Source organism: Physcomitrium patens, chromosome 5 (genome assembly GCF_059467195.1).
Source record: "Physcomitrium patens ecotype Gransden chromosome 5, ASM5946719v1, whole genome shotgun sequence".
Classification (NCBI taxonomy): domain Eukaryota; kingdom Viridiplantae; phylum Streptophyta; class Bryopsida; order Funariales; family Funariaceae; genus Physcomitrium; species Physcomitrium patens.
In genome coordinates, this window is record NC_143414.1 from 11,797,844 (window position 1) to 11,869,128 (window position 71,285).

At 35.5% G+C, this 71,285-nt stretch overlaps 6 protein-coding genes and 1 long non-coding RNA gene across 15 annotated transcripts; 3 read left to right on the forward strand and 4 right to left on the reverse strand.

Annotated features, from left to right (window-relative positions):
- Positions 1-7,179: 7,179 nt before the first annotated feature.
- Positions 7,180-9,513, reverse strand: LOC141045377 (brefeldin A-inhibited guanine nucleotide-exchange protein 5-like). Its single transcript, XM_073533909.2, has 2 exons — positions 9,391-9,513; positions 7,180-9,263 (listed from the first exon to the last, which is right to left on the reverse strand). The coding sequence occupies exon 2, from the start codon at positions 9,205-9,207 to the stop codon at positions 8,413-8,415; it is 795 nt and encodes a 264-aa protein (XP_073390010.1). The 5' UTR covers positions 9,208-9,263; positions 9,391-9,513; the 3' UTR covers positions 7,180-8,412.
- A 5,193-nt stretch (positions 9,514-14,706) lies between these two features.
- Positions 14,707-20,100, reverse strand: LOC112282027 (cleavage and polyadenylation specificity factor subunit 3-II). Its single transcript, XM_024519144.3, has 15 exons — positions 19,898-20,100; positions 19,551-19,728; positions 19,184-19,256; positions 18,918-19,035; positions 18,597-18,670; positions 18,364-18,500; positions 18,084-18,147; positions 17,834-17,899; positions 17,486-17,555; positions 17,269-17,373; positions 16,994-17,135; positions 16,725-16,821; positions 16,349-16,493; positions 15,620-16,092; positions 14,707-15,451 (listed from the first exon to the last, which is right to left on the reverse strand). Exons 1-15 carry the CDS (start codon positions 19,920-19,922, stop codon positions 14,855-14,857), a joined length of 2,364 nt encoding a protein of 787 aa, XP_024374912.1. The 5' UTR covers positions 19,923-20,100; the 3' UTR covers positions 14,707-14,854.
- Positions 20,101-23,485: 3,385 nt separating this feature from the next.
- LOC112282114 (UDP-rhamnose/UDP-galactose transporter 1) lies at positions 23,486-28,134 on the forward strand. 5 transcript variants are annotated; one of them, XM_024519345.3, is made up of 8 exons: positions 24,145-24,363; positions 25,277-25,708; positions 25,902-26,086; positions 26,223-26,423; positions 26,590-26,751; positions 26,876-26,965; positions 27,107-27,412; positions 27,574-28,134. In XM_024519345.3, the coding sequence occupies exons 2-7, from the start codon at positions 25,579-25,581 to the stop codon at positions 27,383-27,385; spliced, it is 1,047 nt and encodes a 348-aa protein (XP_024375113.1). In that variant the 5' UTR covers positions 24,145-24,363; positions 25,277-25,578; the 3' UTR covers positions 27,386-27,412; positions 27,574-28,134. The 5 variants fall into 5 exon arrangements, with proteins under 5 accessions (XP_024375110.1, XP_090106646.1, XP_090106645.1 ...); XM_024519342.3 differs by having other exon boundaries at positions 23,486-24,363; positions 27,107-28,134; XM_090250520.1 differs by having other exon boundaries at positions 23,712-24,279; positions 27,107-28,134.
- An 828-nt stretch (positions 28,135-28,962) lies between these two features.
- Positions 28,963-34,103, reverse strand: LOC112282088 (uncharacterized). Of its 5 annotated transcripts, none has more exons than XM_090250521.1 (12): positions 33,769-34,099; positions 33,114-33,470; positions 32,798-33,001; positions 32,492-32,686; positions 32,195-32,290; positions 31,905-31,967; positions 31,735-31,794; positions 31,194-31,297; positions 30,984-31,065; positions 30,763-30,843; positions 30,420-30,472; positions 28,963-30,063 (listed from the first exon to the last, which is right to left on the reverse strand). In XM_090250521.1, exons 3-12 carry the CDS (start codon positions 32,819-32,821, stop codon positions 29,274-29,276), a joined length of 1,548 nt encoding a protein of 515 aa, XP_090106647.1. In that variant the 5' UTR covers positions 32,822-33,001; positions 33,114-33,470; positions 33,769-34,099; the 3' UTR covers positions 28,963-29,273. The 5 variants fall into 5 exon arrangements, with proteins under 5 accessions (XP_090106647.1, XP_090106648.1, XP_024375049.1 ...); XM_090250522.1 differs by having other exon boundaries at positions 33,114-33,479; XM_024519281.3 differs by having other exon boundaries at positions 32,798-32,973; positions 33,114-34,099.
- On the reverse strand, positions 33,130-34,553 carry LOC141045475 (uncharacterized). Its single transcript, XM_073534448.2, has 2 exons — positions 34,253-34,553; positions 33,130-34,160 (listed from the first exon to the last, which is right to left on the reverse strand). The coding sequence occupies exons 1-2, from the start codon at positions 34,551-34,553 to the stop codon at positions 34,144-34,146; spliced, it is 318 nt and encodes a 105-aa protein (XP_073390549.1). The 3' UTR covers positions 33,130-34,143.
- A 206-nt stretch (positions 34,554-34,759) lies between these two features.
- Positions 34,760-35,153, forward strand: LOC149989281 (uncharacterized). The gene is made up of 2 exons (XR_016502977.1): positions 34,760-34,892; positions 35,034-35,153. It is a non-coding gene; the product is annotated as an uncharacterized LOC149989281 (long non-coding RNA).
- Positions 35,154-54,833: 19,680 nt separating this feature from the next.
- LOC112282646 (porphobilinogen deaminase, chloroplastic) lies at positions 54,834-58,262 on the forward strand. The gene is made up of 5 exons (XM_024520554.3): positions 54,834-55,261; positions 55,852-56,257; positions 56,934-57,137; positions 57,328-57,502; positions 57,774-58,262. Exons 1-5 carry the CDS (start codon positions 54,963-54,965, stop codon positions 57,884-57,886), a joined length of 1,197 nt encoding a protein of 398 aa, XP_024376322.1. The 5' UTR covers positions 54,834-54,962; the 3' UTR covers positions 57,887-58,262.
- Positions 58,263-71,285: the final 13,023 nt, after the last annotated feature.

Below are 71,285 nucleotides of genomic sequence, written 5' to 3' on the forward strand. Positions count from 1 at the left end.
GCATGTATTCTACAAAGTCAACACATATTAGATGTCTTATAGAACATCGCCACGTAGCTCCTAGTTAGATAGTATATATAGAGATAAGAGTGAAGCCTTCTTCACTCTTATCAATTCCTTTCTTGCTTCTAATTTAGTTTCAAGAGTCTCAAGTTTCTTTGTCTTTTGGCAATAAGCCATTCTAGTTTCTTTCTAATATATGTACTTCCTTATTTCTATTTTGTTATTTTTTTTTTATATGGATTTCATTAGTTTATGCATCATCTTTTAGTTTATATCCTTAACAGATTGACAAGAGTACACTTACAATATCAAAGCTTTGTCTTATCTTGATTAAGAGTGGATTACGCCTTTCTCATGATAAGACATAAGCATATTAGAAGTTACAGATTACCTTCTTCTAAACTGATATTATTTTTAGTATTTTTTTTTGTCCTCAAATCCTTTCTTCTACTTATCTTGAGTGATATTAGATATTTTTTTGAGTGTTATTATGACAAAGCTTATTGAAATAAAGAGTGCAATGGTACAAATGCAAGAATAATTGAGTGAGTTGATGCTTGCGATGCATCAACTTAGCTTACGACTACAAGGATCAACAAGAATGGCAAGAAGTGAGGATATAGAGATGATTAGAGCTACTTCAACATCTGTACCAAATCATATCCTTCCACCCATGGTGGAACATCCTTCAAGTATTAGACAACCAAGAGTTGCTTTGTCCGAAAAGTTTAATGGTACAAGATCCAAATTTTGAGGATTTATGAATTAAGTATAACTTGTGATTGAACTTCAACCTCAAAGCTATCCAACTCTAAGATCACAAGTTAGATTCATTTGTACACTTCTTTCAGATTCAGCATTATTGTGATTTTTATCTTTTCTTAAACGACAAGATCCAATATTGGATAATCTAGAGGTATTTTTGGTGGAATTCTGGTCCATGTATGGAGAATATGATGCAACTCGTGTTGCAACCAACAAGATCCGTATTTTGCAATAAGACAATCGATCTATAATGTTATATACTTCACAGTTTTAATAACTTACAACTGATATCAAGTGGAATGTTGCTGCACTTATTAGCCAATTTTTCTATGGATTACAATATGAAGTAAAGAAATTGATGCTCAACTTACTTGATCCTCAAACATTGAGTCAAGCAATTGACTTTGTTGTGAAGTGCGACAATCAAATTTTTGAATTTTTATCTGAGAGTTGCACAAATAGGCCTCAAAATTACTACCATTCAATGGCAATACGAATGTTTCTTCAACATATATATTCACAAGTAGAGGATATGTAAATTGATGTAGTACATTTTAAACCTCTTATCGAGCAAGAAAAGACTTGTCGCCATTAAAAAAGATTATGCTTATATTATAGAGAACCTAAACACACTGCTCAACATTGTCCAAAGAAGCAACGAAATTACAAAATGAGGAGCACATGTATCAAAGAAGATAATGTGTCAAAAAACAAATTTGTCCAACTACAATAGAGACCATGCGGCTAAAATCTTGCATAATTTTTAATGAAGGTCCTATCTTCTTTTAAAAACCCTCTTCTTATTTTATAATAGATATGCATATAGGATCTAATAATTAAAAAGCCTCCACCTTAATAGATTTACAAGCCTCAGCTTGTTTCTTAGACATAGAATTTATTAAAAGTCATAAAATACCATTAGTACAAAAAATCAAACTTGTTCATGTAGAAGTCATAGATGGTCGTCCATTATCTTTTGAGATTGTTACTCATGAAACACTTCCTATAGATGTAGCAATAAATAGTCATAGTAGTTGTGTAATCTTTAATGTAATTAAATATCCCTCTAATCTAATCATTTTAGGTTCATCATGGTTAAAAAAAAGTATAATCTTTGCATAGATTGGATTTTTCATATCCTTGACTTCTCTAAAAGCATAATTAAGAGTGAAATTAATCCAATAGAAAGTCATAAGTCTAGTGCAATTAAACCTATATTTGTAGGTACAAGAGCTTTCTTGCATGTTGTAAAAGAAGGATCACCTTATGTCATTTATGCCACACTTGTTTCTAATGATACAAAGACTTCAAGTGGTATTCCTAGCCAATATGAAGAATTTCAAGATGTATTTGAGAAGAAGAATGCAGATAATCTTTCAAAACATTGTCCATATGATTGTTCAATTAATCTTCAAGAAGGAGCACAACTGCCATTTGGACCAATCTATAATTTATCACAAAATGAATTGGCTAAACTCAAGGAATATATTGAAGAGAATCTGGCCAAGAATTTCATACACCATTCCAAATCACCAAGAGGAGCTCCAATCTTATTTGTGCAAAAAAAAGATAGATCATTGCGGATGTATATTGATTATCGAAGACTCAACAAGATCACCATCAAAAATAAGTATCGTCTACCTTTGATATCCGGACTTCTTGATCAACTCAATCAAGCTAAGATCTATACAAAAATAGACCTATGGGGAGCATAAAATCTTGTATGTATTAAAAAAAGAGATGAATAGAAGATTGCGTTTTGAACTAGATATGGATATTTTGAATACAACGTCATGCCTTTTGAACTTACAAATGCACTGACAGCTTTTCAAGATCTAATGAATGATGTTTCAAGATTTTTTAGATGATTTTATTGTTTGTTATTTAGATGACATCTTGATCTATTCTAAGAATACAAATGAACATGAACTTTATGTTCATCGTGTGTTACAAAAATTAAAAGATGTGGGACTCTATGCTAAGATAAAAAAAAAAAAAAAAAAAAAAAAAAAAAATGTGTATTCCACACTACTCAAGTTGACTTCTTAAGATACATCATTTCAAATGATGGACTTATGATGGATCGTAAGAAAGTTCAAACGATTATGGATTGAAAGATTCTAAAAATGATAAGAGATGTCTAATACTTTTTAGACTTTGCTAACTATTATCAGATCCTCATCAAAGACTTCTTTCAAGTTGCAACTCCACTTACACATTTGAATTGTAAAGACAAATTTGAGTGGAATAAAGAATCTGAAGCATCTCTTAAAACTTTGAAGTCAGTCTTTATTTTTGCACCAATCTTATATTGTGTTAACTTTTTTAAGGCATTTTTTATGAAAACACACACATCAGACTTTGCTTTGAGTATCATATTATCACAAATGTGAACAGATGATAAACTTCACCTAGTAGCTTTTCATTCCAAAAAGATTTCAGTAGCCGAGATTAACTATGAAATCCATGACAAAGAACTTTTTGTAATTATGGATTCATTTTAAGAATGGCGTCATCATCTAGAAGGTGCTTCTAATCTAGTCACTATATATATGGATTACAAAAATCTCAAGTACTTCATGTCAACACATATTTTAAATCATTGCCAAGCCTGTTGGACCATATCTTTATTAAGATTTGATTTCATGATCATATATTGATCCAAAAAAAAACAAGGTTTATCAAACATCCTTTTTAGACATTCTTATCTTGTATCAAAAGAAGAAGATGCATCTTTTGATCAACAAAGAACAATTTTCTTGAAGTCATAGCATTTTCATCTTCAAATAATGAAATCAACATTGACTATTGATTTGACCCTTATGAAACAAATCCAATCAAGTATGTCTTTTGATCCTCATGTTCACAATATCAAGAATCCTTCTTCTAAGTCTAAAGATATTTCTAAGTTTGAGTTCAAAAATAACCTATTCTATTTTGAAAGTCAATTATATATTCTAAAAAGAGAAGCACAATTACATGTTCTTCAAGCATGTCACGACTTTCTAGTAGCAGGTTATTTTGGATATAATAAGATTTTGAAGCTTATATCTAGAGATTTATGGTGGCTACAAATATGAAATGGTGTGAAAGACTTTGTTCACTCATGCAATATTTGTTCAAGATCAAAAATTCCTCGTCATCAACCTTACACACTTCTTCAACCATTACCTATTCTAAAGCAACCATAGTCTTCTATTTCTATGGATTTCATAACAGATCATCCAATCTCATGTTCTTATGACTGTATATTCGTGATAGTAGATCGTTTACTAAGATGGCATATTTTGTATCATATATAAAATCTATCACAAGTGAAAAAACAACTAAATTCTTTCTTGACAATATCTATTGCTATCATGGATTATCCAAGGATATTATAACTGATAGGGAAACTCAATTTGTATCAAGATTTTGGCAAACTCTTTTCAAGTTTCTAAAAGTAGATATAAAACTATCTTCGACATTCTATCTTCAAATTGATGGACAAATAGGGCATATTAATTAAGTTTTAGAACAGTATTTAAGATATATCATCAACTACTAATAAGATGATTGGACAATTTTTTTATTATTGGCAGAGTTTGTTTATAATAATATAGTATATTTTTCTATAAAAAAAACATCTTTATTTATAAATTATGATTATCATCCATGACTTGATACTTTTGACTTTTCAAAAGTTGATAATCCACAGCAGAAGATTTGACAAATCATTTATTAGAGCTATATACAACAATGAAGGTGCAATTAAAAGAAGCTCAAAAATAATAAAAGGTCAATGTGAATGTCTATCGAAAGGAATAACCACCATTCTACATGGATGATAAGATATGATTACTTCATCATAATATCAAGATCACTTGTCTTTATGAGAAGTTGGACTATCATAGGCTTGGACCATTTCCTATTTTTGTACAAATCAATCCAATTACATATCATTTACACCTAATGGAGTCAATGAAAATCCATCTAGTATTTGACGTGTCTCTTCTTGAACCATACAAGACAATGGGCATACCAAGAAGAAGACAAGTTCTACTTCATCTCCTAAAAGTGGACAATAATGAATTATTTGAAGTGGAAGATGTTCTAGATTCAATGTGGTGCTGAAATAAATTAGAATATTTATCCATTGGCATGAATATGATATTAGTGAATGCAGATATGAGTCAATAAAATATCTTACAAATGCAGCAAAGGCGGTGGAAGCTTTTTATCAAGAACATCTATCAAAATCAAGATAAAAACCTTCTATATAAAAGAAATAAGATCTAAGTAAGATAACATTCTACTTTCAATCCTTGTTTGTAGTTTCTTTGTAGTTGTGACACTAAAGAGATGGAGAACCAACAACCAGCGGATGCGATTGAAGAGCCTTTGTTTATTGACCTACTGAATGAGACATTGTGATTGTCACAAACTTTAAGATGATGCAATCGAGATGAAGATCTTCAAGAATAATATGTTTTTCTTTGAATAGATGGCGAGATATAATGAGTTTGATATCACGACGTTAGAAGAGACTCTCGATGTTTGGTAATTTTATTAAAGGTAGGAACAACTCTTGATAGTATTCTAAATATTTTATTAGAACGAAGTTATGAAGGCCTTAACAATGATCAAATAATAAGGTGGTTTTTTTGCCCCAGTATAGGATACTATTGATGGTTGAGAGGCCATATCAACCATCTTTGAAAAAAGCAAAGATATGAATATGTAGTGAATAAAATTCATTACATCATAGATTTCCTCAACATATGATGACCACTCTTCATGAAACTCGTCCCTAGAAGGGAGGATAATGTCACGTATATATACATGTAAGCCAGTAATTACTTATATAAATAAGTAGAAATAAATAGAAGTAAATAAAAGTAAATTAATTCTATAATATCTTCTATAGAAGCTTCTTAGAAGCTTTGTAGACACTGCTTTTATTTTATAGGTATCTATAATTGATTTTTTGGCTTAGAAAAGTGGTCAACAAGTTGGCCATGTGCCACACATGTTGTTAGCTTAAAGACTAAGCTAATTATGTGGCTTACACGTAGAAAAACTTATCTTGTAAGTCAAAGCATGTATCCTGCAAAGTCAACACATATTGAAGGTCCTAAAAAACATTCCCATGTAGCTCCTAGTTAGATAATATATATAGAGACAAGAATGAAGCCTTCTTCACTCTTGTCAAATCCTTTCTTGTTTCTAGTCTAGTTTCAAGAATCTCAAGTTTCCTTGTCTTTTAGCAATAAGATATTCCAGTTTCTTTCTAATATACATACTTCCTTATTTCTATTTCTTACTCTTTTGTTGATACAAATTTCATTGATTTATACATCATCTTTTAATTCATGTCCTTGACACTCTCTCAATTCTTTCTTCTAATGCTCGTGGCTCTTTCTTCATCCAAGTTTCTATGTCTTCTCTTCTATTCTTCTCCCTAATACATGATTTCTTTTCTTGGCTCTCTCCAAAATCTCTAATTTCAAAATCTCTATCAATTATTTTTCAAATGATTTTAAAATTTTGAGCTCCTCTCAATTCTTATGATCTTACCAATTGCGTCTTCTTTACACTATAACTTTGATCATTTTTTTATCTCAATGTAACTTTGATTTTCCTTAGAACTTTTTTACTCTTTTGTCAAAATCTTGTTGTTGTGGTTGGATGGTCTTTGCTAACCCTCTAATTAGACCTAGAATGCTTTGCTTCAATCTCCGTTGTGTCACTATGCCTCAAATTGGTTATTTATTCCTCCCCCTCCTTTTGTATTATTTTTTATAATTTTTTTTTACCTTTGCCTATGCCTCTACCTTTTCATTTCTTTCTATTCACAATTTTTTTTATTTTTTTTTGTTTCCTTCATACATCTCTCCTTCTCTCATAATTTGATCCTTCTTCTCTTTTTCTCTCTTTTTAATTTTTTCATCTTTTTCATCTTTGATCCATACTTATTGGTCCTTATTCTCTTTCTTCGATTGTTTATTTTTTTAATTTTTTTTTTCCTCCACCATCTTTGGCCCACTTTAGTCGGTCTTGCTTCTCTTGGTTCCTTAAACTGATATTTAATTAGTCTTTTAAACAAGTGTTTTCTTAGTTTTCTTGAAAAATTATGTCATAGACATGCAAACTAATGTTCTTCTAGTCATTTGGCTAGTTTTTATCTCTTCTTGGTCTTTTTGGCCAATATCTTCATTTTGCTTGTCAACTAATATTTTAATCAATTGCTTAGATGTGACTATGATAAGCTAGTTCTTTTCATAAAATCTATATGATTTTAACTTGTTAATATTAAGAATGACCAAGTTAGGCTAAAAATGCTATATTGTTACTACGAGAGAAGTATTATTGTACAAGCAATATTATATCTGCTATGAACCAAACCACTTGCTCTTAAACTTACTCCCATGCTCCTTATGATCCTTTAGATATTACAAAATGTAGTTGTGATAGGTGCAACATAGAGACAACACACAACCAAAGTGGAATCATACTAAATCCATTGATACAGTCCAATGGAAGAGCTGAAGACTAGAACAAAAGTGTAAAACTAAACAAAAACTCTTCTTACTAGCAACTAAAACCTCACCTCTTTTATCCAAAAGGCTGGAGAGGAATTCTCCACTTCTATAACACAACTACTATTGAAGTTTCTCTAGCAAAGACTCTTAAAAACTCAAATTTAGATGTAAATGCTCTTGATAGATAGGCCAGTGGAAATCACCAAGCAAAATCTATCGAAACACACCACTACATCTCAACCAGAGCACACAATGAGCTGACCCAATATTCTGCTCAAGATGGCTATCTGCATCAAGGAAATCCTATAAAATGCAACTAATTCATAGCTATGCAACTAGTCAGATCAGAGTTTAGTCTTGCCACTCTCCAATCTTGAAACTTCAGGTTGTTACACCCTAAAAGTGCTTGCTCTATACAGCAGGCTACTAGTCTAATAATGACACAGCACAACTTCATTAAAACAACCCTAAGAAGCAACAAGCTGGAACCCAAGAATGCTGCCTCCCTAGAAAGCTTCTAACACGAAAGAAACTTCTCTACCAGAACTTCTCCAATCCACACTCAATGTACTTGATTGGACTGGGAGCATGCATGTACTGATTAGCTTCTTTTCCACATCGAGTGAGTAGAGTTCCCACTAACAGCACCATACAAGTCCCTCTACAAGAAAAACTCTTACACTTAAATAGTTGAAATGCACTCTCTGTCACCCAGGGTCGTTTTCCAAGCTGAATTACTACACTACAGCTCAATTATCCTATCAAAAATTACCTATACTAACATCCACAATTGAGATTGAAGACAAATCCCAACTTCGCTCTTTCAGGGATAAGACCTTGCTCTCTCACTAGAACTTCTCCTGATCAGAAGGTCCAACGCCACCATAACCTGCTTCTCTATTCACAAAAACGCAACCTTCAAAAATTACTCTACTCCCTACTACTACCCACATTCAGGGCAGAAGAGCAACCAATTACACCCTAGAAAAAAACTCCCCTAATGCCTTTCTCACGTTCATCTGGTCACTGCAGACAAGCTTCGTGAAATAAGGGTAAAACTCCGGTAAGAGCTTTTTGAATAGGAGCGTATCCATGCCACTCATCGCCTCCAACACCTCAGCAGTCACAGCTGATGAAGTGCTCGGTGGAAATCACTCAGAACAGCCTCGCATGGATCCGGTTGTAGAGCAGCAATTTCTTTTAAGCCGTGCCCACAAAATGGCACCAACTGCCTCTCAACTTCCTCTCTCAGCTTCTGCTCCCCACCTTTCCACGAGATCTCACCACTTTCGAGATCTTCACCTCCCTGCTCCATATTCTCACGAGTTTCCACTTCATCACCACTCTCAGTTATAGTTTGTTCAACATTGCAAGATAAATCTTCGTGCCTTTTGTTCTCCTGACGCAGCAGATTTGGAGGAGGCATGTCTCCAGACATGGGCTGCATCCTACTTTGAAGCTTCGAGCCGCTGTTGTATGAAGCAGCAAAATCCACCATTGACAACAGAGTATCCATAACTAGTCGCTTGTGTGATGGTTGTAATCCCTGCCAGTGATTATTTTGGAGACTATCCAGCGCATCCAACAGCAACAACTGTATCACACATTTCGTCCTCACGTCCTGCAGAAACGGACTCTCTGCTTCGCTCCCGTCGGGACCAATCTCCACCACGTTCTGCAAAGAACTTTGCACACCACCATCGGTGGGTTTGCTCTTCGCACTCTTGAATGACGTGTTCCTCATCAGCAGTGTGTCCATCACATTGCTCATGAAAGACCGCCCACTCGCCAGATTTGTTGCCTTGGCGTCCCACGCAGAAGTCAGCGAACCAGATGCTTCAAAACCTTCGGACTCCACAATGCTCAGTCTTTTCATCTCCTCCTCTGCCACTGAATCGAAGCTCAACCAACAATTCATCTTCGATGCGTCCCCATTGCTCACGATCTTCAGAACGCCACCGGCTATCTGATCATCTGCCAATCGATCCTCACAGATTCAAAAAAAAAAAGCAATAGCCTTCAGACTTGTCTGTGGGTTGATCTTGTTGTTTGTAAATGCAATCAAGCAATTCATGCAGTCCATGATGCAATCTCCAACCACCTGATCAAAGTGTTTCAGCACAACTTGCTCCACATTCTCGAAAGCAACGTCGGATATGAACACCAAGCCATCGTACGCGGCTGTGGTGAACACCATGAACACGCTCCGCCACCCGGATTTGATGCTCCCAACCTTCGACTGGAACATTTGTACAATGCAGTCCACGATCAGAGCCCTGATGCTCGAATTCTTGCTGCTTCATATTATCACCAAGAAAGGTTTCAGAATGTCGTTCTGGAATGTGAAGTTCGCCAACTCCGCCCTCTCCAGATATTTGATCGCTAGTTGCCTCAGAGAGTCGATCACATACATCGCAATTTACTTCTCCGATAAATCTTCACAGCATCTCAATTGCTCCAAGTAGGCTCCCAAGACCTCATAACAGCTCCAGTAAGTCTTTCTCATATGTCTGTGGGAATGGACTTCGAGGGGACTCATTCCAACACAAAACTCAAAGATTTTTGGTGGTTTGCTCGCCCTGAACAATCGCATCGCTTCTTTGTATCGTTCCATCATCCCGACAAAGCCTAGCCTCGCAACGCTTTTCTAAAACGGGCTTCCACCTCCCTCCCAGAATCAATCGGCCGCTCCTCTGTTCCTACAGAACTTCTCTTTTTTGTTTCCACAGACGCATTTGAGGTATTTGACCACGCACCGCAGCAAAACCCGCATGCCTCCCTATGTGAAGTACACGCATGGATGAACAGAAGACCACCCAAATCATGTGCAGAAGTCAGCAAATGGGTCGCCTATACAATAGCATCACGTCCATACCCTCCCTCCTTCTACGACCATTGGCCTCGCCACATGAGGCGTTGCTCTCATTTCCACTAGTCCTTCCATGGGTGCGTAACACTTCTACAGTTCGCTCAACATCTATGCGTTTTTTTAATTTCGTCCAATTCGTCTTTCGGTGCGAACCCTACTGCTTCCGCAGACTACAACCATGCGGTTTTAACCTCCCTCGCATTCAATCCATACCGCCTTCGAACAAGCACGTGTTCTAGGGTGGCCAGGTCGTCTATCCCAATGTCCACCTCTTCGTTCAGATCCTGGCACTTCTCCTGGGGCTCCGCTTCGCACACCATAATTTTCTACTTCTGGATTTGATCCTTGCTGCCAAGACTTCGCAGCGCGTTTGTCTGCGGCCGCCCGGCCTTGTCATCGATTCTACCCTTCCGCCGTCCCTCTCTCCACGCCGTATATGAAACAAATGTTCAATTTCAGCAGCCGACTTCTTCGATGCTGACTCTACCTCAACTTCTCCAGATTGTCCTCAAAAGTCTTCCAGTAGCCACGCCCGTTCGCTTACAAAAACGTCTTCACCAGCTTCCTGAATGAGTTGGGGTTCGTCTCCAACAACCTCTTCTGCATCTCCTCGTCATTGATGAAGGTGTTGTTCGCCTCTTCGTACACCCAGTTATCCACCATGCCAGAACTTGTACTCCAACCCATCGTGTTTGACAGCCTCTTCTCGATCTCACGCACCTCCTCGTCACCGCTCGACATCATCTTCGTCCGGGCATCCAGCCTCACTGTTTCCGCCAAAGACCGCACCAGCTCCAATGCGTGCTTGCGCACAAAGTTCATCTCCACAAGTTCATCCAGCTCTGCCACAGTCTCCACTCCCACAACTCTCAATGGTTCCCATCCTACCAACATCCTCGCATCTCGTCACCTCGGGGCCGGATTCCTTGACAACGACTTTGCACTTGCCGCCTGCGCCTCCACATACCCCAAATGGTCCGCATACCCTTGTTGTCGAGCTCGCTCAACCTCCAACAGCTAGCAGCTTTGCAAAATGCTCCAGCTTACTGTACAGCTTCTTCATCTGGTAATCAATGATGCTCGCAACCAGATGCTTGATCTCCCGCTCCTCCTCATCAGCCAACAGCTTTGCGTTCGCAGCTGCTACACTGGCACCGCTACATTCATTCACGTCTAAATTGGCAAGCAAATGCAGAGAGCACTAATCAATCATCCATACATATAGCCGGTTGCTCAACTTCGGCACCGATCATTTCCGATCATGTCACTCAACGGATCTGCCTCTTGCACTCACACTATATCGTCACAAAACTCTCCACAGCGTTGCATCGATCAATCGATCACTTGTCAACGTGACGATGGCGATCGACTGGACGCTCTCTTTCCCTCATGTCATTCTTTTCCGGCGGTAGTGCCTACTACCATTGCAGTTGCTCCCGATCTCAAAGAGCACCACTTGTGCCAGCCTCTCGTTCTTGCTCTGCGCTTGTCAAAAATGTGAACGATTTCCGGCAGAGCGAACCCGCAATGCCAGAGCTCAAGAGCGCAGCACCCCACTGGTCTCGACGCTGCCTCCCGCAACGCCACTAAAGCGCCATCCGGTCCGAAGAAAGACTGATGCCTTGCTCCTTGAAATCATCCCCCAGTTGTCGAAGGAGAGCATTGTCGAAGTCCTCTCCACCCAACAAGGTGTCTCCCTTCGTGACCTTCACCTCTTCTTTCCACCATCCGCAGTGCGTTGCCAGGTTTGAAAACCAGATCACACAACCCTCTCACCGCTGTTCCATGTACCTCCTTAGTTTCAGAGTGCGCTAGGGTGATCAGTGGAGTCACTCCATCCTTTCCCGGTAGGTCGTTTGCCTCGGACATAGACAGACCCCACTCTGCACTTGCAGCCAAAGCCACCAGCCTACGCTTTCTCCCGGAATTTCCGACACCTCCCAAAATCCTAAAAATTGGCTGCTGAACTGAGAGGTACTCTAACTTAGAGGACCAACTTAGAGGTACTCTAATTTAGAAGACCTACTTAGAGGTACTCTAATTTAGAAGACCTACTTAGAGGTTCTCTAATTTAGAAGACCTACTTAGAGGTTCTCTAATTTAGAAGACCTACTTAGAGGTTCTCTAATTTAGAAGACCTACTTAGAGGTTCTCTAAATGGCATCCAAGTTTGGCTGCACTGCCAAATTAGCGGAGTTTTTTGGCAACGCCCTAAGTCTCTTCTAAAATGAATACTAAAATTACTAAAAAAATTCTTCTAGTTCAGGCTAAGCACTTAGCATTCTACATTAATACTTCTCTACCTATTTCAAGCATTTCTATCTTAGTTTTCTAAACCTCTATTTTTCAAAACAAAGCACTCTTACTAATTTAAAGCTAGATTTAAAAGGTCTTAGTCTCTAACTATGGTCAATCACTTTCATACTCTAGTTGGACATTTTAGCTCTAAAGTGGCTACTCTACTCTATCAATCTCTCTACTTAGTCTAAAAATTCTCAACACTAAGTATATCATTTCTTTAAAGGGCGTATAATAGTCCTTGGCTTGAATTTTTTTTAAATATAGTATCATTGGCCCTTGACAAACTTGTTCTATTGTCCAATTCTTGCAACTTTCTGGGTATCATCTCAAATACTATCACAAAATATTTATTTTTAATTAGCAAATATGGAAAATTTGATTATATTCCTACTTTAGTATTGACGGCCAAGTTGCTAACTTGGATTAGAATAATTAACCACGTATTTAATGGCTTCATTTTAAAAAATGAAAGCCCTAGTATCTAACAAGTGTCAAAAGACATATGTGCTTTTTTATATAGAAACTTAGCAATATCAAGAAATTTGTTATTGGTCCAAGAAAGGACAAAGCTTTTTGTAGTAGTGATCTTTATTTTTTATATTTGTCTTAATACAAGCATAAGAGACAACAAGGTCAATGCCAATTGAGTTTCACAATTATATATCAAATTATTCTTCATTATATTTTGCCAAATTGCTTCTTCATTTGAATGAATATACATTTGAGCATATTTATGCATACCATTGTCATTGAAAATGCATATAGTATGCACCTGACTTCCACACTTACACTGATGGCCTTGAATTTTCATCCAAAAATCTGATTTGAGAAATTTATCACACCTATGCAACATCACCCTCTTAATTTTTTTACTACCCCATAAATCACATTTGTATTCCAATGTACAAAGGCTTGTTGGCAAGTAGATGGTAGTGGTGGTGGCATGCAATTTGAAGGATGTAAGCACTAGATCAGGAAAAGCATTGCCACTACCAAAAATCTATGATGTAAGATGTGGTTTGCAAATCAATAAAAGAAAAGAAGGGAAGATTTTTCCAATTCTTGAAAAGCCAAAAAAGGTCACAATAAAATCTACGTAGCCCGTGGTCTAGGCCCTAGATGACATCTAAACAACAAATGTTGGTAATACCTTCTAACCAATAAAAGTACATTTGCTATTATCACAAATCTAAAGAATATATTTGCTATTTTCAAGAATGCATGGATATTCTTGATATTTCATCATATTTGAAGTGTACATATGATATTTTTTTCTTAAATTTTGAAATAAAAATAAATAATATAATAAATAAATAAAAAGTATAATAAAAATATTATTTATGCTTTTGATTCTTTTTGTATATTGAAAGAGATTGAAGCAAATTGCAAGCATTCAACTCTAACAAAAAGGATGGAATCGAGAAAAGTTTAGTACAAAGAATTGGAGCTAAGTACTATGAATGGTTGCAAACAACCCAACCATGCACAAATTTATATAACACAACACAACTTCTAAACCCCACAATACAAAACTCTTGAGAAAAGATAGTCTTGCCTACAAACCATGACCAATGCAACAATTAAAACCTTTGGTTGCAATCTACAACCAAAACAAGGATTAAGGATCTTGATATGCAAATTGCAATCAAGGTGTCAATTTAGCACCTTAGTTGTAAGGAAACAAATAAGTTGCAGTCGGGAGCAAAGATAAAAATAAATAATAGTAAGAAAAAAATAAATAGAAAAAAATAAATAGAAAAAATTAAAACATAGAGGATAGACAAAAATTGATAGAACAATCTCAAATTCAGAAGGTAAAACAAACCAACAAAACAATCCAAAACCCATACAAAAGAACAGAAATTTGTTATAACAAATTTCTGTCTAGCCAAGTGTTGCACAACATAGCCAACAAAGCTAAGGATACCACAGTCAAGCACAAAACATCCAGTCAGTCTAGGGGCTCGTCTGCCAAGGCGGTTGAACAGACACATCACAGCATTAATTTGGTCATTTTCTATATGTTGCACATAAAGAATTCCACGTGAAAAGTTTCGTAATTTTGTAGATAATTTGTTAGACCAGACAGAGGGAAAAAAAAAAAAAAAAAAAAAAAAAAACAGCAAATCTCAGGTCCTAATTGGCAAACTGATTTCAGCGTCTTCTGAACACACACACACACACAAATAAAATAAAATAAAATAAAATGCAAGAATGCATGATCAGAGTTGGAAAAACAAGACCATATTCAAGTGTGTTGCCGCTTGGAATTTCTTTAATAAACTGAATTTCCCCTCCAGACAAGTAGATGCTCCTCCTCCTCTTCAAAAGCACGCCAAGGAATTACTACTATCACATATGCCCCAAAGTAACATAGTCCATTCAGAACCAGTCATCACAACTTCAGCTTCAATTTTGTTAACACGTTAAGGATCCTATCTGCTAGAATCTGGGCTTCAGAAGACCATTCACAAAGTAGTACCACTACTGGCTTCGTCGTCGTCATACCGTCATTAGAATGTGAAACATTCTCCAAGTCAAGGTTTTTACCTTCAGGGCTTACACTAATCCTAATCGACCTACCTTGTATACATTCATGCTTCTCCTCCACTACGCCTTCTCCAAGCTGCATGACTAGACACATAAATATTACATGAAGAACGGAAAGGGGCTCTAGTCGTTGCTGGCTTTGAGCTGGCCAGACACTGACAAATTCCATGTCTTGGCCTCTGCTTCCAACGGAAGGGCTTTCAGCAGGAGTAGACGGGTCTGGTGTAGCATTGATGTCGAGGCTGATCCCACCTCCTAAACCTCGCACGGTGTTGTGGTTCGTCTCTTGAGGAGGACCATTGAAAAAATCTCTTGACGATGACTCAAACTCACAGGCATCCTCAGTTGACTCCTCCAACACAGGCTCTCGTTCCAAGTCCAGACTGAGGTTGCGTTGTAAATCCATTCGGTGCCGTTTCTTCGATGGCTCCTCTTCTTGTCTCTGTTGAGACAAAGAGAAACCAGCAAATCCCGGCGAGAGAGAAACCCATTTCAGTTTCCAGGTGAATACTATTAATCCTTGAAAAACAGTGTTTCTGACTTAATGAAGTGAGAACTAGGAAACAGGACTAATCTATGTGAAAAGTCCAAGAGGAAACGGGTTGGTCACCTTAATGCCCACTAGTGTTTCTTGTCTACCATCTTCTGCAGCATTCAAATCAACCGGGGATGGACATCTGACTGGCAAATCGTTTTTTCCATCGTTATGGGCTGGGTAAATAGGACACAAACAGGAGAAACTCATGTGGTGCCGGGTGAGTCCAAGCACAGATGAAGCCTCATCAGGATGGATCACTTTGATTCTTAATGAGTCTTCCATTATGACAAAGCCGTTTACTAGAATGTCTTCTCTCGCACGAGGAAGTTGGAACTGACGATCCTCTGTTTGCAGCTGGGAGAGATCGAGTGACGCTACGATCTCTGTCTGACTACCTTCCTCCTCCAGCGGTACGTCCAGTATGCACTCTTGCTCACTTTTTTTGAGATTAGATTCAAGAAATTGCTTGGATACTCCAACTTTAATAGGACATCGAGGTGTTATCTCTACTGTCTCGAGATTTGCTGGATCGTAGCAAGGAATGCCTGGAAACAGAGAAGTAGATGAAAAGAGTGCATTAAACAAAACTCTGGAAATGCTTATGGACGATACTATGAATGTTTTACACACGTAAAATTCGCCTACTGAATGAATTATATTAATTCTATAGTTTTCAAAAGCTAAAGGACTCAAGGGTTCACGCAGAAAAGAGTTCAATGTTAATCTTGAATACAGCAAGATAAACAGGTTTCCCAAGAATAAAATAAAATAAAATAAAGTAAAGGTTTTGTTTGGACTTACACAAATCTGAGGAGATCTTCTTCTTCAGAATGGCCATTTTGGGCTTCTCTCCATGGACTAAGACCACGTTCCTAGGTGCAACATGCCTCACAAGGTCCAGAATGCCCTTGGCATCCGTATGAGCACTAAACGATAAGTGTTGGATCTGCAAGACAGTCAGGTTCCTTTTTCAGCCGAAAACAAGTAACTAAACAAGAGAAAATCCATCGCAAACTCTACAGCGAGTACGAGAACAGCTCTGAGCTGAGCTCTGACACTTCAATGGTTGGTAAACTCTTCCAGTTAGTACCCAGCCAAGTGCGAATAACACATATTTAAGAGTCTAGTTTGGCAAATGTAAAAGTCATTACAAACGAGTAGAAACCCCAGCGCTGACCTGGCAACGAACATCCAAGGTTGTGCGCTTGTCAAGATCAATTTTCGCGGGCTTTCCGGGCATGAGCTTACTACCAACAGTTCCTGCAACACAAAACCTGTTTCCAGCTTCTCAACATGCTGATAGAATAACACCGCACGTATCACCAAACTTCTGATGTTAGGCCTACTTTACCGTGGTCAAGGTCCCTCAATTTCAGACTTCTCTGATTCCCAGCTGTTTCACCCATACAAACACAAAAATGAAATAATTTTGAAAAAGTCACCCACCCCGGCAGAATGATCATGTTGCTCTCTGAAGGAGCCCAGTGCTTGAACACCTCAAGCGAGAGACCTCCACTAAGCATTCCAGGAGTTGCAAACAGAACGCATGGTCCCGGTGCATCTATTTTTGAACGTTCAAATGGTATAACTGTCCCAATAAAGACCACATGTAAGAAAACAAAAAACGTATTTCATGACACTCAATACAACAAAAATTTAGTAATGTATTTATCATTATACAGAATAATAGGAAGAATGAGTCCGGATTTAGTGTTCTGTACCATGTTTGAAATCGAAAGTGTTCCTTGTAACATAGGTGTCTTTGACTTTTTGATTGGTCCAGCTGATCAGCAGCTTATAATACACATTTGCTTGCATGGTTAGCCCTGCAATCATCACCCGTTTAATCTCCACTACTGACAAGTTTTAACAGCAACTGAGCAACAAGTAGCTTTTGCACAGAATTGATCACCTTCTACAACACGGCCGATAACTAACCAGCAGAGATGTAGATGGGCATATCAAGATTGGTACGCTCCCAATACTCATCCAGTAGAATACATAACTCCTGCCCACCGAAGCCATCCGTTAATCGTCGACAGATCGACAGATAAAATTGGAATCTGTGCTTGGTGTAATACACGTACACTGCAACTAGAAAAGATGCATAGCGGTGGATTGGATTGTCTTCTAATCTAAAATGGCTTACAGATGAGAAGGACTTCGTTGAGATTAACACCACGTAGTTAAAAGAGTTCGCTGATAAACTATTCAAATGCACTATTTCTTATATCAGAGACTTACAATGAAATGAAATGGTGTGGTGCTATACAGAAACCAAAATACCTGGGCTCGACCAAGTGCAAACACAGGTATCAGCACCTTGCCACCTGCAGCGACACACTTGTGAACCTGCCAGACCCAACGAGCACATCGGTGGTTTTCTTACAAACACAAACGATAAAGCCTTGGGAATTATCAAGCAACTAAGGTAGCCAATGAGGCGTCTTGCGTCATGTGCCTTTGAACAAAACATAAAGAGAGTGATACAATGTCAAAGGTACACTCAAGAGAATAGCCATTTATGAAGACTTACAGCCTTAAGAAATTCACGTTCCCGAGCTCGTTTGGAATCCCGAACAGTGGTTGCATAAGTTGATCTGCAAAATAGATCATCAATTAATTAAGTTAATATTTTAGAAATACATTCCAATTTCAATACCTTCAAACTTGGACTCTATCTAAAAATGACCAATCTAAAATGCATTTAAAATCGAGAATTTAGAATCATAACTCGGAATCGTCAAAACATTGAGGTGTTTTTTCTTCTCTTTCTTTACATTTGTTCTAGTGTATGTGTGTGTGTGTGTGCTCACTCCGTAATAAGGAGATCTGGCTCCAAACGATCAATCTGGGCAGCACCAAGATGACGATCTGGAGTCATGTTATAGTCTCCTGTGTAAACAACAGTGTCGTCCCCAGCCTTGACCCAAAACATTGCTGCTCCAAGTACCTAGTTTCATTCAAGTGAGTCAATTTATGATTCCAACGACAAGTTTCCAACCGAGGGTACGCAATATTGAGAACTAAAAGGGGTTCAAGAACTCACATGGCCAGCATAATATGCCCTAAATTCGAGGTCCGCACCCACTTTTATTGTCTGGCGCAAATCAACCGCAGTCACTATACACCGAAACCACATCATGTCACAACTATAACCCAAAGACCTTACTCAAAATAACCTGATAAATGCAGCTGAATTAAACATAAAGTCAGATTGACTGAGACTCTTGCATGAGGATTCGAGAACTTAATAATGTCCTTATTCTTAGTGAGTAAAACCTCTTCGCAGTTCGGCTCCATATTTTGCTATATACCTTAAAACGTAACCGAGGGCTTTCGAGCCGCGAATGCTTCCAAAACAACATACCTTTCTTCATGCATTTTTGAATTTGAAGAACGCTGAACTGCTCTTGCTCTCCTTTTCTCTCTACCATGACCTTGCGGTAGTCTTCCAGCATCAAAGGTGCCAAGGCTTTCGTCGGATACTGAACATCGAGAAGATTCCTCCAGAAGAGGAGGAAATTAATTAGCTGCTGCTTACTTACTTACTTCCAAGGTTCCATATCTCTAGACTCGTGTGGTAACAGTTCATGGATCAAAGTTAAGAAAAGAAATGACAAAAATACAACTCACGGTCATGTATATAGGGCCATCGTAACCACAGACTTCAGTGAAATAGGGTAGAGCTCCTATATGATCCAAGTGGCTGCACACACGAACATCATCGCACTGAGGAATGCAGCCCAAAACTTCGAAGTATTATCAACGGCGATAACAAGCAAACAAATAAAAAGCCTTAATAACCATTAATTACCACAGAAATACAGAGATCCATCAGGACCTCGACTTGGAGACAAATATTATCTGACCTGATTGTACACAGCGCTGTACAAATGACAGAAACCAATAACTAAAGCATCCATCAACACATCTCAGAACGCGGTTTCGAATGCACGATTGCCAAACCCATTTAGAAAAACGCGCAGAAGGGAACACCCACAAGTGCGTGACAATGACACAGTCGATGACATGGGTAAAGTCGCCGGACTTGGAGATGAAGGAGAAATCGGGATAACGGCGTTCGTCTTGGTAGCCCATGTGCATCCCGCAATCGAACATAATATTCTTCCCTCCGATCGTCACAATCACGCAGCTCTTCCCCACATCCTGCCCCGCCCCTGCCACACCCAATTCCACCTCAATCGACTGCCCACCCCCCCCCCTCCCCCCTCTGAGCCTAAAACCCTAAAACCTCGCTCAAATTCACTGTGACCCAAGGCACGAATCGTTAAAAAACACGATTACAGCGCAAGTGAAGCGAGAGCAAAGTCGCAGGTTCCGACGCACCCAGAGGGACGCATTTGATGAGCATTGTAGGCCAACTGAAGCCTTGAGAAAATCGAGAGATACAGCAGCTGGGTCAATTTATAATTCAGTTGGAAGGTCGAGAATGAGGGTGATGAATGATGGGTGCCGCCAAATTGTGCAGCGCGAAGCCACCCTCTCGCAGATTTGCGTGCCGCAGCACGGTGTCGGCAGCAGAACAAGCTTCCAACTTTGCGAGGGGCCTGGCTTGGTTATGGGGCTGATTTGACAACCCCCCGGTGAAGGGGCCTGTGTCTGTCTCTCGTGGGCGCAGTTACCGATGCCCGATCGTCCTCCATTTGCCTTGTGGGGCCGTTAATTGAGGGATAGTTTCATTCCTTGTTAGTAATTAACTAATTGGGATCTCAAATAAGATCTCGACAAAAGAATTTTTTTCTTATTACTAAGAAAATCTATTAGTTTGATTCTTTAAGAGGCTTTGGTATTCTTTTCTATTTTTCTTTTCTTTTGGTTCCTTTTTCTTTTTGAGTATGTATGCAAATGTAATTAAATGGAATTTTAAGTGTCTATGAAAACTGACTATTTTTCTAAGGTAGATTTTTTTCACTAGTTAAAATTTAAATAAATAAAGTAAAATAAAATTCCTTTTTATTAAAAGTATTAATACTTTTAGTAAATATTACGTAGAAACTAAGATTATTGAAATATCAAAAATCATATTGATTAGAAGAGTACACTCTAAGAATGATGACAATATATAATCAAGAAAAACCGAAAATTAAAATTCAATTAAATCAAATTTTAAAATGTGTTTTTTAAAGAAAAATAGATGATTGCAAAAAGAAATTCTCAAACTTACTTGCAAAATTTGTAAAACTGTTTCTCAAGTGCATCTTGTAAAACCTCATTTTTAAATAAGTACATTTAAAAATAAGCTAAATGATTTTTACAATTAATAATTGAATATTAAATTTATGTGTACCACAATCTATGTGTTTCATTGCATAAGCACTAATTTCATGTGTACTTTTCAATCATAATTTAAACATATCAATCAAGTGAAAAAAGAAACTTGTGTTTGAATTTTGGTTTTAATTTTATTAATTAATTCATTAAAATTTGATAATTTATATCTTAATTTAATTTCATTTAAGATAAATTATGAAAATAAAACTATAGCAGTATTAAACCTTTATTCAGTAGTTTCATTGAGTCATTTTTATTTCTAATTTTCAAAAAACAACTATTTTTTTAGATACTTTCATTAAGATCTTTGTATTATTCAGAAACCAAAACACTACTATTAATTATTTTAAACTTAAAGTTATTAGATAATTACGAACATTTGAAAAACCAGTTTTTTAGTTTCTCAAATATAGCTGAAAGATAATCAACATAAAAATTTAAAATTTAAATCTATTTACTTCAAATAAAAACATTTTGTAACCATAATTTTTGTTATTTTATTCAGTAGGAAAATATGACTTAAATTTGTACTTAAATATGTAATTTGACTTTGCTTGTATTTGAACAATTCTTTGCATGGTTTAATTTTCTCTTGGATTCGTTCTTCTCTCATAGCTTTTGAAATAATCTCCATATTATTTATTTTAATTTTCAATTTTTTAATACTAATGGCTTCCTTGACTTTGATGCGCAAAATGCAAAGATTCCATAATATTCATCACTTGGCACTCTATTTCTTAATATGATAGATCCAAACCTACGTTGTATTTTATTTATTTGTTTATTTATTTATTTTCATTTTAAATAAGATTTGCAAGTATAAGTGTTTGAGTGTAATGTTGCATTAAATCAACCGTACTCATCAATGCTTGTGATTCTAAGTACTTTACAAACAAATGATTTGTGGGTACTTTGGTATTGTGCTTGTCCACACAATGTTATCATTTTTTTGAGTATTGTATTACAATCATTATTATTTTATCAGTTTTATTATTATTAACTAATCTAGTTTTGTCAATATATTAGGTTTTTTAGAAAATGTGTTTTATTGGTAATACAACATGGATAGTGTAATGAAGAAAGGCCAGATTCCATTAGTAAAATATATAAATCTGTCAACATATCAATATATAACATTATTTTATTTATTTTTATTTTTATTAAAGGAGTAGAATAGGAGAATAATCATCACTTAGAATTATTTGAACCTTTTTGATTAATTTAACATACTTTTAATAATTTTCTTTACTATCATGTATCTGAAAGTACACAATATCAGTTTGAATGTATCCTTAACTACAACGTTGTCCTCACAAAAACCCATACTCTTATTTTTAGACTTGAAAGTTTACCATATATGTTTTTTACTTCAACCAAATATAGTAATGTTGAATGAATGATAGATCATGAAATTAGTGGAAAAATATGAAGTTAAATTTATTTGAAAGCATTTGATTTTTGACAATTTATTTATTTATTTATTTTTCTGTCTTTCACGTTTGAGAAATACATTATCAGGATAGAATTGTCAGAATGATCACAAACACAGATAAAAATGCGATGAAGATAATTGTGAGAAATTCAGATTTATCAGTATTCTCTGGAATAGTTCAGTATTTTTGCAACTAATTGTTATGGACATACGACTTTAAAAATTCCAGATACCAAAATGCATATTTCTCTTAGTTGTTATGTTTTTTTTATTGAATAAAAGTGTGTTTATTTATCATTAATCATTTTCCACAAATTTTAAAAATCAACATTATATACTTTGATCATTTATTGTAATTAATGTCGAAGCAAAGAGCTTTAGAAAAATAGATTAAAATTCAACCATAATTTTTGTCACAAACTAAATGTACGTTGATCATACACACAATCTTCAGATATGTGAGCTTACTAATCAAATTCTTTGATGTGTACATTAAAATCTCAAATTATGCCAAGTTATGATTGTGTTGGAGTGGTGGTAAAATTGTGCAATCGAGCCTCCAAGTTCAAAGTGGATGATGAGATGATGACTTTTGAATCTCTTGTTGCAAATTCCAAGCAATGGGACACTTTGGCATCCTATATAGCTTGCAAGGACAATTTTTTTGCACTAAAGCCCAAAAACTTGAGCTTTGAAGAGTTTGCAAGCCTATCCCTTGCCATCCTCACTGCTATTGAAGGACTCCAAAAAGCTGACTATGGTAAAGGCAAGATGGTGCTTGAATGACTCAGCACAATTTTTGCTCTCTTATGGTTAAACTTTAGGAATAGTTCCTTAAAAAAAATTAACTAATTTTTTGCATATTTTCCTTGACAACTGCACAAATTCAACTAGTAGAATCACAAATAGCAACATTGAATATACTTTTGCAACACAACACAATACTACACAAGGGAGGGGGTTATGTTTAGGATTGTTTCCTTGATTAGGGTTCTCATCCTCCTCGGCGTCTTGTTGTTGTTTTAGGGTTTGCTGTTCGTTTGTGCGCGAGAGAGACGAATGACTCTGTTGTGGGAGAATGTGAAGCTTGTCCATGGGGACACACATACACACCGAGGCCTTCAAGCTTTCGGATGCGACGCTTGCGGGCGACGTGCGACAAGATAGGAGCGGCGATGCATGGCAAGTGCGAGTGGGCGGGGCGAGGACAGGCGAAGAAGAAGAAGCTTGAACCCACCCGACCCCACCAAAGCAAAGCAAAGCCAGGTGCTACAGCGAGAGTGGGACAGGGAGGGAGGAAGGAATTGTCGCCGAACAAATGCGAAGGGCATCATCGCTTTCTGCTGCTGCTGCTGAATCACAGACCCGTCGCGTCCCACACCCTTCCGCATCGCACTCAAACTTCTTACCCCCTCTTTGCGCTTTCAAAGCCCCCCCCGATCATGCATCGCCTTAACCACTTTTGATTCAATCTCTGGAGAGGAAACATTGCTCACAACTTTCGCCAAACGGGCCGCACTCATCCCCATCTTGCAGCTTGCAGCCATCTGCTGCTGCTTCGGTCGCCCTGACATCCGCTGTGGCCCTACGACGCCAACATGATTTTTCCCCTCCTGGCTGGGGCTCGCTCACCCTACCGTAGATGCTACTACTTGTCCTTATGGCAATCAATCATGCGAGGTCGTCTACTGCTACTGCTAGGGAGGTGGGGGTTGCGACTTGTAGGTGTCATACTGTATGCAAGGAAGGACTCATTCGTACCCACAATTGGGGTGGGGCTGGAATCGATCTACAGAGTCCTTACTGACACACAGTGCATGCGGCGCTTTCCTTCGACTTCACTCCCCCCTGCTTGTTGTTACCTTCCTTGGACGTTATCATTTGATTCCTAAATCATTGAGCTGTCTCTGCACTGTGGGAGAGGGATCTGGGTTTCCCTTCATGTGGGGTGAAGACGTAACTGCCCTTGAATCGCGCTAGAGGTTTGGCAGGCGCGCTCGAGAAGGTGAATAATCCATGGCATCGATTTCATGGTTGGATGGCGGAATGTCCTGCTGATCCGGCGAAGGCTGCGGTTTTTCATGAAAAAGTAATTTCCCTATGTACTCGCGAAGGGGTCGCTACGTGATTCATGAATTCCTCCTGGGTATTTTGAAATTAAAATCTCATCATAATGTCTCCGCGCTCATTGCTCACAGACGATGCTTCAGCCGTTCTTGGGTTTGTACTTCAGCTCTTTGTCGATTTAATGATTGATTCGTAGGGAGTGTGTAGGAGAGAGTTCGATTACTCTAGCGAATTTCCGTTGTCCGCATAGAAACTTGAAATGTAGGGATGGTGTTAGTTCGTGCAGCTGCTCAAATATTCTGTTTAGTTGTTTTCCAAGATTTATCAGTTACGAATGCGGCTGCAGGGTCGACAGAGATAGGTGAGGTATTTTTGGAGGAGTCCATCCACAGAAAACTTGTGGCTGCGTATGGCTTGCGTTCAGCTGTAGATTTGGATATGCTGATCATTTGCGGTGATTGGACTATGTTGTCGCATTGAGCAGTGAACTTGCGCTTAGAAAATCAAGTTTAAGTGGTTTTCTTGGCAGCGTTGATTGGGGCCTTTGTGCTGGCCAAAACAGTTTTTAGTATCTCAGTAAGGCTCAACTGAGAACGTTTCATCAACTCTAGGCTATGTTGTCCACATCCTTGAACTTGTAAACTCTGTGCGAGTGATAGTTCCTAGGTAGTTCTTTTGGCCCATGCCAGTCAGCGACTTGCTATTCGCCTGGTGGCGCAACATCTCAGAATGCAAGCAGTGCAGGGCCTACTTTGACCATGGCTAGTGATGCTGGAGCTGTAGGAGAGTTGATTGCTGAAACAGAGCATTCTTCTTGTTATCCTACGAGTAAAGATTAGTAGCTGCTTCAGTCTGAAAGAGATCCCTGAGAAGTGCTTGCAATGTTTCTGTAGTTCTGTTCTGGAGCATCATATTCTTTGGTTGGTTTCTTGCAGGGTGTGAAGCTTAGCCTCGTGGTCCTCGTGGGAGATCAGAATAGGTACTTGTAGAAGCCAGCTGTTGAAGAACTGAGACATTCTGATGAATTTGCACTTGCCGATTCTTGCAACTCCACAAGAGCGTAATCAACCCAAAGAGTAAAAATAAGTGGTTGACCTGTTCAATCCTCGAGTGGTGGAGAAATTACGTCGATTGTGGTTTCTTAAAACGATTGATAGAGGCCTGTTCATCTTGAATAGAAATTTTTTTTGGCTGTTCCTGAGGAGAAGGGCTGATCTGCTGCTGGAAAAAGGTCGTCATGTCGGTTTCAGAGAAGAAGCCTGTCATCTCTGATGCGGGCGCATGGGCCATGAATGTAATCAGCTCTGTTGGAATCATCATGGCTAACAAGCAGGTCATGTCGGCAGCTGGCTATGACTTTCGGTTTGGTGAGATCCCGAGCTTGCAGAAACTTTGTACATCAGTTCTTACTATCAGAAGAGAGATTACTTGGTCGAAGTCTCGCTACGACATTCAAGAGCTGTCTGTAACCTTCAGGGATAATAGGAGTTCCCATACGTGTCAGCAAACGTAATGAGCTTTTTCTTTTTTCTGATTATTTTGCTGAATTATGTTGTGCAGCGACAACCTTGACAGCCTTTCACTTCACAGTGACATCAGCTGTAGGGTACATAGGAGCCGCACTAGGCTATGTTCCGCAGAAGCAGATTCCTATTTGGGATTTATTTCTTTTCTCATTAGTCTCAAATACTTCCATCGTTAGTATGAACCTCAGCCTCATGCTCAACTCTGTGGGCTTCTATCAGGTCAGTACTGTCACGCCATGAAACTGCAGTCGCGATTCTTAATCATGCTGTGACCTTTGATTGCGAAATCAGAAGATGCTCTCTTGCGATGTACTTAGATTTCAAGTAATAACGTTGTTTCTCGATTGTGAGACAGATTTCCAAGTTGAGTATGATACCAGTGGTGTGTCTCTTGGAATGGTTCTTGCATAGTAAGACATACACACGGGAAGTGAAGATTGCTGTGTTCGTTACCATGATGGGTGTTGGGGTATGCACCGTCACGGATGTGCACATGAACTTCACAGGCTTACTAGCAGCTGCAATTGCTGTTATCACTACGTCATTGCAACAGATCGTACGAAGTTTAATCCCTCTCTGAAAGCCTCTTCGTTCGGGAGGCTTGGTTTGTTTTCACTTAAAGAAATCTTTTACCAGATTCATTGTTCACTGAGATCGATTTTTTTTTAAATATTTTATAATGTAAATTGATTCGTGCTTCTCCTTGTCTTGTGTTGGTACAGTTCATTGGACAACTGCAAAAAAAGCATAATTGTGGTTCGTTTGAGCTGTTGAGCAAGACCGCTCCCATCCAAGCAGCTTCCCTCTTAGCCTTGGGACCGTTTGTAGACTATATGCTGATCGGACGAAGCGTTTTCTCTTACAAGCTCACACTAGGAGCCCTTGTAAGTAATCATTATCATCCTATGGTAATCGCGAATCGAATCCTCTGTATATCTACTCTATTTTTATCAAAGTTTTAAATTTGGTTCCTTAATACCAGCCACTCATATGTTTGTGTTTGTGCAGTTCTTTATATCTCTTTCGTGCTTACTGGCGGTGCTTTGTAACATGAGTCAATACCTCTGCATTGGACGATTTTCTGCAGTTTCCTTTCAGGTAGTAAGCTTCTTACCTGTGAGAAAACTAAAGAAGTTCACTTCTGAAGTTGCCTTATTCTGCGGTCTCCTCTGTGATTACCAATCTTAAGAGCAATTTTTCTCTCTTGGAATGCTATTTGACAAATATTCTTTTCTGCAGGTTCTTGGGCACATGAAAACAATAGCTGTCTTGACCTTGGGGTGGCTCGTCTTTGACTCAATTCTGACTTTCAAGAACATGCTGGGTATGGCTCTAGCAGTAATTGGTATGGTGATCTACAGCTGGGCTGTCGAGGTTGCAAAACAGCTAGCTGCAAAGGCCGCTTCCCTGCCTCAGATCAGGGATCTCTCAGAGGAAGATATTTCTCTGCTCAAAAGTGGGCTTGAGCAGGAGCGCATCAAGTTGGACATAGAGCTCACCGTTGAAGGATCCAAATGAAGAATAATTACAGACTCTGGTGCCAAGGTTCTGAATTCTTATGCATCACCTCACAGATGAGAACTGTTTAAGTGATGAAGAAGCTTCCTCATTCTCTACGCAGCTTATTACCGTACAGTCTCTCTTACTTTTGCTCTTTTTTGCGCACGGATGCATTTGATCCGACCGTGCTATGTCACTCCTCGCAGCTATCACTGAAACTGAAATTGACGAAAGATTTTCGAGGGTTATGGGCCTATATACTCAACCCGAGTTCAATGTGAGGAGAGCAGCTTGAGCATCAACAGACAGCCCTGCAACTTATATCAGATGGAATATGCATGGTCTTCCAACTTCTGATGTAACTTCAGATATGAAATGGCCTTGTGTGGCCACCTGTTTGCAACTGGTTGGAGGCTTAACTTCGGGTCTCCTCTTTCCTCTCAATCCCACTGTAGCCCCCATCGACCTTGTTTGTTAACTGGCTCTGTGCAGTCAGGATCCTTGTCGAATGACTAGCTAAAGAGGTATCTACTATGTAAAGCAAATGGACTAAATATACAACGAGAAAAATAGATTTCAATAGAGTATTTATAATGAGGAAGTTTAATATTCACTGTATTTTTTTCACTTCATGTGTAGTCTTTTTTTGTAAATCTTAGAATCGTAGTACTCTCTGATAAGCAAGGAAAGATGGGAAAATTTGGGGTTACTGTCGCACGACAACATTCAGGGAATTTCAGCGTAATAAAGCTCAAAGTTATCAATTATTCTGAATGTTGTGATGCAATATTCTCAAACTTATCTTCAGTATGTACTTTTCCAGTGAGTTGCGTAGTGATGAGAATGAACATTCATATTACCTCATTGAGTATTTGCATAGTGATGAGAATGAACATTCATATTACCTCATTGAGTATTTGCATAGTGATGAGAATGAACATTCATATTACCTCATTGAGTATTTGCATGAACAATTACATGTTTACCTTATATTTATTATTGCCACTTAATTACATGGATGATTGATGCTAGTTTAACACTTAATAATTCGTATCCATCTATATTAGTGAGTAGTCATCACATAGTTCAATTACCCTTTGCAGCCATCATGGGACTAAACGAGTTTTTATGTCCACAAGTTCATTAAATCTCAACAAACTAAGATGATTGTCTACAAACCATGCATTCAAATCTAGTAAACGTTGAAATTCATTTCTATTTAAAAAAGTCAAATTACGGACTCACACAGTAACACAACAAGGTTGAAACTAATTTTTGAAAGTACAATTCCATGACAAAAATGATTGTGAAACAATGAACTCAATCACTTATTTTCCATCATACAACCTCTACACTTTCCAAGAACATTCTTCACAATTTTCTTCTTAGTTTTATTATATATACCAATTAAAAATCTCCCTGTCACCTATTCCTCCAAAACATGCAACAGATAATTCTCAAATTTTCGATTCATGCTTCCCTGAGTAACGTATGTGAAGTGAATAAATATATATATATATATATATATATATATGTGTAGTAAATCAATTAAGAAACAGCAATACAATGACAAAGACTGGATAGACAAAAAAGGATGAGCTAAGTTAGTCCTTTTTTTTTTTTTTCACATGGAGAGATCCAGGCCAAAGTAGACGTTGAACTTGCCAGCAGCGAAGCTAATATGGATAGACAAATACACACACAAGAATCAGGAGCTGATTGAATCCACGATGCTGTTGAATTCGAACGACAAGTGTGACATCGATCGGTGCCCAGGGTGCAACAAATTGTTTCTGAACTCCCCATAAGCCTATGCCAGATCGACCTAATCGAGCAAAACATTCTCCAGACGCATCGATCAGTCAAGAACATCACCGCCATAGTGACGGTGCCACTGGAGCGGATTCTACCCATCTCTTGATAACTTTGGAGACTGTTTCCGGCGCAGCGCCTCGGCGTTCAGTGTTTGATAATGAATCTGCACTGGTATTCTAACAAACGACGGACTCGTCGTCCCCACCATCACCATCTCGCCACGCGTTGTCGGTGTCGGTGACGCCGCTGTCGCTTCTGCTGAAAGTTGGGGCCCGTGGAAGACATTGCTCCAAGTTCCAGTGTTGCCAGGTGCTTCTTTGAAGTACTTGATCTTTAGAAACCCGCGACTCACAGCCAGCATATGGTTCACTAGCATCCCTGTCGACCTTGGCAAGCTCGTCGATGTTCTCATCAGCTTCTTGCTCTTGACGACATCTCCCACTTCCTCCGAGCACCGGCTGGCTTTGGGTTTTGATCTCCAGAACTTGCTGTTTCCTACGGCAGCTGGAGAGAATACCATACTGGAAGTAGCCTCTGAGCCCTTCTTTGCTTCAGAAACCTCTGCAGTTGAGGTAGTTTCGGAACTTTCTATTGTCGTTGTGGGTACGTGTGTGTCTAAGATGGATCCGGAGCTGGAGTCGTCGATACAAAGACTGAATGATGAATCAACGTGTGAGTTTGAGCTTGAGGATGCCTTGGCCGTCGCGAGTATGTATGGAGAGACTGGCTTGACTCTCATGGGAGTTGTGTCTCTGCTCGCGAGCTTTTTCTTGTTGACGAGTTTATCAGAGCAATGAGATTTGGACGGGGAAGGTTTGAAATCCTGGCTGGCCTTTCGGATGCTGCTTGGCTTGGTTGGATCTTCACTTTTTCCGGTCCACCTGTGCAACTCCACAAGTTAAAATAATCATTTTATTCTGAAATATATGTATAAATATATATATATATATATGGTTGTGAACTTTGAAGTTCTGGACCAAGAAAATCAAGAAATAGAGGACATTTCTCAATCTAAACTTCCCCACTTAGTATTAGCTTATCCCTTGGTACCAAATGGCTACTCACTCAGCTTTCACCACTACGTTCACTGGTCCTCGCTATTCGTCACAAAAGTGAAATGCAGTGGAGGGTGAGTGGAATAGTATAAACAGCGATAATTAACTAAAACAGTTTCTTTGTGAAAAGACTAAGTTTGCATGAAGCTGAGAAAATAAAATGGAAGGAGATTAAAGCTTACGAATCCCAGAGCCTTTTCCCTTTGGCCGCATGCTTGTCAATTTCAGAAAGGCACTATTCATACCATCATAAAACGCACTGATTCAATGTGTCAGCAAACATTTAAATCAAGCAAATAATGTTCACTGTAGCAACCTTAGGCGCTTGTTATTCAAGCAAAAACCCATGGTATCAAAAATAGAAGAAAATTCAAGCAAACACGTGGTTGTAAACGATAGCGAGTCTTTCTCTATTTAGTTTCAAGTCCCGCTTGATCTAAAATGGGATGCCACCCGAAAAGTACTGCAACAACCAAGTGTTTGCTTAAGGAAGATGATAAAGCAGACAGAGAGCCAAAGTAATACCTCTGACCATGAAGTGTATCTCAGGTTGAGATTGAGATGACGCCAACACACAAAATTTGGAGATACAACATTGTGCTCAATCTGCAAGAGGTCCACACACAACTCGCTCAAATTGCTTCTATAGTTTCAGCGAACATGTAGTTGCACACCGAAGGATTTGTGAAGTGTATTAAAAGAGCCATCGATGGGGTCACAGTGAAGCTGACGCTGATCAGCCCTACCGGAAGACCCACTCGAACCTTCAGCACAATGTGTCCTTGTGACTTGTATGCTGCCGTGAAGTTCTCAATCACGCTTGACATACTGCAAATGATACCAATATCAAGTACCTTAGCATAGCTGAAATTTATGCGGCCGATGAACTTAATTTGTCAACGATGAGAAGAGACGAGATTGCGGAAGGAAGCAAAGGTGCACCGATTGCAAGGTACCTGTTAAATACCAGGTCCTTGTTCATGAGGTCGCTACAACGGCTTATTCCGAAAGCTCCCCACTTGCCACCGTGGTGCACTAGAAGTACAATGTGTTGATATACCTGAAACCCCCACGTTTGACATGATGTCAGTTACTTAGTAAATTGGATAGGTACCAAATGAAATAGCAATGAAGAACAATCGAAGACAAACTTAAGACGAGACCAAAAGATTCTAGACGACTATGAAGAAAGTCACCGGTGCGAGTAAAACATTCACGTCAGATATTCGAGCTGAATTAGAAAGCGGTTAAAAAGGTGGCCTATTCCCTTCAAAGCTCATCACTGATACCATGTCATAAATAATCTAGAGTGAAACTGAAAACCATTGCAAACTGAGACTGTCTGTTTCTGTCGAATTTCTTCATAGAGTGGTATGGGCCTAGCCAACAACGTTTCGTGTGTGGAGCTGTGTATTTGCGCAGAGCCTCACTGCGGTTTGCTTTACCTTCGTTATCATGACAGGCCCACCATTAACACGTTGTGCTAAAAGGGACTACCTGACCATGCAACTCGGTTTTGAACCCCAAAGGAACTCGTTCCACGTCGACCAGGCCAGCCTGCATTAATCAACAGTGGCATCTTCACGTTGACAAGTCTCTCATAGACAGGCTTCTATCAATTCCTCTGGTTCAAGAGTAATGGAAACAACTGTGAGAAAGAAGCTCACAGTCAGGTAGACTGCAACAAAGACTGCTTCTACGCATTTGATGGGTTGCGGCGCATGTATAATCTGTCAAGGAGATTCCACACTCGGAAATTATTAGAGTACATACAGAATATAGTGCAATCGCTAGACAATAAGATTGGTCTGCTCAAACACACAGACGCCCATGTCGAAGGCTGCTCCAACTGTCAGTTCAGGGGGGGGTGGGGAGCTTGAAAAACACAGAAAAATGAAAATGGACTCTAATATTGAATACACCTAGAAGTCGAGAATTCGATGATGATAAAGCTTACCGTCCTTGCTGTATCCATTATTCGTGATAGTGGACGCAGTTTTCCAACATTGAAATTCGCTTGAGCATTAAGCCTGTACTGGAATGACTCGATATACTGCTCCAAGTTGAGCACATAAAGCATTGCATGAAAGGTGTGAGGGTTAATCCCAATGTTGAGAAACAGTTTACCTAGTATCGTTCAAAGAAGCTATAAGTTCAGTAGTATTTACAATCACAAACTTGTACTATTCTACGCATCTGTCATGACCAGAAGCGTTGTCCGAACAGAATGGAGATTTACGGAGAAATTGCAGACCTGTTTCAAGGCTCTGAGGCGTGATTTAGTTGGAAGATGATGGAAATTCTCTGGCAACATTGGTTTTGAGCTGTTGCTCGCAGGAGCTGTTCTTCCCAATCCCAGTAGCGGTGGATATACTCCACCTACAATTTGTGAAGTTTCTAATTCATCCACAGGCTCCTGAATTGGCGCTGCAGTAAGGCTGTCTCTGTCCTGCAGAACCGCACGGAATGCAGGTACACTATCATTTTCACATGCTACGTCTTTTAGAAGGTACTGCTGAGCTCCTGACTTCAGTATTCACACCCTAGATTTCAGGTTTACCATTTTGCTAGACTCTTGAGCCATGGCTAGAATGCGCTGGGTGGTGAGATTTGCAGAGAGGGTCAGTGGAGAAAGCCGAGTACAAAACCCAAAGGGATAGACCGGGCTCCGCAGCTTTGTCCTTAGAAATTGATCAAGCTCACGAGGATTGCGTCACATTTGGACGAGGCTCGCTTCTGATACACATGAGCACTTCCGAGAGACCTGTGAGAAGAAATGAGGCTGAGAAATTGGTGCTACATCTAGCCCTGCAGTTGTGCACAGATTTTAAGTGACAAGAATCCATGTGAACACTGTATGGAAAACAAATGCTTACATCAGCAGCAACCAGGGGCGCGCCAAGACTTCTTGGAGAGACATCATCCGATGCACTTGATTCATCAGAACTGCAAATATCTATGGCAATACAGTATAACAAAAAAAAGGTAATCGGAGAGTCATTGAGGACGAAAACGATGTTTTTCAACGTATATCCTTGTCCATGTCCACTGCGATCGATATGTTGAATGTATGTTTAGTGAATCCAAGATAGAGCACAGGAAAGAAAGTCTTTAAGCCGAAGCCCTGTGAGGGATAGTCGGTTCATATCATTTGAAGTTAGAAATTCGAAGGACAGTAAGTGGAGATTTCGAATAATGTCTTCTGAACAGGCGAAGTTTTCCGAGTGCTTGCACTGCAACCTCTGAGAAATGAATTCACTTAGAACTAATTTTGGACCTCGTGTAGATCGACCGGGTAGAGTCAATTGCTGCTACTTCCCAAAGCTGCTTCTAAGGCTTATCAACATCTATTCTGTTAACAACACTCTTCTGAGATTCAAAAAAATCATTAGACAAAGAAAACATGCCGAAAGTCTCTACCTTCACCTAACAAAAACGAGATTCAGCTTGACTCAGCCAAGCACCGTGACCACACCCAATATACAAGACATACTCAATCCACCTAAACAGCATGCACAGTAAGGCTCGCACATTACGATCGCAAAGTTCAACGCGAGAGAACCTCCGAATCCAAATCCACTGTTCGAAAATCCAAACTCAACCCTCCTTCTGATTCATATTCTACAAGCCACCAGACATTAGCAGCCTTGCACCCACTCCTCCAAATATCGATACGACGGTGTTGCAATCCTAGTGAGAGCTCAGATAGCAGGAAAACAACGAGAGACGCTCTGGATCGTCATCTCCATCTGGTGCCACACTTCAAGCCCTCCTCCTTCTCCTCCTCCCCATCATGATATAAAGCTACCAATGTCTCCGCACAGTTAAATCGATACAAAGGTGTACTGATCGCTGGACAAGGCCTGACGCAAGCTGTCTGGCTGCCCTCCCTCCCTCCCTCCCAATCTACCCTACCACTACCTCTGCCCCACAACAATTTCAGTTAGTGCTTAGCACGTTGGTGATGACAGAGAGCAGCAGCGAACAGTATCACAGCACATGCAGCTGCACTAACCCCAGCCTCGTGTCACGGCCATGGCGCAGTGTCCGTACTCCATGGAAGTCACGACTGATGAACAGAGCTCTCGCAGGAACCCCACTGCGCGGTTGCAGGCATGCATGGGCACTAGAAAAAAATAAAAATACAGGGAATGATGGATCATGAGGAGCGGGGGCTGAGGAGGAAAACCAGCAAGCCCATGAAAGGACTGGTTGCGATCATTCCCCTGTTCTGTTCTGTCTGTCTGTCTATCTGTCTGTCCGTCTCTCTGCCGGTCGCGCCTGTTGGTCACACCCCCTCCCGCGCTGCACTTCATCAATCACCACACCGCCACTCTTTCTTTTTCTTCTTCGCCTTCGCCTTCTGCTACTCCTCATCACAACGTCCGATTGTCCTCACCAGTCCTCGACCGGCTAACTGCTCCTCTCATTCCACCACTCCCACACAAACAGCCTCACCTCACCAACAATCGTGGTACACATCGCACGATTACCATAGTTACCCAATTCTCCAGCAATGCTGCCATGCTTCCCTCCCCACACTGCCCTCTTCTTGCTCTCGTGCCATGCGTACCCATCCTTCCGACATCGCTAGCTCGCTCCACGTGCCGGTGTCAACTCACCCAAAATTACCGACTCCACCCTCCCGAGAGCAGGTTGTGTGATCCCATGGATCCTTCCGGAACAATCTACACCGTTGTTGAGACACAGCAGAGATTGATGTTTTTTTTCTCTACTGTTTGCTCACTCCTCCGACTTCGTTCGGCGGCATATTGTGTGTGTGCATGTTGTGACAGGCGGAGACATTCTGGAGCAGTTGTGTGCACAAGATCATGCATTCTGTTCTGTTTCTAGCGCCGAAGTCTTCACCGACACAACGTCCATCCGGAAAACACTGAATTCGGATGCTTGTTGTTGATACCCAATTTGAGTAACAAGTTGTGTGTTGTGGAACTTGTAGTTTCATGTCCATGTCGCTTTTGTTTTGTTCTGTTTTTCTGTGTTTTTCTTTATTTGCTGTTGTTTTGATTTTCTGATATAGCCTGATAAGGACTTCTATGGGAATGGACGCTTTCGTAGAATGGCTTTCTATACCACAAATTTCCAGTCCAACTAATGTTCATAACTACGACTAAAACATTTTCTACCACTATGTTGTCATTGAAACTTTTATGAAAAGGTTTCAAAGAACAAAAACGTTCTGTCTGACTGTTTTATTGCCCAATACAACTCACTTTAGAAATAATGCCACTCTCAATGTTATCAATGTTTCCCTTTACATATTCGGCTTTCGTGACAATTTTCGTTATAACCCTCTGCAGTTATTCAAGCCTATCAGCAGACTTCTATGAAATTGATTTCATTTAAACAAATTATTTCTCTATGTAAATATTGTGGTGGAATACTGTAAATAAACTAATTTATAATCAGTATTTCAACTCCAAAAATATACATATGGTTTCATCAATATTTTTTTATTATAATCGGAAATATACATGTTTTAAAAAAAAAATCACAAGAACAATAAAATTCCACAACTAAATTCATAACTTGATTTAAATATATATATATATATATATATATATATATATGTATACATAAAGAAACTAAAAAAATCATTCTTTAGTACATAGATCCATGTACATGAGTATGCACAAAACTACACATATTTGTGCATAAATGAGATTATACACATTGCAAAAGAAACTCAGAATGTTGTGTCATAAAAATGAAAAAAGAACAAGAAATTTATTTTTACATATATATATATATATATATATATATATATATCAGAGAAAACTCATTTTGCAAGGCAGATGATTGTATAACCATTGAAATATCTTTAAATCATTGATATTTGTAAATAATAGAGATGTTTGTGTGATGAAAATGTATTATCAAAAAATTATCAAAAAGTATTGCAATCTTTGAAAGTTGTACAATATTCTTTTGGCTGGAAATGGAGTTTTCATAATAATTTAAACCTTAACAACAATATAAACTGATAAATAAACATACAAAAATAAATCAAGTTTATTTAATCAATTTACTATTATTTTTATTTGAATTTTTTTATTTTTACATATTGTTTGAAAAATCCAAATTCATACACAATATACATAGAAGATGTGTTAAATTAAATTTAGGAGGGATGGAAAACAAGGGATGGTAGACAAGAAGAACAAGGATAGGAAAAAAAATGATGCAACTATGGTGGATGTTTATTTTGGAAAAATCAAAGAGTAAGAATAGAGACAAATAAGGACAATTCTACATGTACATGGACCATATATATGTTGAATTAGTGCAAAAAAAAGATTGTAAGTTGTAATAGAATTTATGCATCTATTACTTGTTGTATTTTTTTTAATGAATAAGATGTTGCCAAGCAACCAAGGCTGAAATCTTTGACTAAATCCAAAGATTTGGAATATGAAATATCACACATATCCTGAAACTTTTCACACTTTTTAATGGAAAAATAAGTTACTTTGCCATTTCAATTGGAAGCTTGAGAAATTGACTTAACATTGAATGTTTTGAGTTAATAGAAAAAAAGACATTCTATATTGCTACAATATTATGTGACTATATCAATATCATTGTTAAAAAATATATTTTTTGATAGTATTAAGTTTTATTATCAAGAAGGATGTTGAAATTAAAATGATATAAAATAAAATAAATGACATAAAATAAATGATAATAGTATAATTGATTCAATACATGATTCAATTTTTTTTTTGTAGGTCACACTTCTTTGTAAGAATAAATATTAGAAAAATACAAATAATTTTCTATCTTAGAAACAAAGACAATTTCAAACATCAACTTTAATTTGCTCTCAAAGTACATCTAAGAATAATGCAAGTACTAAAAACTATCCATATAAATCTTCTTTGACCTTCTATCAAGGACATAAATTTCAAAGAAAGAAAACCTCAATATACTCTAGTGTTATTGAAAAAAATTAAAAAGTCACTTAAAGATGATATAATATTGAACTAGAATGGCTATTGCCAAAAATAAAAAAACTAGAAAGTCTTGAAACAAGACTAAGGACTGAAAAGTCATTGATAAGAGTGAAGAAGACTTCACTTTTGCCTCCATATATACTTTTAACTAGGAGCTATGTGGCGATGACTTATAAGACCTTCAAAATATGTTGTCTTTATAAGATACATATCTTAATTTATAAGACAAGTTTTTTATAAATACACCTTATAGTTAGCTTATTCTGCAAGCTACTAATATGTGGTTAATTTATTGACTAAGTTTCTTACCTACTAATTAATTAAAAATACATATAAAATCAAAGCAGTGTATATGAAGCTTTTAGGAAGCTTTTCTAGAAGATATTATGAAATTAATCTATTTTTATTTATTTTTATTTATTTCTATTTAATCTTATAGATATTTACTAGAATATATATGTATATCTATGACATTATCTCTCCTTCTAAAGATAAGTTTTATGAAGAGCAATCATCATGTGTTGATAAAATTCAAGATGCAATAAATTATATTTTCCACATATTCTGATCTTTGTTCACTTTAAAGATAGTTGATAGGACTTTTCAACCATTGATACTATTCCATACTACGGTAGAAAGATCATCCTATTATTTGATCATTGTTGAGGCCTTTATATTTTCTTTTTTTGGATCTTGTTTCTTTTATATCAAAGATTTGCTATTCTTTATCTTAGTTTTGATAGATGTTGTGAATAAAAAGCCTCAACTTTCTTTGCTGCATTTGCAAGATTCTTTGTTGGCTCTCATATACAAAGTCAACACATTTTGGACGTCCTATAGGACATCACTGATATCATATCCATGCCAATGAACAAGATATTTCAACCTATTTCAATGTTGTCTTGAATCTAAGACTTCTTCTACCTTGAATTCTTAATTATTATTAACTTCTATACAAAGAAGTGGCATTTCTCTTCTTTTTAAGATATTTACTATCTTATATGGCTTAAGAAAATATATATGAAATATGAGATGGATCTTCATAGACTCTAATAGATATAATCAATAAGCAACAAAATTGACTTATTCACTAATAGAAAAAGGTCCAAGCCTATAATAGTCCAACTTGTCACAAAGACAAGTAGTCTTGATGTTGCGACAAAATAATCATACCTTATCATCTACATTGAATTGTGATTGTTTCTTGTGATAGGCATATGCATTAATCTTTTGTCATTCTTAAGCTTCCTATAACAGTGCTTTCATTATTGTATGTAGCTCTCTTATATGATTTATCAAATCTTTCACCATAAGATTATCAACTTTTAAAAAGTTAAAAATATTAAGTTACAGATGATAACTATAATTGATAAAGAGAGATATTTATTGAATAGAAAAATATATTAAATTATTGTATGTAAACTCTACGATTGGTAAAAGAATTGTTCAATCATCTTAATTTTAGTTGATGGTATACCTCAAGTACTACTCCAAAACTTGATTTATCCATTTTATTTGTCGATTAGTTTGAGGATGAAAAGTTAAATAAAGCTTTAAATCCACTTTTAAAATCTTGAAAAGAATTCTTCAAAATCTTAATATAAATTGAATCCCCCTATTTGATATAATATCTTTAAGCAATCTATGTAAGTGATAGATGTTATTAAGAAAAAGCTTAGCCATTTTTTTACATGTGATAGATTTTGTACTTAGTATAAAATGTGCCATTTCAATAAAATGATCTATTATTATAAATATATAGTCATACAAACCTGAGATTGAAAGATCTATAATAAAATCTATAGAAACAAAAGACTATGATTAATCTAGAATAGATAATAGATGAAGAAGTTTATAAGATCGATGATGAGGAGTTTTAGATCTCAAACAAATATCACAAGATTCTACAAAGTCTTTAACTACCTTCCATATTTAAGACCACTAGAAATCTCTTGATATTAGCTCCAAAAACTTATTTTATCCAAAATATCTAGTTGTTTAAAAGTCATGACAAATTTGAAGAACACATAATCATGTCCCATCTTTTAAAAAGTATAATTGTCCTTCTAAATAGAATAGGTTTTTCTTAAACTCAAACTTGAAAGTATCATGAGACTTAAAAGAATTATTCTTAATATTATGAATAAGAGGATCAAAAGAAATACTTGATTGAATTAGCTTGACAAAAGTTGAATTAATAGTCAATGTTGATTTTATTGTTTGAAGGTAAAAATGCTCTGACTTCAAGAAAATCATTCTTTGTTGATTAAAAGATGCATCTCTTTCTTTTGGTACAAGATAAGAATATTTAGAAAGGGTGTCTGACAAGCCTTATTGTTTTTTAGATTAATAAGTGATTTTGAAATCAAATCTTCATAAAGACATGTTCCAACAAGCTTGGCAATAATTTAAAATATGTGCCAACATGAAATACTTGAGGTGCTTGTAATCTATATATATGGTGAGTGAACTTGAGGTACCTTCTAAATAATGATGTCATTTTTAAAATGAATCCACGTTTACAAGGACTTTTTATTGTCGATCTCATAATTAATCTTGATTGTTGAAATTTTTTTGGAATGAAAAGCTACTAGATGGAGTTTGTTATCTTCTTCCATTTATGATAATATTGCATCAAAGCCAAAATTTGATGCATTTGTTTCTATGAAAAATGCATTGTAAAAGTTAATGCAATATAAGATTGATATAGAAATAAATCCTTTATTTAAAACATCAAACAATGCTTTGGCTTCTTTATTCCATTCAAGTTTGTCTTTACAAGACAAACATATGAATGGAATTATAGCTTAAGAAAAATTCTTAATGAAGATTTTATAGTAATTGACAAAGCCAAAAAAGTATTACATATCTCTTACCATTTTTAAAATCTTCTAATTCATGATAGTCTAAACTTTCTTTGGATCCATCACTAGTCTTTTGTTGGAAATGATGTATCTTAAGAAGTCAACTTGAATAGTATAGAATATACACTTTTTTAATTTAGCATATAATCCTGTATCATTAAGTTTTTTTAACACACAACAAACATAAACTTCATACTCTTATGTATTCTTAGAGTAGATTAAGATTTTTTTAAATAACAAATAATAAAATCATCAAGAAACTTATGAAAGACATCATTCATTAGATGTTAAAAAGCAACTAGTGCATTCATGAGTCTAAAAGGTATGACATTATATTCAAAATATCCATACTTGGTTCAAAATATAATTTTCCATTCATCTCTTTTTTTAATGCATACTAGATTATATGCTTCTTGTAGATCTATTTTTGTATAGATCATTGCTTGATTGAATTGATCAAGAAATCTTAAAATAAAAAATAGATGATATTTATTCTTATTGGTGATCTTGTTAAGTCTTTATTAATCTATAGACATTTGCAAAGATTTGTCTTTTTTCTTCACAAATAAGATAGAAGCACCGGCTGGACATTTAGAATGGCATATAAAAATCTTAGCCAAGTTCTCATGAATATATTTTTTGAGTATAGCCAACTCATTTTATGATAAGCTATAAATTGGTTCAAATAATAATTGAATTCTTTCTTGAAGATCGATGGTACAATCATAAGAACAATGTATCATGGACATACACATGTAAATCAATAATTATCCATATGATTAGATAAAAATAAATAAAAGTACATTAATTCCATAATATCTTCTATAAAAGCTTTTTAGAAGCTTCGTAGACATTGCTTTGACTTTATAAGTATCTATAATTATTTTTTTAGATTAAAAATATGCTCAACAAGTTGGCCATGTGTCACATATATTAGTAGCTTAAAGAACAAGCTAATTATGTGGTCTACACATAGAAAACTTGCCTTGTAAGCTAATATGTATTCTATAAGGTCAAAACAGATTAAAAGTCCTATAGAAATAGATAGTATATATAGAAGCAAGAATGAAACCCTCTTCACTCTAAAATCTAAACCCTAAATTCTAAATTTGGCAAAAAAAATTCTAAATCCTAAATCTAAAATCCTAAATCCTAAATTTTAAATCCTAAAATTCTAAATCTTAAACCCTAAACCTGTCATGGACATACTCATATAAGCTAATAATTATATATATAAATAGGTAGAAGTAAGTAAAAGTAGATAAAAATAAATTAATTCTATAATATTTGATATGGAAGCTTTCTAGAAGCTTCATAGACACTGTTTTGACTTCATAGGTGTCTTTAATTGACTTTTTGGATTAGAAACATAGTCAACAAGTTGGCCATGTGCCACACATGTTGTTAGCTTGAAGACCAAGCTAACTATTTGGCCCATACGTAGAAAAACTTGCCTTGTAAGTCAAGACATGTATCCTACAAAGTCAACACATATTGGAGGTCCTATAGAATGTCGCCACATAGCTCCTAGTTAGATAGTATATATAGAGACAAGAGTGAAGCCTTCTTCACTCTTGTCAACTCCTTTTTTGCTTCCAGTCTAGTTTCAAAGGTCTCTAGTTTTCTTGTCTTTTGGCAATAGCCATTTCAGTTTCTCTTTCAATATACATACTTGTTTATTTATATTTTGTTACCTTTCTTTGAGTGAAGGCTTACTTGTCTGAATTGCTTTTTCATCAAATTCTTATCCTTGACAGATTGACAAGAGTATACTTACAATATCAGAATTTTATCTTTTCTTGATTAAGAGTAGATTACCTTTTTTTCTTGATAAGATATAAGCATATTAAGAGTTGCAGATTATCTTCTTTTAAATTGATATTGTTTTTAGTATTTTCTTTGTTCTCAAGTTCTTTCTCTTATTTGTTTTGAGCAATATTAGATATTTTTTTGTAGGTGTTACCATGGCAGAGCTTGTTGAATTGAAGAGTGCAATAACACAAATACAAGAACAACTGCGGTAATTAATGCTTGTGATGCATCAACTTAATTCACCACCAAAAGAAGAAACAAGAATAATAGAAAGTGGAGATGTAACGATGGTCAAAGCTCCTTCAACATCTACATCGAATCATGTCCCTTCTTCCATAGTAGAATACCATTCAAATGCTAGAGAATACTGAATTGTCTGACCCAAAAAATTTGATGGTACGAGAACAAAGTTTCGAGTATACATCAATCAAGTACAATTAAAAATCGAACTTCAACTCCAAAGCTATCCAACTACAAGATCACTAGTCAAGTTTATTGGAATACTACTTTTTAATTTTGTATTATCATGGTTTTCATCTTTTTTTGAATGACAAGATCTAATACTAGATAATTTAAAAGCTTTCTTCGTGGAATTTTGATCTATGTATGGAGAATATGAGGCAATTTGTGTTGCAACAAATAAGATCTGTATCTTGCGATAAAGAAATTGATTTGTAACAACATATGCTTCACAATTTTGACATCTTGTAATTGATACCAAGTGGAATGATGCTGCACTCATTAGCCAATTTTTTTATGGACTATAATATGAGGTAAAAGAATTGATGCTCAATTTACCCGATCCTCAAACATTGAGTCAAGCAATTGATTTTGCTGTAAAATATGACAATCAACTCTTTGAATTTCGATCTGAGAGTCACATAAGTAGGCCTCAACATTATTACAATTCAATGGTAACACCTATGTCTTCTCAACACACATCTTTAGAAGTAAAAGATATGCAAATCGATGCAATACGTTTCAAACTTCTTATTGAACAAGAAAAGACTTGTTGTTGTCAAGAAGGATTATGTTTATATTTTGGAGAACCAAAACACACTCCTCAACATTGTCCAAAGAAATGACGCAACCACAAAATGAGGAGTATGGCTGTCAAAGAAGACAATATATCAAAAAACGAGTTTGTCCAGTTACAATAGGGACCGTGCGGCTGGAACCTTGTACAACATCTAGTAAAGGTCCTATTCTCTCCTCAGAACCCTCTCCTTATTTTACATTAAATGTTATTTTAGGACCTAAATATTACAAAGCCTCTATCTTATAAGATTCAGGAGCCTTAGCATGTTTCTTAGATGAAGAATTTACTAAAAGACATAACATATCTATAGTAAAGGAAACTAAACATATTCATGTAGAAGTCATAGATGGTCGTCCATTGTCTTTTAGAGATATTACTCATGAAACCCTTCCTATAGAAGTAATAATCAATGGTCATAATAGTTTTATAATATTTAATATCATTAGATCTCCTTCTAATCCAGTCATTTTAGGTTTATTGTGGTTAAAAAAATATAACCCTTAGATAGATTGGATTTCATGAACTCTTACTTTCTCTAAAAGTATAACTACCAGTGTAGTTAATCAAGTAGAGAGTCATAAGTCCAATTCAATTAAACCCATGTTTATAGGTGCAAAAGCTTTCTTAAATGCTATTATGAAAGAATCTTCATATATTATTTATGCTACATTCGTTTCTAATGGTGCAAAGACTTCATGTGGCATTCCAATATCAAGAATTTTAAGATGTATTTGAAAAAAAGAATGTGGATACACTCCCAGAACATCGTCTCTATGATTGCTCAATTGTTCTTCAAGAAGGAGCACAACCACCATTCGGACGAATCTATAGTTTATCACAAAATGATTTGACTGAATTCAAGGAGTATATTGAAGAAAATCTAGCCAAGAATTTCATATGCTATTCTAAATCTCCGACAGGAGCTCCAATTCTATTTGTGAAGAAAAAAGATGGATCATTGTGGATGTGTGTTGATTATCGAGGACTCAATAAGATTACCATCAAGAACAGGTATCCACTACCTTTAATATCTGGACTTCTTGATCAGTTGAATCAAACTAAGATCTATATAAAAATAGATCTCCGGGGAGCATACAATCTAGTATGCATCAAAGAAGGAGATGAATGAAAGATTACGTTTTGAACTAGATATGGACATTTTGAATACAATGTCATGCCTTTTGAACTTACAAATGCACCAGCAGCTTTTTAACATGTAATGAATGATGTTTTTTGAGAGTTTTTGGACAATTTTATAGTCTATTATGTAGATAACATCTTGATCTATTCTAAGAATCCAGAAGAACATGAACCTCATATTTGTTATGTACTACAAAAATTAAGAGATGCGGGACTCTATGCCAAGATAGAAAAGAGTGTATTCTACACTACTCAAGTCGATTTCTTAGGTTACATCATTTCAAATGATGGACTTATGATGGATCCTAAGAAAATTCAAACTATTATGGATTGGAAGATCTCCAAAACGGTAAGAGATGTCCAATGCTTTTTGAGATTTGCCAACTACTATTGGATCTTCATTAGAGACTTTTCTCAAGTTACAGCTCTACTTACACATTTGACTTGTAAAGACAAATTCCAATGGAATCAAGAAGCGGAAGTTGCTTTTAAATCTTTGAAGACAACATTTGTTTCTGCACCAATCTTGTATTGTATTGATTTTTTCAAATCATTCTTTATGGAAACAGATGCATTAGACTTTGCTCTGGGTACAATTTTGTCACAAATAGGAACAGATGACAAACTTCATCCAATAGCCTTTCATTCAAGAAAATTCTCAGTAACAGAAATCAATTATGAGATCCATGACAGAGAACTTCTTGTAATTATAGATTCTTTTCAAGAATGGTGTCATTATCTAGAAGGCGCTTCCAGTCTAGTCACCGTGTATACGGATCACAAGGACCTCAAGTATTTCATGTCAGCTCACGTATTAAATCATTGTCAAGCTCGTTGGAGCATGTCTTTATCAAGATTCAAGTTCATCATCACTTATCGGCCAAAAAAACAACAAGTTTTATTCGATGTCTTGTCTAGACATTCTTATCTTGTATTAAAAGAAGAAAATGTAGCTTTTGAGCAACAAAAAATAGTTCGCTTGAAGCCGGAGTAATTTCATCTTCGAGCAATAAAATCAACATTGGCTATTGATTTAACTTTTCTCAAGCAAGTCCAGTTAAGTATATCTTCAGATCTTCTTATTCATGATATCAAGAATAATTCTTTTAAATCTCTTGATCCTTCTAAATTCGAGTTCAAGAATAACTTACTCTATTTTGAAGGACGCTTATATGTTCCAGAAGGAGAAGCACGTTTACGTGTTCTTCAAGCTCATCACGACTTTCCAACAGCAGTACATTTTGGATAGAATAAGACTTTGGAGCTGATATCTAGGGATTTTTGGTTGCCTCAAATGTGGAAGGCAGTGAAAGATTTTGTACAATCATGTAATGTTTGCTCAAGATCAAAAATTCCTCGTCATTGACCTTACAAACTTCTTTAGCCATTACCCATTCCAGAACAACCATGGTCTTCTGTTTCTATCGACTTCATCACAGATCTTCCAAGCTCAGGTAATTATGACTCTATATTTGTGATAGTAGATCGCTTCATGAAGATGGCACATTTTGTGCCATGTAAAAAATCTATCATAGATGAAGAAACAACTAAGCTTTTTATTGACAATATCTATCGCTATCATGGATTACTAAAGGATATTATATTAGATAGGATAACTCAGTTTGTGTCAAAATTTTAGAAAACCCTTTTTAAGATTTTAAAAGTGGATATAAAACTATCTTTGGCTTTTCATCTTCAAACTAATGGACAGATAGAGAACGTAAATCAAGTCTTTGAGCAATACTTAAGATGTACCATCAACTATTAACAAGATGATTGGACAATTCTTCTGCTATTGGCAAAGTTTGCTTATAATAATACGGTGCATTCTTCTACGCAACAAACTTCTTTTTTTGCCAATTATGGTTATCACCCACAACTTGACACGTTTGATTTCTCAAAATTTGATAATCTTGCAGTAGAAGATATAGCAAATTGATTGTCAAAGTTACATGCAACAATGAAGGCACAACTAAAAGAAGCTCAAGAATGACAAAAGTTAAATGCGGATGTATATAGGAAGGAACAACCATAATTCAATATGAGTGACAAGGTATGGTTATTCCATCACAATATCAAGACTATTCATCCTTTTGATAAGTTGGACTATTGTAGGCTTGGACCTTTTCCTATTTCTGAACAAATCAATCCAGTTGCATATCGATTATACCTATCGAAGTCAATGAATGTCTATCTTGTATTCCACATGTCTCTTCTTGAACCATATAAGATAGTGGATATACAAGGAAGAAGACAAATTCCACCTCTTCCTATAGAAGTGGACAATAATGAAGAGTTTGAAGTAGAAGAAGTCTTAGATTCACGGCAGCGCCAAAATAAATTGGAGTATCTTGTCCATTGGCATGGATATGATATTAGTGAAGGCACATGGGAGCTAGTAAAGAATCTTGTAAATGCAACAATGGTGGTGGAGGCTTTTCATCGACGACATCCATCAAAATTATGATGAAAATCTTCTTTATAGAAGAAACAAGATCTAGGTAAGATAACATTCTACTTTTAATCCTTATTTGCAGCTTCTTTGTAGTTGTGACACTCAAGAGATGGAGAACCAATAACCAATGGATTTGACTCAAGAGCCTTCATTTGCTAACTTGCCAGATGAGACATTACGATTGTCACAACCTTCAAAACGACGTAATTGAGATGAAGATCTTCAAGAACGACATGTTCTTCCTCAAATAGATGGTGAGATACAACGTGTTTGGTATCACGACCTTAGAAGGGACTCCCGATGTTTGGTGATTTTATTAGAAGTAGAAATAACTCTTGATGGTATTTCAAATGTTTTATTTGAAGGAAGTTTTAAAGGCCTCAATAATTATCAGATAATTAGGTGGTCTTCCCGCCCTTGTATAGGACACTATCAATGGTTGAGAGGCCCTATCAATCATCTTCAAAGAGAACAAAGATCAGAGTATGTGGCAAATATAATTCGATGCATCATAGATTTCGTCAACATATGATGACCACTCCTCGTGGAACTCATTCCTAGAAGAGGGGGTAATGTCATGGACATATTCATATAAGCCAGTAATTACATATATAAATAGGTAGAAGTAAGTAAAAGTAGATAAAAGTAAGTTAATTCTATAGTAGTTGATATGAAAGCTTCTTAGAAGCTTCATAGATACTGCTTTGACTTTATAGGTGTCTTTAATTGACTTTTTGGATTAGAAACGTGGTCAACAAGTTGGCCATGTACCACACTTGTTGTTAGCTTGAAGACCAAGCTAACTATGTGGTCCACACGTAGAAAAGCTTGCCTTGTAAGTCAAGGTATATGTCTTACAAAGTCAACACATATTGGAGGTCCTATAGAACGTCACTATATAGCCTCTAGTTAGATAGTATATATAGAGAGAAGAGTGAAGCCTTCTTTACTCTTGTCAATTCTTTTCTTGCTTCCAGTCCAATTTCAAGGGTCTCTATCTTTCTTGTCTTTTAGCAATAGCCATTCTAGTTTCTCTTTCAATATACATACTTGTTTATTTATATTTTATTACCTTTCTTTGAGTGAAGGCTTACTTGTCTGAATTACTTTTTCATCAAATTCTTGTCCTTGACAAAATCTAGCTAAAGAAAGATCTATGTCTACCTTTAAAATCTTAAGAAGAGTTCTCCAAAATCTTAATACAAATTAAGTTCCCCTATCGAATATAATATCTTTCGACAATCCATTATATTAATAGATATTATCAAGAAAAAGCTTGGCAGTTTTTTTACCTTTGATAGATTTTGTACATAATACAAAATATGCCATTTTGATAAAATGATCTACTATCACAAATATAAAATCATACGATCTTAAGACTAAAAGATCCATAATAAAATCTATAGAAATAAAAGACCATGGTTGTTTTAGAATAGGTAATAAATGAAGAAGTCTATAAGGTTGATGCCAAGGAGTTTTTGACCTTGAACAAATGTCATATGATTGAACAAAGTCTTTTATAGCCTTCCCCATTTGCGGCCACCAAAAATCTTTAGATATTAATTCCAAAGTCTTATTGTATCCAAAATGTCCTGCCGCTCAAAAGTTATGACATGCTTGAAGAACATGTAAAGATGCTTCTCCTTTTGGCACTTATAGGCATCCTTCAAAATAAAGTAGGTTGTTCTTGAACTCAAACTTAGAAGTATTAGAAGACTTAAAAGAAATATTCTTGATATCATGAACAAGAGAATCAGAAAATATACTTGATTGAATTTGTTTGAAAAAAATTGACTCAACAGTTAGTGTTGATTTCACTTCTTGAAGATGAAATTATTTTGGCTTCAGTTAAATTGTCCTTTATTGATCAAAAGCTACATTTCTTTCTTTAGGTGCAAGAATGTCTTAAAAGGGCATCAGACAAATCTTATTATTTTTTTGGCCAATAAGTGATATTGAACTCAAATCTTGATATAGACAAGCTTTAACGAGCCTGACGACAATTCAAAATATGAACTAATATGAAATACTTTAAATTCTTATAATTCATATAGACAGTGACTAAATTGAAAGCACCTTCTAGATAATAATGCCATTCTTGAAAAGAATCCATAATTGTAAGAAGTTCTTTGTCATGGATTTCATAGTTAAACTTAACTGTTGAAAATTTCCTAGAATGAAAAGCTATTGAGTAAAGTTTATCATCTATTCTCATTTGTAATAATATCGCATCTAAAGCAAAGTCTAATGCGTCTATTTCTATAAATAATGCCTTAGAAAAGTCAATACAATACAAGATTAATACAAAAATAAAGGCTATCTTTGAAGCTTCAAATATTACTTCTGCTTCTTGATTCCATTGAAGTTTGTCTTTACAAATCAAACATATAAGTGGAACTATAATTTAAAAAAAGTCTTTAACAAAGATCCGATAGTAGTTGAAAAATTCTAAAAAACATTGGACATCTCAGACCATTTTTGAGATCTTCAAATCCATAATAGTTTAAATTTTCTTAGGATCTATCATAAGTCCATCATTTGAAATGATGTAACCTAAGAAGTCAACTTGAGTAGTAAAAAAATATATACATATATATATATATATATATATATATATATATATATATATATATATATTTTTTATCTTGGTATAGAGTCTGACATCTCTTAATTTTTGTAATACACAATGAACATGAAGTTCATGTTCTTTTGTGTTCTTAGAATAGATCAAGATTTTGTCTAGATAGCAACCAATAGATTGTCCAAAAATTCTCAAAAAACATCATTTATAAGATGTTGGAAAGCTACTCGTGCATTTATAAGTCTAAAAGACATGACATTATATTCAAAATGTCCGTACTTAGTTCAAAATGTAGTCTTCTATTCATCTTCTTTTTTGATGAGTACCAGATTGTATACTCCTTATAGATCTATTTTTACATAGATCTTAACTTGATTCAATTAATCAAGAAGTCCAAATATTTTAGGTAGTGGATATCTATTCTTGATAGTGATCTTATTGAGTCCTTGATAATCAACACACATCCACAATGATCCATCTTTTTTCTTCACAAATAGAATTGGGGCTCTTACTAGAGATTTGGAATGGTGTATGAAGATCTTGGCTAGATACCTTTTGATATATTCCTTGAATTTAGTCAATTCATTTTTTAATAAATTGTAGATTGGTCCAAATAGTAGTTGTACTTCTTTTTAAAAGTCAATTGAGTAGTCATAGGGATGATGTTTTGGAAGAATATCTGCATTCTTTTTCACAAATATATCTTAAAATTCTCGATATTGGCTATGAATGACACTTGAAGTCTTTACACCATTAGAAATGGATGTGGCATAAATAACATAAGGTGATCCTTCTTTTGCAACATGTAAGAAAGCTCTTGCAGCTACAAATATAAGTTTAATTATACTAGACTTGTGATTTTTTACTTAATTAATTACACTCTTAGTTATACTTTTAGAAAAGTCAAAAGTACAAGAAATCCAATCTATTCTAAGGTTGTATTTTTTTAACTATGATAAATCTAAAATAATTGGATTAAAAAGAGATCTAATGATATTAAATACTACAAAGCTATTCTGACTATTGTTCATTACTTCTATAGGAAGGGTTTCATAAATAACATCTCTAGAAAATAATGGACGACCATCTATGACTTCTACATGAACAGGTTTAGTTTTTCTTACTAAAGATACGCTAAATCTTTTAACAAATATTTCACCTAAGAAATATGCTAAGGCTCTTGAATGTAACAAGGCAGAGGCTTTGTAATATATAGATCCACAAATAATACTTAATGTAAAATAAAGAGAAGGTTCTGAGGAAAAAATAGGACCTTTATTAGATATTGTACAAGGTTCTAACTACATGGTGTCGTATTCTGATACAATTATATGATGAAAATATGACTAAAAATAATTTTTTAATTAATATTTTATTATATTAATTCAACAAGAATTCATAATATTTTAATAAAGTTTTTATGAAAGCTTCTTAGCCTATTTTCTTGTCTTAATAATAAGTAGATAAAAGTTAGTTAGTATTTTTACCTTCTAGGATACAAAATTTTTTTTATTACTTTAAAAAAGGTAATAAATTGATAAAATCAAGGAAGAAGAAATAAACAGTTGATATGGTAGATACTAAGGTCAAGTTAAGGGTAGGATTGGGCTAAAAAATCCTTAGGATATATTAGATTGATACTTGGGGGTCGACCATTTGTGAGACAAGGTCGAAATCAGACCTTTGGTCACTAAAATAACCGCTTAGGACAAATTAGGGATTCATTTAAAGATCAAAGATTAGAATTTGAGAGCTAGCTTAAAGTTCTTTTTGGAGGCATAAGGATTTATTTTGTAGAATTTTTGAAGACTATGCAATTATTGTTCAAAGTTAGGATTTGTATTAGTGATTTGGATTTTATATAATATAATTAGGGCTAGCAATTTTGGCTAGTTCGTGCAATTGATGTAACATCTACAGTTCAAAATTTGGTACTATTTGGATTATTAAGTGTGCTAAGTTTATATAAAATTTTGTTATAATCTAATGGTGTGATTTAGAAATATCTAGTTTTTAGCACAAGAAGGTTTCAAAAGTTGGAAATTTGGGGTTAGATAGAATTTCTATGATATCTAGAGATCTACAAGTCAAATCAATTGAAATTTGGCATGATGTTGAATGACTTAAAGATTAAGCTACATATCAGTTTTGAAGCAAAGTTACTAGTTGAAAAAGGAGAAATCACTGCTGGGATTTTTGCTTCACTTTTCAAGTTGGCAGCTGTGTGATATTAGTGTAATTTTTGGAGGTTTTCTCACAATCAATAAGTTGGATTGGGTTGAAAATTCTTGAACATATAGAAGACTTACATTGACAATTGTATGAAAAAATTCACATCAAGTAGATAGTCAGATTAGAAGTTATAGCTTGTTAAAGCTCATTGATTAAGATTGGGGCTTATAAGAAAAATCTAAATTGCTTAAATATGAAAGTGACAAGATAATTGAGGTTTATGTGTGATTGAGGCTACTAAGAAGAGTATTTTTTAGCACTTTTGAATTAGAATTTGAATTATATTCTTGTCATATGGATGAAACCTATTAGGAATTTTGGATGTTTGTGAAATACAACCTCACCTTCCATAGTTAGGTGTCTGGTGCATTCCCGAGCAAGACAATACATAATATAATAATGGTTCCTATTGTAAGTGGAGAAACTTATTTTTTGTTACATTGTATGCTTTAACATTTATACTCCTCATTTTATAATTATGTCACTTCTTTGGATAATGTTGAGCAGTGTGCTTAGATTCTCCATAATATATGTATAAACCTTCATGATGACAACAAGTCTTTTCTTGCTCAATAAGATATCTGAAACATATCGCTTTAATTTGCATATCCTCTATTTTAAAATGTATGTATTGAGGAGGCATTGATGTTGCCATTAAATTATTGTAATGTTGAGGCCCACTTGTCCGACTTTCAGATTAAAATTCAAAAAGTTGATTGTTACATTTCACAGCAAAGTTTAAGATTCTTATAAAAAATCTTTAAATGAATATAGAAAGGAATTCCTTGCTTTTCAAGTTAGAGATAAAATATAGCTTCTTTGATTAAATATTAAAATCAATTAATCTTGTAATAAATTAGACTATCAATGATTGGAGCCATTTTGTATTTGAAAGCAAATCAATCCAATGGCTTATTGGTTGGAACTACCCACATCCATAAAGATACATCTAATCTTTTATGTTTCTTTTTTAAAAGCTTATTCAAAATTAACTATTTTAGGAAGAATACAACCATCACTGCCTTGTATTAAAATATATAATTATATAAAATATGAGGTAAAAAAAGTCGTTGATTCTTAATAAAAAAGAGATAATTTGAAATATTTTATTCATTAGAATGGCTACAATGTCAATGAGTATACGTAGGGATCAATAAAAAAATCTAATTAATATGTCGCAAAAGGTAAAGAGTTTCATCAACACTATCTTCAAAAATCTAAACCTATTTTAGGATGACTTCTCTATAAAGCTACTATTAGAGTGTTGTACATAACCAAAAAAATAAATATTATTCACATCAATATTAAAATTATATATATTTAATTTATAATCTAATATGTTGAATTGGAGAGTATTTAAAAAGTCTTTAGATCATGAATCTCAAAGTAGAGCCAAAGTTAGAACTTTCTTCATTACAACTATTAGATTAATTATTCCTACTCTCACAACCTTTGTAAGTTCATCCTTGAGATGAAGCTAGACTGCTTCAAGAAAAAAAATCACCTATGCTACATCTAATTCAAATAAGAAAACCTTAAAAATAATGCTCATAATCTGTAGTCATTCTATTGCATATATGAAATTGATGCTCTTTGTAGAATTTAGAATTAAAAGAAGAGATAATATTACAGACATCCAACAAATAAATTTTAAAAATATTTTTAGAATATTCTATTATGTTCTAAAAGGTTTTAAAAATATTTCAAGAGATTTTAGAAAGTTCTAAGAGAATTAAGAAAGTTGTCCAAGAAACTTTCTAGGATTGTTTTATCTTTAATCAACATAGAAACTTCTCAAGAAGCTTTTTAATACCTAATATAAATTGGAATTGACATTGAAAGAATTCTTAGTCTCAATAACAAATCTCTTAGAACTCTAGATCACCTCTCTTGATATTCATCTCGTACTCATCTGACTTAATCAAGTTTTTGCTAGCTTTCTTATTGAAATTCTTTTGTTCAACTTCTTGTTTAGTCTTATGTATAGTATATCTATGACATAAGCTACCTTTGATAGTTTAATATTTAATTTCAATATTAACTCAAAAATTGAAGCAATCAAAAATAAGTTTTTTATATTGATAATAACCAAATCAATAATTTTGAGGCAAATCTTTTATTTTTAAAGAAAAAATCTTGTAATTTATTTTTTCTTAAGCTATACTATATCCCTCTTATCCACCATTTCTTCATTATATCCCTCTTAATACCATTCTTTGTAATTATAAAAAATAAAAGAGCTTGGTATCAAACAACAAGCACCATCTTCTATATATATATATATATATATATATATATATCCATATAAATATATGTGATCTTATAAAAATATAGAGGATTTTTTTGCTTTGATACTCCCAATAGATAAATTCAAATATACATATGTTTACATGATGAAAGCAATTTAAATAAGATCTTTGAATTATCATAGATATAAGACAATAAAATAAAAATTTGATTTATCATATTTTTAAAAAGTAAGAATTAATTTAATACATGAGTAGCAACAAAAATTATAAAGATTTATTTTATCTTTTACATGTTTAGAATTGAGCACTTAAGTTTGTTTTTGTTTTTTTAGTTTTTTTTTAGTTTTTTTAATAATTTGGCATGTCTATGAGAGCTAAAATTACTTTTCTATTTATTTCTTGATAAAAAGTAAAATTTATTTTAAATCTTAAAAACTCTAAGATTTTTATATCTATGGAATACTTAATAAACCATTTTTAAATAATAATATTTGTTAGTAGAAGTGGTTATTTAAAAATTAGAAGCATAAAAATATAAATATAAAGATTTATTTCTTATATTAGAAAAATATATATATATAAGAAAACTTATTTAAAATGTTATTTTTGGCAATGCCATTTTTAATTTATTTTAATGTTATGAAATTTTTATATTTTTGTGTTCATAAAAATTAAACATAGTAAATTAAAATCTATTAATTTTTCAAATATTCTTTAAAAAAGGCACATTTTCACAAATATTTTATAAGTGAAATTAAAAAAATATAAGAGAATAAAAACACAAGGTTGAAAATGATTTGAGGTAGAATTAATTAATATAGATAAGAACATCAATTCTTTTATTGTAAAATTATGTATGAAGTGCCACACGGCTAGAAATAATTCCAATGAAAAGCCCAAACACTAAATATGAACGAAAAGCGTATAATTACACTCATTTACGCTCCCACAAAAGCAAAATAATAATTTGATGAAAGCTCATTTCCAAAGCAGCCCACCAAGGGTAGGTCCGGAGGACGAGCCTAAGAGCCGAGCCTGAGAAAACTCGAGGTTTGGGTAGGATACAAACTAGGGCTCATCCAACCAGAATCTACAGAACGATTACGTGGATTTTCGGTTGATTACGGATGAATTGAGATTGGATGGATGAATGAAGAATCGCAGGGTTATCCGAACCCAATCCAGCGGGATCACAGCCATCCTTTTCTTCTTCAGCTCATTTGCTTCTCGCGAGGCCCAAACTCTCCTTCTCGCACTCCTACCGCCAGCTTCGCTCTCGCACCGCGGCTCTTCTTCTGTAGCGTATGCGGAGGAGTGGTGGAGAGGAGGAGGAGGAGGAGACTGCGTGAGCGTGAGCGAGCTTGCCAAGGCAATTAGCAATGGCTTCCTTCACCATGATGCACTCGTCCGCGCTGCTGCGCAATAGCACCGCGGACACGCCTGCAGCTCCCCTGGCTGCTGCCGCTGAGAAGAGCTCCTGTGGAGTGGCAATGCGCCAGAGGCGAGGCGTTCATTTTGGAGAGTCCTCTGAGGAGTCGTTTTTCGGGCAGAGTGTAAGTGTAGGCAAGCCTGCCGCTGTTGCAGGATGCAGGACCGTGAAACGGAGTGCTGTGAAGGCTGCCGCGACTTTCGACACCAAGACCAAAGTAGCCGTGGTGCGCATTGGCACTCGTGGAAGGTTAGTTAGTTCCTTCAGGAGTGCTCAATTTGTGGATATGCGCCGATTTTCTCTACGCGTGTGAGGTTTCTGGTGATGACATTGTGGAGAGGCGGAAGTGACTTTCGTTTGTGTGTTTGGTGGTTTTTTTTGGATGTCTGAATTTTGAATTGGAGATAATCGGCACCCTCGTAATTTGAATGTCCAATGAGTTTTGTTCCGACTTAGTACATCTTGTTGACACTTTTTTCTTTCACTTTCTCTTTTGAGAAGTGTTGCTCAGGCTTTTCACTGATTAGTCTTATTAGTTTACTTGTAACTGTTTTGGAAACTCAATAGTGGAACTAGAGTTGTAGGGTTTTAGTTTTGAAGCTGCAAGAATCTCGAGTCTAATATGTGGTGCCATTTTAAGGCGTATATGAATGTGCTGGGCATGTTCGTGGAGCGTCTGATTTCCCTCAGTAGGAGTGAAGTTTGACGAAGCATAGAACGATGGAAGTATGAATGGAGGTTATCCTGAGTATTCAGAAAAAAATTGTTCAAAGTACTGTGCGCTCTTTTTCGTTTCCGAAGTGTGCACCTAGTAACGTGGAATGGGATTGGGAATGCAGTCCTTTGGCACTGGCACAGGCTTATCAAACTCGGGACAAGCTCAAGGCAGCTCATCCAGAATTGGCGGAGGAAGGAGCCCTTGACATCGTCATCATCAAAACCACTGGAGACAAGATATTGAGTCAACCGTTGGCAGATATCGGAGGCAAGGGTTTGTTCACCAAGGAGATTGATGATGCTTTGTTGAATGGCGATATCGACATTGCTGTCCACTCCATGAAAGACGTTCCCACCTATTTGCCAGAGGGTACAATACTCCCCTGCAACCTTCCTCGCGAGGATGTCCGTGACGCCTTTATTTGTCCAAAATACTCTTCACTCGCTGAACTGCCAGAAGGGAGTGTGGTTGGAAGTGCATCTCTGCGGAGGCAATCCCAACTTCTTCACAGATACCCTCATCTTCAGGTAATAGACGCCTGTGCTTTCTTTCTTCCAGACTCTACATCTTCACTCTTTATTTTTATTTTATTTGAGTGTGTTTTTCTCACGATTGTGTGCTCTTATACTCCACATAATGTTGATTTCTTTCTAGAGCCTTGTTAAAAGCGAGTTGAAAACTGACTTTGTAGGATTGCGAGGTATCACAAAAGTGTGTTCGCCTTTCAGCTAGGCTCCTCAAGCATTGTTAAGAAATGTACAATCGGATGTATAGCGAGATATGCACTGGATTCGTGATTAAATTTAATCTTCCTGTTTTGCCAATTGAACGTAGTTAATCGCTCAAGAAAAGCACGTCTAGGAATTCCTGGAATTTCGTAAATTCGTTGTCTGTAATTTAAAGTACTGCCATTCTTTAATTTTTTGAAAACTTATTTACACTGGCCGAATAAGTCAACAAACAGCATCACAGATTCTCTGAGTAGGTCGCAATACAAATAATCCGCAGCGGATGGCTAGATTTGTGAATGGGTCGCGAAGAAGACTTCTAGCACTCCAATGATGTTCGAGAAAAATTTGATTGCGACTCAATTCAATCCTTTTTGATTGGGAATATCAATGTCTTTTACGCAGCTTGTCATTTTGCAGATCTTATTTTCATAAGCACTGCTTAACACATACCACATCTTCTGTGCTGCCGCAGGTAGTAAACTTCAGAGGAAATGTCCAGACCCGGCTTCGTAAGTTGAATGAAGGAGTGTGCGCAGCCACTCTCTTGGCCCTGGCTGGCCTGAAGCGATTGGACATGACAGAACACATTACAGCTATCCTTGAGACCGACGACATGCTCCCTGCTATTGCCCAAGGAGCTATTGGTATTGCTTGTCGAACTGGTGATACTAAAATGGTGAGTCTGAATAGGTGGAGAAAGGAATTATCTCGTTTTGTTATACTCTGAAGGTTTCGACTGGTCAAGGTTTACTAGTGTGCAATACTAGTTGTCATCTCACACTATTGAGGTTTATGTGAGTTCTAGAAGTATAACTGTATCGAATACCTTGTTTGATTCGGATGATTGATTGTTATTAAATCTGCAGGAGGAGTATCTCGCTTCACTGAATCATGAGGACACGAGGCTCGCAATTTCCTGCGAGAGGGCATTTTTAGCTAAGCTGGACGGCTCATGTCGCACACCAATTGCTGGTTTGGCACAACGTACTGAGGATGGGTGCCTGTTCCGGGGCCTGGTTGCAACAACTGACGGCAAACAAGGTTTGTGTCAGCTACCTGTTTTCTTTTATGGGTGCAGGTACCCGCAGTCAAGTTGTAAGGTTCATGTCCCTTGGAGAGCTGATAGCTCTACAGATTTGCTTGCAGCGTGCACTGGTGTAGCAAACTTTCTACTTAATGTTCATCTTGTGTTATATCGCGTATGAGCAACTGAGTTGCCCGCAGTGAAGGAATGTAATAGCCTCAAAATAGTGAGATCTGTATGCTTAGCTCCTTAACCACGAGGACTAAAACCCGTTATGTGATGCGTCAGTGTTGGAGACTTCAAGGACGGGCTCATTTTCCTACGATGACATGATCGCTTTGGCGCAAGATGCCGGACAAGAGCTCATCTCAAGAGCTGGCCCAGGTTTTTTTCAGTGGTAGTCCTTCAGAATGTGCCAACCCAACTTGGACTGGTGTGAACCATTGTAAGAACGCGCACAAACGTTGGACTGGAAGGTATGGACAGATGGTGTAGTCATAGAAGAGCAGGTTCCCAAGGAAATCGGTGGCCTCAGTTCTCCGCGGCTTGTAGGGATCGTTTTAGGTTCATGGAGGCAAGGCCCAGTTTGTGACGGTCAGAGAAATTCAAGTGGGGCTGAAGTTTTTTCGTAGTTTTTAGGGACAAACTGCTGGCTGTTATACTCAAAGGAGGAAATGAGTTTCTGTAGTAATCTATCTGTATCCGCCACTCTTGCACCAATAGCAAAGGACATTATCCGCGTGTCATATCATGAAGAAGTTCATGTTGATAAAGCTTGATCGTGGCTCTGGCGTGAAATTTCACATGTTCTTTCAATCTATGCTCAAATATTTTGATCATTGTTTTGATAATCATAATGTTGATTAGTACTGTTATTATCATTATGGTAAATTTCATTATATACCATTGACAGTGTATTTATTGAAAAGAAACTTAGCGTCGATTTCAACCTAATTTAAATTCATGGCGATGGGACATGGTTTTGCTATTTGAAAATTTAGAGTGATTTTAAAGTGGAAACTTGCTGATAAAAAGGGTCTGCTTTGTTGTCAATTATATTTCCTCACACTTATAAATTAGATTTGAAAAAATCTTTTCTTATACATTGTTCTACAACCATTGCATTATAGAAAGAATTTGTTTAATTAAAGATATAGATTGAACAATGGTACATGACATTTACTTCCATTGAATGTAGTTCCTACTCCTTACAAAATGTTATAATAAGCCATATTTGGTGATTAATATCAACCAATAACACAACACTAAATATCTACCAATATTACAATATTTTTAGAGAAAAGCTGAAGTAACCCAAGGTTTTCTCAAAACAATCCATCTTACTTCCAATTTTCATCTCAATACCTTTCATTCTCAATTTTTATCCCAACTCCTCCTTTTCACAATTTTCATCCTCATCTCTCACATTCCTAGTTATCATCCCAATCTTTTTTATTCCTAATTCTCATCATGATCCTCCTCATTCCTAGTTTTTATTTTAATCTCTTTTTATTCTAATTTTCATTATCATTCCCTCATTTCCTAGTTTTTATTCTAATTTCTTGTATTCCTAATTCTTATTCGCATCCTTTCTATTTCAAACTTTCATTTAAATCTCTTTTATTCCTAATTCTCATTCGGATCCTCTCCATTCCTAGTTTTCATCCTAATCTCTTCTATTCTTAATTCTCATCCTGATCTTGTTTATTCTTAGTTTTCATCCCAATCTCTTTTATTCTTAATTCTTATCCTGATTCTCTCCATTTCTAGATTTCATCCCAATCTCTTTTATTCCTAATTCTCATTATGATCCTTTCTATTCCTAGTTTTCATCCCATTATCTTTTATTCTTAATTTTCATCCTAATTCTTTCTATTCCCAGTTTTCATCCTAATCTCTTTTAATCTTAATTCTCATCTTGATTCTCTCCATTCTTAGTTTTTTTCCTAATCACTTTGATTCTTAATTCTCAACATAATCCTATCTATTCCTATTATTTATCCCAATAACTCTTATTCTTAATTCTCATCATGATTCTTTCTAATCCTAATTTTCATCCCAATCTCTTTTATTCTTAATTCTCATCCTGATGCTCTCCATTCTTAGTTTTCATCCCAATCACTTTTATTCCTAATTCTCATTATGATCTTTTCTATTCCTAGTTTTCATCCTAATCACTTTTATTCTTAATTTTGATTTTGATTCTCTCTATTCCTAGTTATCATCTCAATCTCATTTACTCTTAATTCTCATTCTGATGCTCTCCATTCCTAGTTTTCATCCCAATCACTTTTATTCCTAATTCTCATTCTCATCCTATCTATTCTTAGTTTTCATCCCATTCTTTTATTCTTAATTCTCATCCTAATTCTCTCTATTTCTAGTTTACATTCCAATTTCATTTATTCTTAATTCTCATCCTGATTGTGTCTATTCCTAGTATTCATCCCAATGAGTTTTATTCCTAATTCTCATCATGATCCTTTCTATTCCTAGTTTTCATTTTTATTAAAGTAAATAGAGGATAAGTTAGAAGGTAAAAGATATTATTTTAGATAATTTGCTAATGATCAAAGGGCAGCAAAAGGATGAAGGAAAGTTACCAAGGTGGCAGCTAGGGTTTAAAGTGGCAGCTAGATTAAGAAGAATGTAGGGTTTAGTTGTATGAAAGTAAGATGAATACTAGCCAAAATGGATGTTATTTCTACCTATAAGTAAAGGGTGTTGGAAGTGAGAGGCATCTTATTCCACACTTCTCTTGTGTCTAATCTTGCTGATTTCTACTTACTTGTGTCTTGCTTATTAAATTTTCTTCAATAGGTTATGGGCCCACACACACTTTGTTGTGCTATTCAAGTAAGTTGAAGTCCTTTGCTAGTTGTTCTTCTTGAGTGGAATAAATCTTATAATATTTCCTGATGTTAGAGATTGTATCATCTAATCTTGTCTTTTGACTTGTGGAAGTTCTGATTTGGGCCTTATAGATCTCTTACATTAGTTTGAAGGTTCTTAATTCCTAGGATTGAGTGATTAAGACCTTATACAAAGACCTTGATAGTATCTTTGATTTTGTCATGAGAAAGTGAGTTTTATGAGTGGAAGAACTAGCTGGTGAGGTTGATGGGATTTCACATCCTATTAGAAGCTTCAAAAGTTGATTTGGGAGTGTTTGGAGTGAAGAAATATTCATTTGTTTACAAGAGGGCATTCTGAGATTTTGCTAGTACAAAATTATTTTAGTGATTTTAAGTACATAGAGACTCCTTTTCTTGATATTATTTTGATAGACTTCTTCTAAGACATGGCTTCAAGTGAGGGTGAAGGTTTGAGAGTGATTAAAAAGTTTAGAGGTGATAATTTCTACCATTGGAAGGTCAAAATAGAGCTTTTGTTGGTGTCTTTTGACCTTTGGAACATTGTAGATAAAAGTGAAGAGCCTCCAAGCATGCATGCTGATGCTAAAGAGAAGGACTTCATAAGACGTGAAAAGAAGGCATTTGGTATGATTGCCACCAATTTAGATGAAGCCAACTTTTCTCACATCATCTCTTGCAAAGGACCAGCAGAAGCATGGAAGGCTCTTTGTAACATATATGAAAGCAAGAACTTATCCAATATTATCTTCATAAGGAGGAAATTCTTCACTTGCAAGATGGAAGAAGGTGAAGACCTCATGACTCATGTCAACAAGGTAAAGGCCCTTGCTAATCAACTTGCTATTGTTGACAAGCCTTTAGAAGAGAGTGATATTGTCATGACCTTGCTTATGAGCCTTCTCAAGTCCTACAACTATCTTATTGTGGCATTGGAATCCATCAAGCTAAAAGAACTCACAATGGATTATGTGATGGCAAGACTTGTCCATGAAGTGACCAAGAGAAAAGAAAAAGAGTCCCAAAGTGAGGATTCAATTCTCTTTTCAAGACAAGGCAAGGGGAGTCATCCTAACTAATGTGGCAATGTGAGAACTTGCTTCATTTGTGGAAAACCAAGTCACTTTGCTCGAAATTGCTACAAGGCTAAGAAATGAGATAGAGAAAGTACAAACAATGCTCGTGATGAATATGGAGGTGATGATTATGCATTCATGGCAAGTGAAGGTACTTCTATGGCTACCATGTCCAAGTGGATCATTGATTCTGGTGCCACCAAGCACATGACTCCATATAAGTGTTCATTTGATACTTATGAAGAGATTTCAACAGCAAATATCATCATGGGAGATAATGGCATAGTACAAGCTATTGAAATGGACTCCATTATTATAGAGATTATTGTAAAAGGCCAAACCAAGAGGATCAGATTGAAGGATGTCTTACATGTGCCAAAGATAAAGAAAAGCCTTCTCTCAATGAGTAAACTTGTTTCACATGGTTGTAAAGTACAATTTGATAAGAATGGGTGTTTTGTGAAGACATTGAAAGGAGATCATATTGCAAAAGGCTTTAGAGATGACAACTTCTACTTCATCAAGTGTAAGAAGGTAAATGGAATTGAAGTGGCGACATTTGCTGAATTTTCTCAAGATCAAGACAAATTTGGTATTTGGCATCGATGCCTTGGTCATTTGAATGCCAAGAGCATGAAAGAGCTCCAATCCATGGTAAGTGGCTTAGATCTTGGTCATATAAGCCACAATGCTATGACACTTACTTGTGATGGTTGTATTGAAGGCAAACAATAAAGGGCCTTATTTCCAAGTGGAGTTGCAACACATGCAACCAAATTATTGGAGATTATTCATTCTGATGTTTGTAGACCTACGAAGATGCCATCAATAGGAGGTGCAAGGTATTTTGTCACATTCATTGATGAATTTTCAAGGAAAGCATGGATTTTTATCTTTAAAGCAAAGAGTGAATATTTTATAAGGTTTAAGGAGTTTAAGGCACTTGTAGAGAAGCAATGTGAATGCAAAATCAAGGTATTGCATACAGACAATGGAGGTGAGTATATGTCAAAGCAATTCAATGATTTCTTAAAGTTGTATGGTATTGGAAGACAAACCTCCACTCCTTACATTCTACAACAAAATGGAGTTATTGAAAGAACAAATCGGACCATTGTGGAGATGGAAAGGAGTATGCTTCATGTACAACACCTTGGACATGACTTTTGGATAGAAGCAGTGGTGAATGTAGTGTACACAAGAAATAGGTATTCTACAAGTACACTTACATCAATGACGTCGGTGTCGTAATATGTGAAGTCTTGCTTGAGAATACACCGGGCACTTGGTTGTAGAAGGTAAAAGAAAATTACAATAAAAGGTCTTAACAATCTAATAAGATTATAGAGAAATTATAATTAAATGTTAACAATTATAATCAAAAATTAAGCAAGCTCAATTAAATTTTATTGAAGTTATAAAAGAAACACAAAGAAATCCTAAAGAAATATAAAAGAATATTAAAAAAAACTTAGTCAAATCCTAACAAAAATCTAAATAAACCTTAAATTCTAACCAAACACTGATCCTAATCCAATATTAATCAAATCCTAGACAAATCCTAAATCCTAAACATACCCTAGTCAAATCTTAGACAAATCCTAACCCTAATAAATCCTAATCAATTCCAAATCTTAAACAAACCCTAGTCAAATCCTAAACAAACTCTAATCAAATCCTAATCAAACCCTAACTCTAAATCCTAATCAAATCCTAATCCTAACCAAATCCTAAATCCTAAACCAAATCCTAACTAAACCCTAATCCTAAATCCTAATCAAACCCTAATCATAGATTTACCAAGTCAAATCCTAATTATAGATTTGAAATTTAAATAACTAAAGATTGAACCGTTGATTCTAATTCAAAATTTGTACACTTTTTGGAGTTTAAGTTAGCAACCAGCACACAAATTTTGAAGAAAATTGCACTTACCAATTAGTTGATGACCTCAAAATTCCGCTCGGATGTTGGCCGGCCTCTCCTTCTCCAATCTGATGCCAAACTTCTAGTGCCAATATCTCCTTTTTCCATCATTTTATTGCTTCCAAATTTTACTTGCGTATAGAAAATCAAGTCTTCTACTGATAAAACCAAAAATCTCTCCAATCCAACTAGCAAATTGCTAGATATCTAAGAAGACCTTACTAGTCCTCAAAATCTTAAATCTTGAGACCTTAGCCCACAAAAACCTTCATATGTATCGATCTAGCCATTCAATTGATCTCAAATCTCTTGTACACTTTAATAACAAGTATAAAAATAAGTCTCTAAATTTTCACTTGTAAAAATGCTACAAAAGTCAAGAAATCTAAAAATTTGTAAACCAGTTTTATTTCTCAAAGATCTAAATTCACAGAGAACATCATTCGCTTTGAAAATCCCTCAAAAATCCAATACTGATCCAAACGACACAAAATCACCTTTCAAAAATCCCTCCTCAAGTCTGCCCCCCTAATTTGGCTCTCCGATCTTCCAAAAAAAACCCTTGAATCGCCATCAAAGCATAGTTTTGTGCCTCAGGGTCTGATTTTGATCTAGGTTCATAACCGGTCCTCATTGGGTATCAACTTTCATCTTCTTGAGGTAATTTTTACTAATTTTCACTCCTAATTCTTCCCTACATATGCCTATATTCTTTATTTTTCTAATCTACCTTATTTTGTCTTATTTATGGCCTTACAAAGTAAATAGAAGCATAATTTGCAAAAATGCAGCATTAGCACCTTTAATTTTTCTATCCTTTGACTAATATCTATTTTTCCAAGATAATTTGCTACAATATTTTTGAAGTGAGATCTTCAAAACATGATATTTTCTTCACCCTTTCACTTGTTAGCCATGTTACATCACGATACCAGAAGAAGCTTGGAGTGGGAGAAAACCTTGTGTTTCTCACATGAGGACCTTTGGATGCCTAGCATATGCAAAGCTACTAGATTGTATGAGATCAAAATTTGATGTAAAAGGTACAAAATGTGTGTTTGTTGGATATTAAAAAGGTACAAAGGCTTATAGGCTCATGTTTTTGGAGACTAAAAAGATCATCAAAAGTCGTGATGTTGAGTTTTTGGAGCACAAAAGTGCTTGTGAGCACTTGGAGATGTGTCCAAGTGGGAGTAATGGTGTGTTAGTGGACACATCTTTAAATTTAGCAAAGAAGAAAGAAGACAAAGACAATGATGGTTGTAAAGATGGAAATGAAGATGAAGAGGCAAAGAAGGTGGACAAGAAGGCCTCTACAATTGTTAAGACTAGTAATGAAGAGCATAAAGATGTTGATGATGATGGTGATGAGGATTATGAACCTTTGAGTGATAAAAGACTATCTTCAAAAGAAAAGAAGGTTGAAGGTGACCATGGAATGCAATAAGTTGAGTTTTCTTCAAATGAAAAGAGATATCTTTTGAGAGATAGAAAACAACGTGGTGAATGGTGGAAGGACCATATTTTTCCTCATGTAATTAAAGAACATGACAATGTTATACTTCTTGCTGATCCGTTGAGTTTATGTGATGCAATGAAGTCCACAGATGCTATGAAGTGGGAGAATGCTATGGAAAAAGAGTACAAATCACTCATAGACAATAGAACATGGGAATTGACTCAATTTCCACCAAATTGAGCTTCAATTGGTTGTAAGTGGATGTTTAGAACCAAAAGGGATGCAAAGGGCAATATTGTAAGGTATAAGACAAGATTGGTTGCCAAAGGCTACTCCTAAGTTGTTGGTGTTGATTTCAATGAGACATTTGCTCTTGTGGCCAAATTCACCACCATTAGAACCATTTTAGCAATTGGGACAATAATGGACTTAGAGATGCACCAAATGGATGTGAAGACAGCTTTCTTGAATGGAAAATTGGAAGAAGACATCTACATGGATCAACTTCAAGGATTTGTTGAAGAAGGCAAACAACACCTTGTGTGTAAGTTGAAAAAATCCTTGTATGGGCTTAAGCAATCATCAAGGGCATGATACCTACGTATTGACACTTTTTTTGCGAATGAAGGATTTGTGAGGAGTGAGACTGATCATTCCATGTATGTGATGTAATCAAAAGCCTTCTTGCTGATTGTTATTCTTTATATTGATGATTTGATTATTTTGACTAATACTTTGAAAAAGATGGATTGGTTGAAGGCAAAGTTAACAAAAGAATTTGAAATGAGTGATTTGGGAGAGCTTCACTATTGCTTAGGAGTGGAATTTGTAAGAGATCGAGCTAAGAAGATCATTATATTGAGCCAAAAGAAGTACATTGAAGAAGTATTGAAATGGTTCAATATGGAGGAGTGTAAGTCCATTGGAACACCTTTGGAGATAAATTTGAAGTTGATGAAGCTCACACATGAGGAATTTACTGAAGTTGAAGAAGAAATGAAAGATATTCGATAGTAGGCTCACTTATGTATGCAATGGTTGGTACAAAGGTGGATCTTGCATGTGTAGTGAGTATTGTGAGTCAACACATGTCAAAGATTGGACCAATTCATTAGACAACCATTAAGAGGATCTTTAGGTACTTAAAAGGCACTTTAAACTTCAAATTGTGTCTTGAAGGTGATAGTATTACATAACATGGATAGTGTTATGCGGATTGGGCTGGAGATGTAAATGATAGAAGATCAATAATGGGATATGTATTCTTTGTTGGAGTGGGAGCAATTTCATGGAATTGTAAGAGACAACCAACAATTGCAAGGTCTACAATGGAGGCGGAATATATGGCAACAAGTCATGGTACAATAGAGGCAATATGGCTAAGACAAGTTTTAAAAGATATTGGACTTGTGCAATTGGAAGCAACTCCAATGAAGTGTGACAATCAAGAATGCCTTGCTTTTGCTAAGAATCCAAAGCATCATTCAAAGACAAAGTACATTGACATTCAACATCACTTCATACAAGAGAAGATTGAGATGGGAGTAATTGACATGAAATATTGTGCAACACAAGACATGCTTGCTGATTTGCTCACAAAAGCATTGGTGAAGGATAAACATTACAAATTGACAAAAGGATTAGGTTTATTAGCCTTTGACGAATAGTAAAGTGGGAGTGTTAAAGTAAATGGAGGATAAGTTAAAAGATAAAAGATATTATCTTAGATAAGTTGTTAATGGTCAAAGGGCAGCAAAAGGATGAAGAAAAGTTATCAAGGTGGCGGCTAGGGTTTTAAGTGGCAGCTAGGGTTATAAGTAGTGGCTAAGATTTTAAGTGGCAGCTAGTGTTATAGGTGGCGGCTAGGTTAAGAGGAATCTAGAGTTTAGATGGATGAAAGTAAGATAAATACTAGCCAAAATAGATGTTACCTCTACCTATAAGTAAAGAATGTTGGAAGTGAGAGGCATCTTATTCCACACTTCTCTTATGTCTAATCTTCCTGATTTCTATTTACTTGGATCTTGCTTATTGTATTTCTTCAATAATCCCAAGTTCTTTTATTCTTAATTCTCATCTTAATTCTCTCTATTCCTAGTTTCATCTCAATCTCTTTTATTCCTAATTTTTATTATGATCTTTTCTATTCTTAGTATTCATCCCAAATAATTTTATTCCTAATTCTAATCCTGATCTTATCTATTCTTAGTTTTCATCTCAATCTATTTTATTCTTATTTCTCATCCTGATTCTCTCTATTCCTAGTTTACATCCTAATTTCATATATTCTTAATTCTCATCCTAATTCTCTCCATTCCTAGAATTCATCTAAATGAGTTTTACTCTTAATTCTCATCATGATCCTCTCTATTCCTACTTTTCATCCCAATCTCATTTATTCTTAATTTTCATCATGATCCTCTCTATTTCTAGTTTTCATTCCAATCTCTTTTATTCTTAATTCTCATCCTGATTCTCTCAATTTCTAGTTTTCATCCCAATCTCATTTATTCTTAATTCTCATCATGATCCTCTCTATTTCTAGTTTTCATTCCAATCTCTTTTATTCTTAATTCTCATCCTGATTCTCTCAATTTCTAGTTTTCATCCCAATCTCATTTATTCTTAATTCTCATCATGATCCTCTCTATTTCTAGTTTTCATTCCAATCTCTTTTATTCTTAATTCTCATCCTGATTCTTTCAATTTCTAGTTTTCATCCCAATCTCATTTATTCTTAATTCCTATCCTGATTCTCTCTATTCTTAGTTTTCATCCCAATCTCTTTTATTCCTAATTCTCATCATGATCTTCTCAATTCCTAGTTTTATTCCTAATTTTCATTCTCATCCTGTCTATTCTTAATTTTCATCTCAGTCTCTTTTATTCTTAATTTTCATCCTAATTCTCTCTATTCCTAGTTCACATCCCAATCTCATTTATTCTTAGTTCTCATCCTGATTCACTCTATTTCTAATTTTCATCCCAATCTCATTTATTCTTAATTTCCATCCTAATTCTCTCCATTCCTACTTTTCATCCCAATCTCTTTTATTCCTAACTCTCCTCATCTTCCCTATTCCTACTTTTCATCCGATTCACTTTTATTCCTAATTCTCATTCTAATCCTATCTATTCTTACTTTTCATCCCAATCTCTTTTATTCATAACTCTCATCATAATTCTCTCTATTCCTAGTTCACATCCAAATCTCATTTATTCTTAGTTCTAATCCTGATTTTCTCCATTCCTAATACTCATCCTAATAAGTTTTATTCCTAATTCTCATCATGATCCTCTCTATTCTTAATTTTAATCTCAATCTCTTTTATTCCTAATTCTCATCATGATTCTCTCTATTCCTAGTTTTCATCTCAATCTTTTTTTTTCTTAATTCTCATCCTGATTCTCTCTATTCTTAGATTTCATCTTAATCACTTTTATTCCTAAATATCATCTTAATTCTCTCTATTCATAGTTTTCATCTCAATCTCATGTATTCTCAATTCTCTCTTGATTCTCTCTACTCCTAGTTTTCATCCCAATCTCTTTTATTCCTAATCCTCATCATGATCTTCTCTATTCCTAGTTTACATCCCAATCTATTTCATTCTTAATTCTCATCTTGATTCACTCCATTCCTAGTTTTCATCTTAATCTCTTTTATTCCTAATTGTCATCATGATCCTCTCTATTCCTAGTTTTTATCCCAATTACTTTTAATCCTAATCTTTTCTATTCTTAATTCTCATCTTGATTCCCTCCATTCTTAGTTTTCATTGTAATCTCTTTTATTCCTAATTCTCATCATGATCCTCTCTATTTCTAGTTTTTATCATGATCTTCTCTATTCTTAGTTTTCATCGTAATCTCTTTTATTCCTAATTCTCATCATGATCCTCTCTTTTCCTAGTTTTCATCACGATCTTCTCTATTCTTAGTTTTCAATATAATTTCTTTTATTCCTAATTCTCATCATGATCCTCTCTATTCCTAGTTCTCATCATGATCTTCTTTATTCCTAGTTTTCATCGTAATCTCTTTTATTCCTAATTCTCATCATGATCCTCTCTATTCCTAGTTTTCATCATGATCTTCTTTATTCCTAGTTTTCATTCTAATCTCTTTTATTCCTAATTCTCATCATGATCCTCTCTATTTCTAGTTTTCATATTGATCTACTCTATTCTTAGTTTTCATCGTAATCTCATTTATTCCTAATTCTCATCATGATCCTCTCTATTCCTAGTTTTCATCATGATCTTCTTTATTCCTAGTTTTCATTGTAATCTCTTTTATTGCTAATTCTCATCATGATCCTTTCTATTTCTAGTTTTTATATTGATCTTCTCTATTCTTAGTTTTCACTGTAATCTCTTATATTCCTAACTCTCATCATGATCCTCTCTATTCCTAGTTTTCATCATGATCTTCTCTATTCCTAGTTTTCATTGTAATCTCTTTTATTCCTAATTCTCATCATGATCCTCTCTATTCCTAGTTTTCATCATGATCTTTTCTATTCTTAGTTTTTATTGTAATCTCTTTTATTCCTAATTCTCATCATGATCCTCTCTATTCCTAGTTTTCATCATGATCTTCTTTATTCATAGTTTTCACTGTAATCTCTTATATTCCTAACTCTCATCATGATCCTCTCTATTCCTAGTTTTCATCATGATCTTCTCTATTCCTAGTTTTTATTGTAATCTCTTTTATTCCTAATTCTCATCATGATCCTCTCTATTCCTAGTTTTCATTGTAATCTCTTTTATTCCTAATTCTCATCATGATCCTCTCTATTCCTAGTTTTCATTGTAATCTCTTTTATTCCTAATTCTCATCATGATCCTCTCTATTCCTAGTTTTCATCATGATCTTCTCTATTCTTAGTTTTTATTGTAATATCTTTTATTCCTAATTCTCATCATGATCCTCTCTATTCCTAGGTTTCATCATGATCTTCTCTATTCTTAGTTTTCATCGTAATCTCTTTCATTCCTAATTCTCATCATGATCCTCTCTATTTCTAGTTTTCATCATGATCTTCTTTATTCCTAGTTTTCATGCTAATCTCTTTTATTCCTAATTCTCATCATGATCCTCTCTATTCCTAGTTCTCATCATGATCTTCTTTATTCCTAGTTTTCATTGTAATCTCTTTTATTGCTAATTCTCATCATGATCCTCTCTATTCCTAGTTTTCGTCATGATCTTCTTTATTCCTAATTTTCATTGTAATCTCTTTTATTGCTAATTCTCATCATGATCCTTTCTATTTCTAGTTTTCATATTGATCTTCTCTATTCTTAGTTTTCATCGTAATCTCTTTTATTCCTAATTCTCATCATGATCCTCTCTTTTCCTAGTTTTCATCATGATCTTCTTTATTCCTAGTTTTCATTGTAATCTCTTATATTCCTAACTCTCATCATGATCATCTCTATTCCTAGTTTTCATCATGATCTTCTCTATTCCTAGTTTTTATTGTAATCTCTTTTATTCCTAATTCTCATCATGATCTTCTCTATTCTTAGTTTTTATTGTAATCTCTTTTATTCCTAATTCTCATCATGATCCTCTCTATTCCTAGTTTTCATCATGATTTTCTTTATTCCTAGTTTTCATCGTAATCTCTTTTATTCCTAATTCTCATCATGATCCTCTCTATTCCTAGTTTTCATCATGATCTTCTCTATTCTTAGTTTTCATTGTAATCTCTTTTATTGCTAATTCTCATCATGATCCTTTCTATTTCTAGTTTTCATATTGATCTTCTTTATTCCTAGTTTTCATTGTAATCTCTTTTATTCCTAATTCTCATCATGATCTTCTCTATTCCTAGTTTTCATCATGATCTTCTCTATTCTTAGTTTTCAATGTAATTTCTTTTATTCCTAATTCTCATCATGATCCTCTCTATTCCTAGTTTTCATCATGATCTTCTTCATTCCTAGTTTTCATTGTAATCTCTTTTATTCCTAGTTCTCATCATGATCCTCTCTATTCCTAGTTTTCATAATGATCTTCTCAATTGCTAGTTTTTATTGTAATCTCTTTTATTCCTAATTCTCATCATGATCCTCTCTTTTCCTAGTTTTCATCATGATCTTCTTTATTCCTAGTTTTCATTGTAATCTCTTTTATTCCTAATTCTCATCATGATCCTCTCTATTCCTAGTTTTCATCATGATCTTCTCTATTCTTAGTTTTCAATGTAATTTCTTTTATTCCTAATTCTCATCATGATCCTCTCTATTCTTAGTTTTTATCATGATCTTCTCTATTCTTAGTTTTCATCGTAATCTCTTTTATTCCTAATTCTCATCAAGATCCTCTCTATTCCTAGTTTTCATCATGATCTTCTCAATTGCTAGTTTTTATTGTAATCTCTTTTATTCCTAATTCTCATCATGATCCTTTCTATTCCTAGTTTTCATCGTAATCTCTTTTATTCCTAATTCTC

Excerpts from the sequence above, each read along its gene's own strand:
- LOC141045377 (XM_073533909.2), bottom strand. The coding sequence starts at position 9,207 with ATGAATTGTTGGTTGAGCTTCGATTCAGTGGCAGAGGAGGAGATGAAA.
- LOC112282027 (XM_024519144.3), bottom strand. The coding sequence starts at position 19,922 with ATGCTCATCAAATGCGTCCCTCTGG. Across the intron at positions 19,036-19,183 it reads ATGGCCCTATATACATGACC|TATCCGACGAAAGCCTTGGC; the intron begins GTGAGTTGTATT and ends CTCGATGTTCAG. Across the intron at positions 16,494-16,724 it reads CCTTGGATGTTCGTTGCCAG|ATCCAACACTTATCGTTTAG; the intron begins GTCAGCGCTGGG and ends ACTGTCTTGCAG.
- LOC112282114 (XM_024519342.3), top strand. The coding sequence starts at position 25,579 with ATGTCGGTTTCAGAGAAGAAGCCTGTCATCTCTGATGCGGGCGCATGG. Across the intron at positions 25,709-25,901 it reads TGGCTATGACTTTCGGTTTG|CGACAACCTTGACAGCCTTT; the intron begins GTGAGATCCCGA and ends TATGTTGTGCAG. Across the intron at positions 26,087-26,222 it reads ACTCTGTGGGCTTCTATCAG|ATTTCCAAGTTGAGTATGAT; the intron begins GTCAGTACTGTC and ends ATTGTGAGACAG.
- LOC112282088 (XM_090250521.1), bottom strand. The coding sequence starts at position 32,821 with ATGGCTCAAGAGTCTAGCAAAATG. Across the intron at positions 31,066-31,193 it reads AAGGACCTGGTATTTAACAG|TATGTCAAGCGTGATTGAGA; the intron begins GTACCTTGCAAT and ends TATCATTTGCAG. Across the intron at positions 30,844-30,983 it reads AGGTTCGAGTGGGTCTTCCG|ATTGAGCACAATGTTGTATC; the intron begins GTAGGGCTGATC and ends GACCTCTTGCAG.
- LOC141045475 (XM_073534448.2), bottom strand. The coding sequence starts at position 34,553 with ATGAAGTGCAGCGCGGGAGGGGGTGTGACCAACAGGCGCGACCGGCAG.
- LOC112282646 (XM_024520554.3), top strand. The coding sequence starts at position 54,963 with ATGGCTTCCTTCACCATGATGCACTCGTCCGCGCTGCTGCGCAATAGC. Across the intron at positions 57,138-57,327 it reads GAACTGGTGATACTAAAATG|GAGGAGTATCTCGCTTCACT; the intron begins GTGAGTCTGAAT and ends TTAAATCTGCAG. Across the intron at positions 57,503-57,773 it reads AACAACTGACGGCAAACAAG|TGTTGGAGACTTCAAGGACG; the intron begins GTTTGTGTCAGC and ends GTGATGCGTCAG.